The following is a 72,089-nucleotide window of genomic DNA, read 5'->3' on the forward strand; positions in this document are numbered from 1 at the left end:
CTTAATGACTGATGAAGTAGGCAGAAAACATACAGAATCAGCTAGCTAGGCAGATCTTATTAATGATAACTGCTGTTTCTCTGCTTAAGTTCCATCCAGATGCCTGGCATGGAATGTGCGTAACATGGTCTTTCAGCCTCTCATCGGTTGGGAACGTGGAGAAACGAGAGCATGAAATCTGCATAACCAGCAATGCAGGGTACGGAGAACACGTTAAATGATCGGTCGCTTTCACTCTGACTTGTCCCAAGAACTGACCTGATTGAAGATCGTTTCAAGCAACCCCCATCATCACTGTAAACGTGAGTCATTACCATCATCATCATCATCATCATCATCATCATCACCATGAAGGGTGGGCCAACCTGAACTACTGTGTTTACAAGGACCTTCAAGGACCTCTTAAAGAATTAGAGTTGCTCCCTCCTTCATTGTCCTAGAAATCACCCACCAAGTTCTCCAGAACCCCATCAGGAAATGAAAGGCTTTGACTTTAACCTTGCAAGAATTTGCACAGTAGCGACAATGCCCGGAACCAGACTGGAAGTGTGTGCCCAAATGGACGATCTAACTCTGTGATAATCAGCAAGTCCCAAAGCTCTCCTCTAAGTCACTCTGGTTCAAGTTCGTACATCTCAGAGCTATTCCAATGATTCAGGAAGTATAGCAAACTCATATTTTATCTTCTCTTGTTCTCACTGAATAGCAAAGGTCAAGTACCAAGCCTAGAAGAAATACCATGGGAGTGTGTATGCTAGCGAATGGGTCGTCTGGGAAAGGATGCCTGACTCATGGTTATGATTTAACAATGGGGCGTAGAGACACGTCCCAGCCACAGGTTCCCAACAGAATTGTTTACAAAGGCTGAGCATTTACCTGAGGCCATGAGATAATCAACATTCAAGGCATGGCAATTCATATTTTGGAGGGTTTTGAGGAAAATAGACTACATAGGTCTGGTTGTATGTACCTTGGAGGACCGGTCCAGAACAGAAAGGATTTTGAAGATAGAGAAATCTGTGAATATTGGCACTGAGCAAAAGTTTCTTTACCAAGATTCCTTAGAGAAGAGTCTATTTTACCAGTTTCTAGTATGTGGCTTATATTCTAAAAACTAATTGTAGACCATCTTTGTAACTTCTCTACATGAGTTTTCAAGTTTTGTATGGGATAACTTTTTAAATGCCTTTGGAAATAGAAATTAGGAGGCTGACACATGTTCTTCAAGAGAATAAGCAATTGACCTTTATCCCATTTAACCAAATAACATATAAGGTAAATCTAAAAACATAAAACCGAGGCATGTGTAAGGAGGCAACACTGAGGCTGGTGCAAGTCATCAGCTGCTCAGACTTCTAAGCTGTTGGGCTCCTTTGGTTTCCTTCTTTAAATCTGTCTTTTCTAGAAAACAGTGAGACCCACGCCGACTATCACATAGCAGAGACCTTTAGGTAGACCTAGGAGGTTTAATTTTTCTGTTAAACTTAGATAAATATAAGGAGATTAAAGGCCTCTTCAAATGTTAGGCAGAGCCATTGTCCAGAATGGAACGTACTTGCCATGATAGGCTGCCTTTTTCCTTTGGAGCTGTCCCAATCATAGTATATGAAAAGCAATAAGAAAGACTCTGACACCTGCACTCAAGGAGGCTGGGAATACAGAGGAACCAAGAGCTTTTCATAGTTATTGAAACTAAACAACTAAGAGTGTCAGACGAAGTCCTAATACATGCTGCCTCCCTCCCCACCATAAAATCCGTTTTTCTGGTTTTCGATTCAAGTGCACACAAGTCTGCAGAGTAAGAAAAAAGGAGAAAGTGAAGAAGGAAGCTCGTACGGCAATTTTGCCCAAAATTGCTCTGTTTATATTCCGTGCTTACTAGGTTTGGCGCTAAGAAAGAGTTTTCCAACAGTCAGTCTGTGTCCTAAACTAGGCCGGAGCACTTCATTTTGGCCCTTGGGAGATTAACCGGCCACTTGAATGCTGATTTAGTGCTTAAAGAACTAAAGACTTTAAAAGTCATGGGGCTGTAGCTTGCAGAGTTTTGAAAATAAATCTTTCAGGCTGCAACGCCGGGCAATGCAGCTGCATATATTTTTAAAGGGCCAAGGTTTGTATTCATCTCAAACAGTTTCTGTGAATTCCCAAGTAAGAGAATGTCGTCAAATTATAGTATACGTTCCTCCTGCAAACTTTCACCCCCAAAGAAACTAATCCGAGGACATTTTTAAGCCTATTAGTTAATGTGAATGCGTATGCTTTGTGTCCCATTGACGCAGTGGACACAAGTAACATAGTTTGTTATGGGGCAAAAAATATGATTGACGAATGACATTAAAGGAAATGTCTGTTCATGAGGATGAAGTTGAAGATCACTCTCCTTTCACCTCAGAAAAATTTCTGTTCTAGTCTTTGCTGGCAGTAAGGGGAAACCCAGTTAAAATCTCATTAAAGAACCATCCCAACATCACAAGGGCTTAAAAGAAAGACTTAACATATTAATTTGCAGAACAAAGCCCGCCCAAGCCTACAAACAATCTATTAGCACATTTGGCAGCGTGGGGCTTTAACACCCAGTTATTACTACAACCTCGGGAAGCCGGGGGCCTTCTCCCATCCTCACCCCGCCCCCAACCCCTTTGCACCTGGACCCTGGTTTTTGTGTGTGTGTTATGAAGAGGGTTATTTTGCCATGGAGAGAGGAGGACTTTCATGACTTCAAACATGGACATTAGATCAAGTTTTTATCTTCTCCCATAATCCTGTCTTTGATGTCACCAGACTGAAACCTCTCAGAATAGAAAGGGGGCGATGTGAAAAGAGGCCTAGTTAATTTATATGTTTAAGTGCTGCTGCCCTAATTCGCAGGGTAGCGTTTTCATTGTCTTCTGCTTTGCATCCTAAAGGCAGGCTTACACCAGGCAATTATGAATGGCCCTTCTGAACAAATAATTGAAATTCACAAGTTGTGGGGTAGGGTGAAACAATGTCTGGGTTGGAGGTGTGAGGTCATACATGTTCCCTTGGGCGTTATTCAAGTTACAGACATTCTCCTCACAGGATGAGTATTTGTCTTACATTAGCTGTATTGGTGACTAATCAGGTAAACTATGTGTACTAAGGATTAAATAATCGTGGGGAGTCACTCCTTACAAGGCAATCAGGGACCTGGGGCTTCGCCCTGTGGAAACAGCAGATTCTCCAGGAAACGTGGGGTTCCAACATGGCTGTCCAGTTTCAAGAATGGAACTAAATATAAAATGGATTCGAGTTCTGGGAAACAAAGTCTGGGGGTTAAGAAAAATGGTGACCTGTGGGAATTCTGAGTTCTACCATCCAAACACTGTATCTTTTCTACACAGCCAGGCTAGTGTCTACAAAGGAAGCTTGGTGTGAATGTTCAAAGACGAGCGTATTTGCACATGCGCAATATATACTCACCCTCAGATCATTAATTAGAAATTAATTACTCCACGCCAAATTCTGCCCTCATGTGTATGTCCAAATTGCCTAATATACTGGCATGTTCTCCAAGGGAAAGAGTGTTGCTGGCTTGTAAAACAGAATAGGATTTTGCATTATCATGAGTATTTGTTCTGCAGTTTAATTCAGTATAAGGCAGCACAAATAAAATGGGTCCTGTTCACTGAACTTTTAAAAGAGTCTCTTAATAAAGTAAAGGGACTCTCATTTCTGAGTCTGTCTTACTACTCAGGGCTCCGAATTAATGGCCCCTATCACATCCTAGTGAAAAAGCCACTCAATCTCAACAGGACTGTTGTAACAAAAACAAACAAACAAAAAACGCTAATGAGGAATCTTGCCTTTCTTCCTTGTTTCTTAGTACCTATGGGCTACTGTGTGGAGTGCAAATAAAAAATATGCAAATTGGAGAGTGTGTAATGGCAGTATTTACTGATGAAAATGGTAAATCATTTGGTGAATGAATGGTGACTTTTCTGGAAGATTCTAAACTCCACCAACTACACCTGTATGAAAGACTCTCTAACCTTTTCTACCACATACAAGGAAATTTGTTGTGTTCTCCCAACAAAATTTCCTGAAGTTAAAATTTCGAGCAACGAAAGGGACTGTCTCCTCTACCTAAAACCTGAATTAATACTGTGATCTTCTTGTATGAAATTCTGTTTTCTCTTCTTTGTTCCAGAAAGCGTTTGAATTGCCAAGGAACTCTCAGAATAAAATGAAAGGGTTGGACTTGTAGAAATTTATAGGCATCTATATCGATGTATGCAATACAGGTAAGCAAAACTAAACAAATGCAGATCTAGAAATTCATGCGATGTCGTTTGTAATCATAAATTGTAAATTTGTCCATGCCTCTTAATAGGGACTTAAATAAATATGGTACTTCTGTGAAATGGATGGGACCATTAAAAAGAATGAGTTTAGGGGTTCCTGGGTGGCTCGGTTAAGCATCCGACTTTGGCTCAGGTCATGATCTCATGGTCTGTGAGTCTGAGCCCCGTGACGGGCGCTGTGCTGACAGCTCAGAGCCTGGAGCCTACTTCAGATTCTGTCTCTCTCTCTCTGCCCCTCCCCTGCTTGCTTGTTCTCTCTCTCTCTCCTCAAAAATAAATAAACATTAAAAAATTTTTTTTTAAATAATGAGTTTAGCTTCAGAGATGGTTTATGGAATTTAAACCCCTGAACATTGAAAATGTTATGGTGTTCCCATAATGCATAATTCCAATGTAAAATAAATTTAAACCATGAAACTCAAAACTCCTTTCATGCTAAATCAAAATAGCTTCTTTCTAGATTTTTTTAGATTGTGAGAGTATCTTGCAACACATTTTGTATAAATTTATCAAAGTTAGTTCTTTCCTTACTTCTTCCCTCCCTCCTCCTTTCCTTTTTCCTTTTTCCTTTCCTTCCTTTTTTTCCCCTTTCCTTCCTTTCTTTTATCTGCCTCTGCTTTGCCAGTGTCCCACACAAGTGTCTATGAAGATAGATCTATATACATTCGATAGATCTATATACATTTGTAGAAATTATGTGGGAGATGTGTTGTTGAGCTAAAAAAAACAGAGATAGGGTATCATATATAGTGTGGTAATATTTATCAAAAAATGTCAGTTGTGAATGCCTAGAAACATTTATGGACGTACCTGTAAGGGACTGGTAATGGTAACACTAAGAAATGGGATAGGATTGTGGGGAACATGGGAGAGACGGATATTCTTATTTTTCACTTAATACCCTTTCATACTATTTTAAGATGTATTTTATCATTAGGAGTTTTTTTAATATTTTGAAGAAAACTTAAAAGGTGAGGAAACTGGGAGTATAAAATTTTAAAAATCCCGTTGGTGTGGATATAGCCGCCTAGACGAAGCCCCTAGACTTGAGGCTTTCTAGCAGCCGACGCTCAAACACCTGAACGTGAACGAAAATCGCAAAGTGAATTCTTCCAATTCCAGCAAGTGGAATGGATCTACTCTGAAACAACAGAGTTTCCATTTTCCCTACCATTTGGGTTTGGTTCCTTGAGACAAAGACTTTAATGATCCTCAGTTTTTCTGATTCAATAGAGAAAACAAGTATTGGAGAACCAAAAAGCAGAGCAGGATGGAACAGTGGTCAAGAGCAAGGCTGCATCAGAGAGCCTGCGTTTGAATCTTGCCCTCAATGCTTACTAACTTTGTGACCTTGGGCAAGTTACTTAATCTCTCTGTTCCTCAGGGCCCTCCTCTGCATAATGGAAATAACAGTTCTCATTTCAAAGCATTACTGGGAACATTAAATAAGACTATGTACTATGATCGGCACCATTGCTGTGCACATAATAAGCACTTAATAATTACTGGCTACGATTACAGATTTTTTTAATCTTATTATGTATTTATTTATTCATTTATTGAGAGACTGCAAGTGCATGCCTCGTGTGCATCTAAGTGGGGGAGAGGCAAAGGGAGAGGGAGAGAGAGAGTCTTAAGCACCTCCATGCCCAACACGGAGCCCAAGGCAGGGCTCATCTCATGGCCACGAGATCATGACCTGAGCCGAAATCAAGAGTCAGAGGTTTAACTGATTGAGCCACCCAGGTGCCCCAAGATTTTTTTATCTGAATCTGTTCTAGGGGTGACATCCTCACATAGAGAATCTGATTGAATCCACAGAGCAAGAGACAAGAGGTTCCGAAACCTGAGTGACAGTCCATGGGACTGGCCATGGATCATTGTAGCACATATTTTATTCTTTGGTTGTCCACAGATCTGAATGTATTTATTAAACAAGTTGACTTAGTACCCAGTACCTTCCATGACTGAGACCCCATCCGCTTGTAGAAATTTCAGATGGATGGGCTCAGCACAGGGGACCACCTCAGGGGAGGATGGGTCGGCCATATAGCATGAGACCTTACAGCTAGCGTCATCCATAAGTGAATTTACAAGACTCAGACTCCGAAACTTGATCAGTGTTTTATGGGGGGAGTTCACTTTATTTGCACTCCAAGGCCTGATGTATAAAACCAAACCATGGGAAATATACCTGTGATATAGATGAGGTAACTCATGCTGCATGACTAGAGTGGGCTCCATGTGAGTGATCTACATGGGAAACCAAATTAGATGGTGGGTTGATGGTTGTGGACTCAGACCTGGGGGAGCTGTGCGTACAAATGTGGTGCATTTTTACAGATCTCTTCCAAAGATCCATTCTTGCCCAAATGGCTGAGGAAAAGCCAGGGGCTGAGATTCCCTCTAGGACTGAAGTTAGATAGATGGGCTCCTTTTCTTTAGCTGATATAACTGTCAGCCCTTCCCAGACTGATATTTCTTTCCTTCAATATATTAATACGGTGCCTTCTGTAAGGTCCGGGCAAGCACGATCTCTTTCGGGGAAACTCCTAAAGGAGGAGTACTCTGAGTACTCATCATATAAACCATTTTATAGCTTAGTTCTCAGATGATAGATTTTTTTTTCTTTTTTGGGGATTAAAGCCTACAGAGCTGTGCTTCTCAAACTATCTATAGTGAAAACCCAGGGTCCCCACCCCCACCCCAGTGCACTGTGGACTGATATTTTTGTTCAATACAATAAAAGTGTCACAATTACGTCACTCTGCTATAAACATTTCTAGACCGTCTCTGTCACTTTTTGTGCTTCCCTTTTGGGACTGGTAACAGTTCAAGGACCACTGCCAGTCCACAAACCAGGCTTTGAGGAACACCACACCCAAATTACATATTTGGTTGAATTTTAAAGTATTTTTTTAAATAAACACTGATTTCCTAAGCATATGTTTCTCCTTATTCCCTGAGCGTACAGTAGGCTGTTCCCCCTTCTCCTTTAATTAAGAGTCTCTTTCTTCTTTTTTTTTTATCTTCACTTCTAGAAGTCCTGGTAGGTTTCTGAGGGTCTACTCAAGTGATAACTCAGCTGGACAGTCTTTTCTCCTCCTCAGACCAAAGTAGCCCTTTGTGTCTCCCAGATTACATGACAGGATCTTAGCTGACACACCCCAGAAACAGACTCCGAGTCAAGGATTCATGTACAAAAAAAGATGATTTCAGGAAACAACGGTAGAGGGGAACACAGCCAATGACGTGTTTATTATTTAGAATGACTATAAATTCAAGCAGGGTTCACATATGTGATTTTATTACCAGATGTCAAGTGAGTAGGGTATCAGCCTTCATACTTCAGAAGGAGTCAGTAAATAGATTAATTCTTAATATTTTCTTTAATTGAGAGACTTTGGCTTTCTTGCGGTTGAACCCAAGCACACCATTAACCTGACTGCATATCCCTGGATGGATAAGCTCTCGGTGAGCGTGGTGTCCTCTCAGGTGCAGGTAGTAAGTCACTGTTCTAGGCGGAACAGTGCTTCTCAAACTTTAGTGTGTGCACATATCACCCTAGCAACTTGTAAAAATGCAGATTCTGATTCAGTATATCACAGGTAGGGTCCTCGATTCTGCTTTCCTGTCCAACACCCTAGTGATGCTGAAGCTGCTGGTCCTGAGACCACATTTTGAGTAGCAAAGGCACCGGTATTAGAATGAACTGTGTGATCTGTTAGGTTGCTGGTCCATTGAAACCCTTGTTGTAAAACATCTGAAAAGGCTTCAACTTCACGTCCACTGCTATGTTGGAGCCAGTTCATACCAGCTCCCAAGAGCCAGTTAAATTTTCAGGGATTTCACAAGCCAGTTGTTAACACAACTGGTAGCTACAAATCAGTCATGGAGGAAATATTTACACCATAGAAATGGGCAAATGCTACAGAACAGGGTTCGTATTTTTTAGAGAGCCAGTACGTCAACATTTGCTTGCTTCCAACCCTCAATAATACCCTGCCCTGTCAGGCACATACCTAGACTGCTGTGAAGATCCTTTGGTCCTAAGTGGGGTGTGGGTTAGGGAGGACTACAGAACATAAGAACACAAAAATCTCTAACCAGAAATCACCATGGAAATACAGGGCTAGGTGGTGGCTTTTGTTGTTGTCGTTATGACTATTAGTTTGTTGTTCAGAATTTTTACTATGAAAACATTTCAACAAAGCAAAACTGTCTATTATACTATTATCCATAAAAGTGGAAAGCCTGAAATATTATGTAGCCATTAAAAAAGTATTACTAAGCCAATAGAAATATAAAATATATATAGATTATGGCAAGCGGAAAAAAAAGCAGGATACAAACAGGGAATTTGTTTTTTGACAATGGGTTAATTTCACCTACGTAGAAGAATGCATGCATATGACAAAAGGAAGGAAATGTATACAAACAAAAAAGTTATGTTATAGTGCTAGCATTAGGAATTTTGAAAATTTTTCTGAATATTGTTGTCTTTGCAAATAAAACATAACAAAGGATCACAGTTAAGTCTCGCTATGTGTTTTTCCATCTTAAAAAAAAAAAAAAGTACAACTAAGACTAAGAGCAACCAAACAAGTCAGGAGAAATAGTAATAATAGTTAACATTTATTAAGTGTTATATGTGAAGGGCACTATTGTATGTTCTTTATAAGACTTAGCTCATTCTGGGGCACCTGGGTGGCTCAGTCGGTGAAGCTCCCGACTTTGGCTCGGGTCATGATCTTATGGTCTGTGAGTTCAAGCCCCGCATCGGGCTCTGTGCTGACAGCTCAGAGCCTGGAGCCTGCTTCAGATCCTGTGTCTCCCTCTCTCTCTGCCTCTCTCTCTGGGCTTGTGCTCTGTCTCTCTCTGTCTCTGAAAAATAAATGAGCGTTAAAAAAATTTAAAAGAACAAAGAATTAGCTCATTTAATCCTCACAACTACCCTATGGTGTAGGAACTCTTCTTACTGACATTTTTCTGATGAGGAAACTGAGGCATGTGGAGGTTTTGTAATTTTCCCAAAGATAGGCAGCCGATAAACCACACAGTTGGGTTTCACATCGAACTCTTCTTTATACTGATACATTCTTGACCTTTGTAAAATGGGTTTTATAAAATTCTTTAAGGACCAATAATCCTGTCTGGGGCAAGAAAGATTTGGCTATAATGGTTCATTTGTTTTTTTTAAAGACAGCCACTCTGACCTATAAATGAAAAATATAATTTTTTTTAGAAGTGAATTTTTGGGGGGTGCCTGGGTGGCTCAGTTGGTTAAACGGCCGACTTCGGCTCAGGTCATGATCTCGCGGTCCGTGAGTTCAAGCCCCGCATCGGGCTCTGTGCTGACAGCTCAGAGCCTGGAGCCTGTTTCAGATTCTGTGTCTCCCTCTCTCTGCCCCTCCCCTGTTCATGCTCTGTCTCTCTCTGTCTCAAAAATAAATAAACGTTAAAAAAAAATTTAAAAAAAAAAGAAGTGAATTTTTTGTAAGTTTATTTATTTTTGAGAGAGAGAGTGAGGGAGAGAGACAGGCAGGTAGAGAATCCCAAGCAGGCTCCGGGCCCACAGTGCAGAGCCTGACATGGGGCTCGAACTCACGAACCATGAGATCACGACCTGGGCTGAAACCAAGAGTTGGATGCTCAACCAACTGAGTGACCCAGGCGTCCCGAAAAATACATATCTAAAGGCAATTTGTAGGAGATGTGACGGCAACTGTCCCGAAGTAATCAGATCTGTGCTGACTGAGGTGAGAAGAGGCTTCTTGTTCCTCTAGGCAGAGGTGAGCTGCAACCCGGCTCTAGCTTGTCCCCTAGATCTCTCCACTTCATGTTCCTCTAATAGCAAAAAGATATTGCGTGGTTTAAATTTAGGATGTTGCAAAACATCTGATCTCTTTTTCCTCCCATTCGTCATCAACCAGTGTGGATAAATAGTATGCAGTTCATCCTGTTGTGTTCATTTGTCTGGGAGAGGAATGTATGATGGTTAGTCATTCAACAGACATTTGTTAAGATCCCAAAGTGTCGAGATTCTTAGAAAATGCATAATGTAAATATAATATATACAAATATAAAATATAATCCTTCTCATCTACAGCCATACAAGGAATTGTATTCAGTGAAATGCCATTAATTTTACCAGCACAGAGTATCAACTGTCCTATTAAATATAACAGATAAAATTCCTACCCTTGTTTCTTTAAAAAATGTAGTGTAGTGAAAAGTAATGCCAGATGGATAAATAAGTGACTTTGTGCTAACATATTATGAAATGAATTAGAAAATATGGTGGTTGCATTATTTTCATTTTAAGGTCGAGGCACATTTTCCCTTAGAAAGAGTCAATATGTGATTTTATAAATAACACAGAATTGGGGACTAGATACAATCGGAACCATCAACCCCTTATTGAAATAATATTATTTCAATAAGATTGCACTCAAGCATCACAGAATAGATTTTGCAATTATCTGGTTGCCTTTCACTGCCAGTTGAACAAGAAATTCAGACTGAATGTCTTCCATTTCAAAACAAAGTTTAACTGAATTCAAGTTGGTTTTTGCAAACAAGCATTTTTCATTTTAAAAATTGTTAAACAGAATTGACCGTCTTGGTAACTTTCCAGCTCCAAAACGCAAATAAATTGTCCTCTAGGTGCTCCTTGTGTATTGTTACAAAACCTACATCCTTTTCACCTCTTTTATAGTCCCTTTTATGGCTATTAATTTTTAATTCTGGAGACATAGTCACTGTGTTTCTGGTTCTCTGGTGGGAGATAAATGTGATTTAGATCCTGTTTTATGTATACTTGGGGTTGATGGTTCTGATTGTATCTAGTCCCCAAGAGAAAAATTGCTGGTTTCCACAACCCCTTCCTGGCTGGTCATAAAACAAATATTAAGTAATGGCAATAAGCTACGAACCTCCTATAGTGCTCCAATTTTCAATTAAATGATTGCCGATGAAGTATGGCTGATGGAAAAACAGATCATGTAGAGAATTCACTTGATGTACCCAATGTGTAGACGATACATATTGCTTGGACCCTTGAGACATACTAGTGCAGGTACAGAATGTCAACTGTTATTTCTTGAGCCCTGCTTTTGTAACTTACAGCCGTCTGGCATGTTGGGAGCACAGACACTACCCAAGTCGTGTTTTCTCCAAACCGGATTGCAGATTCCCAAACACAACCGGTTTAGGCACCTAAACAAACACTATAAATCTGTTACATTTAATATTTTGTGTACCTGCTGCCCCCCCCCCCAACAGCCGTTTAATGAGAGGTTTGTGGAAGACTAAATGATTTTAAACCGTTCAGCTCTTCAATTATTTTTAGCAAAGAATCTGCTAGAAGAATTTAAAAGCACAAGTATTCATGATATTCTGGAGCTCATCTAAGTATACTCTAATTTAATAACTGATTCTGTGTACGGAAAACTATCTGTTTATAATCAGATTATAAACAAACTGTTTATAATAACAATGCTGTTATTGTCAGTCTTCCACAGATTCTGCCACGACATCGGCTAAAATGTATAGGGTAGGTCCCAAAGTATTGCAAAGAAAGATATTTAAGTGGGTATTAGGATCAAATTGTGTGCGTACATATGCATGACCTTCTGTAGCTCCCCCCCCCCCAGTCCCCCCCCACCCCCAACCCTACCCCCACCACAAACACACATTAAGTCAAATAGGGATACTTTCTTTCCCATATATCTTTGAAAGACCTTTTTAGGAAACTACTGGGTATGGCCCTCTTCTCAAATTCTTACAATGTATTCCTCCTCCCAAAATTATGTTAAATTTTTTTCTTTACAGCAGTAAAAATATTCATGAGCCTAATTTAAAGCTAAATGGTACCACTTAACTAGGGATCTCTTTACAGATGGCTGCAATGCTGAACACTCCTTTAGCTGATCCCAAAGACACACTTAGTCTTTATCTTTACAACATTAACCAAACAATGAACATTCACAAGAGGGAGGGGCCTTTCAGATAGATGCAAATAAGTGATTTGCAAAGAATCATCAAAAATAGATTGCTTCAGAGCCGTGCGGCATTAAATGCATGTGGGATTCGGTTATGGGAAACGGGGGGGGGGGGGGGGGGGGACGTGCTTTGAGTGCTTATATATCATCTTTTACCAAGGAAGGAAGGAAGGAAAGAAGGGAGACAATTTTATGATGAGAGAAAAGAGAACTGGACTGGAGTTTGGGGGGCGGTGTCTAAGAATTGGTCCTGGCAATTTTTATACCATTTACTAGCTGAGTCACCTGAGGAAAGTCAGTCCAGTTTCCTGAATACGAATATGCTTTACTGAAAACAGTAATGATAACACGCACCTTCCAGCAAATGAAATGAGAGTTGCATATAAGAGCTTTAGAAACTGCATACCCACATAGGTCAATTCAGTGTGTTAATTCAACTTCTGTTTCTCTTACATCCCCTGGGTGAGAAGTGAAAAGCCTCGTTTTCTCACGTTAGTTGAATTGTATTTGTGATATGAGGGTTTTAAAACATGTCCTAAAGAGTCGCTGGCTTTAGACATTAGTCAGAACTTATAGACCAATGTTCTTCCAATTTCAGTATTTATACAAATTGCCGGAGATCGTGTTAAAATGCGGGTCTGGGTGAGGCCTGGGCTTCTGCTTGTCTAACCAGCTCACAGGGAGGACCGGAGCTTGCCGACCAGGTTTGGTTCTTGATAAACATTAGGGGCTGCTTCAACACTCCCGTGCACTGAGCACACATTACTTATTGGATCAGAGCACAGAGTTGTAAGTGCTGCTGCTGATGTCACTTGGGTTTTTTCCATGGTGATAAATACATCCTCTGGGAATGATTGCCGCCAACAAAGAGGACTGTAAACGGAATGATGGGGTGAGGCAAGCAAGCGGGAGAGTATCTGTGGAAGAATCTGCTGCTTCTCCTCCTTCTCCTGGCTGTCACTCATGATGAATGGCTCTGTGCAGAAAGGTTGGACTCAAGTGCAGTGGTGATTTCCAATTAAACTCTGCGTGCGTCCTTTGCCATGCCCTTCATTAGCATACTGTCCATAAGATGTACCGTAATTATGGTCCATGATACATACCGTATCAAGGTGGAGACAAACCTTTATTCTGGTGGCTTGTTCCAAACCTGAGAGTCGGCTTTTCTTATTCGGGGACTTCGTTTGCTGTGTTAAAGCATAAGCTTTGGCTTTGCAATATCAAGATGAAGCAATATTAAGCAATATGGATGCCAAATGAGGATGAAAAGCACAAAGACAAGCCAGTCTTCACTGAAGTCACTAACACACCACTGTCTCTATCATTTTATCGATTCACTCATCCAACAAATATTTATTGAGTCCCGACAACATGCTAGATGTTGTCCTGGGACCTAGACTAGAGCAGTGAACAAAATGAACTCCCTGTCCTGATAGAGCTTACAGTTTGGATACACAACTAAATACAGAACATGTCGGGTAGGGATAACTGAAAAGATACAGTAAGGAAGAAAGGGAAAGATGTGGGAGTTCTATTTTATATGGGGGGCTGGGAACAGGGGTGGTAGGGGGCAGAGAGGGCCTAAAGGAAGGGAAAACAAGATACGTGAATATAAAGCTAAAGAGATAATTAGGCAGAGAGAAAGGAAGGATCAAGAACTCTAAGATTTCTGCCTTGAGCAACTGAAAGAATCAGGTTGCCAGTTTAACGAGGACCTTATGTAAGCAAAAATAAACCAAGTATTAAAATATTCTGAACACCATTCTTGTAAATTCAATTTTAAATTGAGTTTTAAACGGATAGGGAAAAGAGGAGAAGAAGAAAATGGGCATTGTTGTCTCTGAAAATCTGATAATAAGCAATCCTCTTTAAGATATATGTCAATGATGTTTCTAAGAACTAAAAAATAATGTTTCATTTAAACCATTTTTTACATACATGGTAATTATTATTTTCAATACACAGTCTTCTTTTTTAAAAGTGTATCTAATTTGCATGCACATATTCCTATAATACCTACATTTATTTTTTTTTATTTTTTTAATATGAAATTTATTGTCAAATTGGTTTCCATACAACACCCAGTGCTCATCCCAACAGGTGCCCTCCTCAATACCCATCACCCACACTCCCCGCCCTCCCACCCCCCATCAACCCTCAGTTTGTTCTCAGTTTTTAAGAGTCTCTTATGGTTTGTCTCTCTCCCTCTCTAACCTTTTTTTTCCTTCCCCACCCCCATGGTCTTCTGTTAAGTTTCTCAGGATCCACATAAGAGTGAAAACATATGGTATCTGTCTTTCTCTGTGTGACTTATTTCACTTAGCATAACACTCTCCAGTTCCATCCACGTTGCTACAAAAGGCCATATTTCATTCTTTCTCACTGCCAAGTAGTATTCCATTGTATATATAAACCACAATTTCTTTATCCATTCATCAGTTGATGGACATTTAGGATCTTTCCATAATTTGGCTATTGTTGAAAGTGCTGCTATAAACATTGGGGTACATGTGCCCCTGTGCATCAGCACTCCTGTATCCCTTGGGTAAATTCCTAGCAGTGCTATTGCTGGGTCATAGGGTAACTCTATTTATAATAAAAAACTGACAGTATGTATTTATTTTAGAAGATCTGTTAATATATCATTAGGTCAAATCAATACATCAAAAAGTCAAAAAGAAACCTCTTATCTGTAGATGTAGAAAAAGCTTCTGATAAAATTCAACACTAGGGAGCTTCTGTTTCCAGGAATACAGAGCAAACTATACTTTTCCCCATTCCTCTCACTAAATACAACTAAAAACCCTGGATGTTATGTATTAAACAAATATACAAAAACTCTGAAAGGTAAAGAGAAGAAGGCAGAATGGCTAGGGAGCTTGGGACCCAAAGGATGGCACAGTGGTGAACCCCCCAGGTGTTCTTTTTACCTAATACATCCCAGACTTAGAGCGGAAGAAATGAGAAACACCAGTGAGCACAGATGAAAAAAAGTACCGTGAAGCCTGCTCTCTCTCATCAAAGGACCATGAAAGGGGTTGTCTTGAAAGATGCAAACTCTTGGCCAATAACCACCTACCTCAACCAAGCACCACAGAGAAGACTCACCCGTCCCTACGCCCACCAGCAAAGACTGAGTGGGAGGCTTGGACTTCCACCTTTGTGGAAGTCTACAACAGGCATCTCACGAACTCGCCACGATGGAATCAGAAAAGGCCAAATAGGGAGCTGAGGCTTTCATCCCCACTGCTGGGAACTAGCCTTCCCCACACCTCCACTGTGTCACTGGAGACCAAGTGGGCAACATGGACTTCCACCCCAATGTGGCAGTAGTGTAGAGCTTCTTCTCTCCCAGATGGCGTAACGTCAGAGGATGCTAGTGAAGGGTCAAGACTTTTCCCACCGCCCAGTGGTGGCAGTGAGGACCACAGAAGGGCCAGAACTCCCATCTCCTGCGGACAGTAATGAGGAATCCTTCCAACTCAGGTATCAACTGAGGCTGAGTGGAACTGGACTTCTACTTGGCAATAATGAGGCAGCTCACTCTTTCACTGTGATGGAGTAGTGTCAGAGAAAGCCAGCTGGAACAGAAGGTGTAAATAAGATCCCAAGTCTTATAACATAAGATGAAAATGCCTAGGTTTTGCATAAAAATCACTCATCATACCAAGAGCCAGGAAAATCCCAAACTGTATGCAAAGATAATCAATAGAGGCCAATAGAGACAGAATTATCTGGCAAATCTTTTAAAGCAGCCATGATGAAAATGCTTCAACAAGCAACTATAAACCTATCGAAACAAATGAAAGATAGAAAGCTTTTGCAAAGAACTAGAAAATATGAAGAACCGAATGCGTACTTTAGAAATGAAAATACACTAACTGGAATAAAAAGCTCAGTGGATCGGGGGCAGAAGAAAAACAAATCCGTGGACAGAAAGATAGAACAATAGGAACTGCTCTGAAAAACAGAAAGAGACAAACTAGAAAAAAAAAGAAGAAGAAGAAGAACAAAGCCTCAAAGACCTGTAGTACTAAAACAAAAGATCTAGCATCATGTCATCAGATTCTGGAAGAAGAGGGGAAAGAGGGAAGGGCTGCAAAAGTACTTCCAGGAATAACAGCTGAAAACTTGGCAAATTTTGCAAGAGGCATAAACCTACAGATTCAAGAATTTGCGTGACTGTCAAAGAGATGAACCCAAAGAAGTCTATACAAGACATATCATAATTAAATTCCTGATAACTAAAGACCAAAAAAGAACCACTTTTTAAAGCAGCCAGAGAAAAATGACATCATACCTACAAGGGAAAAACAATTAGGATTATAGCATATTTCTCATCAGAAAGCAAGGAGGCCAGAAGAAAGCGATAGAGTATTTTTCAGGTGAAATGAGCCAGAGAAAAACAAATAATGCATGGTATCACTTAATTGTGGAACCTATAACCTAGTACTAATGAAAGTAAAACTTATAGAAACAAAGAGTAGAAAAGTGAGGGGCGCCTGGGTGGCTCAGTCGGTTGGGCGTCCGACTTCGGCTCAGGTCACGATCTCGCGGTCCGCGAGTTCGAGCCCTGCGTCGGGCTCTGGGCTGATGGCTCGGAGCCTGGAGCCTGCTTCCGATTCTGTGTTTCCCTCTCTCTCTGCCCCTCCCCCGTTCATGCTGTGTCTCTCTCTGTCTCAAAAATAAATAAACGTTAAAAAAAAAATAAAAAAAAAAAGAAAAGTGATTACCATGGGCTAGGGGATGGGAAAATAGGGACAGTTTGGTAAAAGGGTACAAACATTCAGCTATAAGATTAATAAATTTTGAGGATCTGATGTATAACATGGTGGCTATAGTGGATGCCACTATACAAGTGGATGCACTTGTATAATTGAAACCTGCTAAGAGAGGATTTAAATCTTCTGGCTTAAAAGAAAAAGGTAAGTATGTGAGGTGATGATTAATGTTAATTAACTTAATAGAGGAGGGTCTTGGGCACCTGGGTGGCTCTATCAGTTAAGCATCTGATTTCAGCTCAGGTCTTAATCTCATGGTTTGTGAGTTCACGCCCTACATCAGGCTCTGCACCAACAGTGTGGAGCCTGCCTGGGATTCTCTCTTGCCCTTTCTCTCTGCCCCTCCCCCCACTTTCTCATATGCTCGCTCTCTCTCTCTCTCTCTCTCTCTCAAAATCAATAAATAAACTTTAAAAAAACAGGGGAGGGTCTTTTCACAATGTATACCTGTTTCAAATCATCAATCATACACTTTAAATATCTTACAATTTTGGGGCGCCTGGGTGGCTCAGTCGGTTAAGCGGCCGACTTCGGCTCAGGTCATGATCTCGCGGTCCGTGAGTTCAAGCCCCAAGTCGGGCTCTGTGCCGACAGCTCAGAGCCTGGAGCCTGTTTCAGATTCTGTGTCTCCCTCTCTCTGACCCTCCCCCGTTCATGCTCTGTCTCTCTCTGTCTCAAAAATAAATAAACGTTAAAAAAAAAAAATTTAAATATCTTACAATTTTGTCCATTATATCTCAATAAAGCAAAAAGAAAAGAAGGATCTTTGAGTCTACTGTGATAAACAAAAAGGAGATGTAGGAGCTAAAAACATCTTTAGAGAAGAATGACATCTAGCAAATGGAGAAGGAAATACAGAAGTAGCAAACCACCATTATGCAACCACCGACATAATAATTGAGTCGAGGATTGTGAATGAATGTTAAAAACAATGTGATGAAAGGTCAGGGAATAGGATGTTCACATAGTCTCAAAGCATGATCCTACAGAATCTCTATTAATTATAAACGGAAATATATATATATTTACAATGGAGAAATCTTGTGCACATCGCCTGAATCAAATAATCAAATTTGGCGTTATCAGTGATGGGACAAGTTGTCACAGTGTGTCTCCTCATACGATATCACGGAAAGTGCATATCACCCTATAGGGTAGTCTTATGAAAAACGTTTAGCCCTAAGATACATGAAAAAATAATTTTACAAACCCAGATTGTGGAATGTTCTACAACGTGACTGCTCTGGTCTCCTCAGAAGTATCAGTAACATGAAAGACAAAAAAGGCAGGAGCTGATTGTACTAGATCAAAACGAGACTAAAGGAACAGGACAACTAAATGCTATGTGTAATCCTAAACGAAATCTAGATTTTTTTTGGAAATATTTTTATTTATATTTATTTTTTAAAGTTCATTCATTTATTTTGAGAGAGAGAGAGCGAGAGAGCGTGTGTGTGAGTGGGGGAATGGCAGAGAAAGAGGGGAGAAAGAGAGAATCCCAAGCAGGCTCCACACCATCAGTGCAGAGCCCTACATGGGGCTCAAACTGACAAACCGTGAGATCATGATCTGAGCCAAAAACAAGCATCAGACACTTAACCCACTGAGCCACCCAGGCACCCTGGATTCTAGATTTTTTAAAAAGCTGTACAAAGACAGTATTGGAGTAATTGATGAAATCTGGTTGTGAGCTATATATTAGATAATATTGTATTTATCCTAAATATCCTGAGAATGATAATGGTATTGTGATTATGAAGGAAAATTCACGCTGAAGTATTTCGAAGTGAAGTGTCTTGACATTTGCAAGTTACTTTCAAATGAATCAGGAAAAAAGAGAGAAAGAGAGACAGTACGTGTGTGAGAGAGAGATACAGAGAGAGAGAGAGAGAGAGAGAGAAAGCGCACGAATGTGGCAAAATATTGACAGTTGATGAAGACAGCTGAAGGGTATAGAGCTGTCGTAATTATTTATTGCTGCATACCACATAAATCCAAACCTTACTGGCTAAAATAAAATAGCCATTCTATTTTACAATTTGGAAAGGGCTTGGATAGATTATCATTCTACTCTATGTGGCATTACCTGGAGTCCCTCTGTGGCTTTCAAATGATGGGTGGACTGTTCCAGAGACTCCAAACCATGCCTGGTACCTTGATGGGATGGATGAATGGCTGGATTTGGCTGGAACCTTCTACCTCTCCATGTAGTCCCAAGGTGTCTCTGCATTGTATTTCCATCATGGTAGTTGAACTTATGTGATGGCTCAGGGCCTCAAGAAACTACCAGAAATAACCAGTCCCTCTTAAAAGCTAGGCCCGGTACTGCTACAGGGTAACGTCTGCCATTTTATTTTATTTAAAGAAGTCAGAATAGCCCAGATTCTAAGGAAGGGGAAAGAAACCTTTGGTCTCAATGAAAAGAGCGTCAAGTGATTTGTGTCCATGTCTAGTCTTCTACAATAGTTTCTGTAGTTTTGAATATTTCCAAACTCAAAACTCAGGGTAGGGTAGGGAAATCCAAAATGAGTATATATAGCAGTTTTTGCAAGTACATTCATACCCTAAGCTCCTAGAAATAGAATTACTTTTCATGTTGATGGATATTTCCAGGTTGCTCTCCAAAGAGAGTATGTCACTCATTTGCCTACCAAACGTGTGTGAATGACTGAATTCTCCATATTTGGTGGTCGATTTATTTATTTATTTATGTATTTATTTATGTATTTGTGTATTTATTTATTTAAAGTTTATTTATTTATTTTGAGAGAGAGAGAGAGCAATCAGGGGAGGCCCAGAGAGGGGGAGAGAGAGAATCCCAAGCGGGCTCTGTGATGTCAGCACAGAGCCCGACACAGGGCTCAAACTCACAAACCATGAGATCATGACCTGAGCTGAAACCAAGATCGGACACTTACCCAGCGGAGCCATCCAGGAGCCCCTGGTGGTAGTTTTAAAACATATTTCCAATTTGACACTCCTCTTGTTATAAAATAGTCTAATTATTCCAGATGTAGTGACTTGCTTCTAAGGAACAGATGACAGAAGTGACAATATGTGATGTCCAAGATCAGGTCCTAAAAGGGAAAGCTGCTTTCACCTCTATCTCTGTCTTGGGACATGCTCTCTGGGAGACCTGAACTGACATGTAAGAATTCTGGCCAGGAGGGCAAGCAGGCTTTTAGAGAGCTAACCCAGGGCACAGATGCACAGATTAAAAAAAAAATCTTTACATAATAGCATAATATATAATAAATAAGTATACTCAAATTCCCTAGGTTGTACTTTTCATCCCCATTGACTTACTACTTCAACATAAGAATATGAAAAAATAGGTATGCATTTGAAATTATATGTTCAGTACTATTTACTTTTATGCTAAGTAGACGCTGTTATTTAAAAACAAAACAGCCATAAGCCTGATTAGCGAAATTAGAAGTTATTAATAGTAGGACTAACTAAATAAGTACTATGTGTGAGAGAATATAACACTGTGTTATGACGTTTCTATCTTTTGATGCAGCAATGTATTTGAATTCTTTTTTCAAAGTCTTGGGCTTAAAATATTTTTTTAAATAAAACGGATTTAAAAATTTTCAAGTCATATTATTGTACATGCTTCAGATATGCAAATGCAAGACTTTTTTTAAGTTTATTATTTTATTTTGAGAAAGAGAGAGACAGAGACAGAGAACACGAGCAGGGGAGGGGCAAAGAGAGAGGGAGAGAGAGAATCCCAAGCCCACTCCACACTGTCAGGGCCGAGTCCAAGAGAAGACTTGACTCACAAACCATGAGATCATGACCTGAGCTGAAATCAAGAGTTGGATACTTAACCGAACGAGCCACCCAGAGGCCCTAAATGCAAGACTGTTTAAAAGGAGAACTCAAATACAGTAGAAATAAGTACATAGATAAAATTCATTAAAAAACGAAATGCATCTTTCTGTCCCATGATAGAGTAGATATTTTTTTTTTTACTGTTTTCTTTTTCCAGTAACACTTCTGGAACTGCCTGAAGTCTGCAGGGCATCCTTAGTTTCTTTTATACAGTGGTGAACCTGAATGCAGTCAAAAATAAGATATATCTTAAATAAGTTGTGGCGACGAAAAGTACAGAGAATATGACGTTAGAGAATATTGTCGGTAATATTGTAATACGCTTACCACAGTAAGCATTTCATAGTATACAGGATTGTTGAATTACTATGTTGTACACCTGAAGCTAACATTATGTGTCAACTCTGCTTCAATAAAAGTTTAAAAAGATTTTAATGGGCAATGAAGAATTTATGGATAAAAATACCAATTCTTATGGGAGAAAGGTTTGCAATAAAAACAAAACTGAAGAGATTGCAGTTATCCTAGTTCACCTTTTGAATGGAGATCTACAAAATTAAACTAAATTTGCATTTTAATAAGGGAAAATTTATTTTCAATGTTCTCATTTACCAAAAGGAGCCATTGTCTCGGCTCTTTAATTAAAAAGAAGAAAACAAAAGGTAAGATATACTTCGACTTACAGTTCTGTTCTTACCAAGAGCCCACATTGCACTAACGCCTGGTGTCAGTCCAGAGGGATATTAGTCAAGCTCCCATCCTCCCAGCAAAGGCATGTAAGCACAGAATACTTAGCAACAGTAGGATTTAGACACTGGTGACCCAATGACGCCCATCTCCTCCACAAGTACAGGCTTGTTGTGTGGACCACCTTGCTTTCAGTCAGGTGCTTTGCACTTCATCATCATAAGCCAACTCTATCTAAATCGTCTGTGGTTTTTAAACACTCTGAAGCACATTAAATGTCATCACTAATTAAGCCCCTCTCTCTCAAGGCAAACGGTTTGAAAGCACAGAGCTAATTTGAACTTGGAAAGTCAAGGGTAAATCGCAAACAAGTCACAGTTTTAGCAAAGAAATTTGAAAAGGTCCTGTTTAACGTGGCTGCCATTTGTCTGGTGGCACTTTGTAATTAATTAATTTTTTTTAAATTTTTAATTAATTTATTTTTTTTAGTTCTGAGGCAGTCTGATTTCAAAACAAGAATTGTTTGGGTTTTTTTTTTTCAGTATAATCGTTTTTGTTGCCACCTATAAATAATATCAAACAATCAGGAGATCAGTCAGGTCATCCTTTATGAAGTGCCTTATGACTTCTTCAGGGATCATTAAATAGTTTTGGGGAGGGCTTGGCTGGATCTGTTTTACTATAATCCTTTACCAAACGTTCATTCTCAATGTGTTTCCAGACTCCAGCGGACATTCTGTTGGTCTCACACTTTGAGAATCTGATTTTACAGCAGGCCAACATTTTAACATCTTTCTGTGGCCAGCATCAATGACAGCCATCTTGTAGGCATGTGACTCAGGAGGCTGGCTCCTTCTGTTTAGTTTGTTACACAAGATATAAGCAATCTTTTACTTAACGTTTTCTACAGTTTTATTAAAATCTTCATAGAAATTTTTTAAAACCCCTTGATTTGAAACCCCATTTTTTAGGGGCGCCTGGGTGGCTTAGTCAGTTAAGCGTCCGACTTCAGCTCAGGTCACGATCTCACGGTCCGTGAGTTCGAGCCCCGCGTCGGGCTCTGGGCTGATGGCTCGGAGCCTGGAGCCTGCTTCCGATTCTGTGTCTCCCTCGCTCTCTGCCCTTCCCCCGTTCATGCTCTGTCTCTCTCTGTCTCAAAAATAAATAAATGTTAAAAAAAAAATTAGAAACCCCATTTTTTAAATCAAAGTAGCAAGGAGGAACAACTTTTGTTTTTGTGATTCAACATGTCCATCTAGAATGTATAATAATATTAGAAATCAAATGAGGATTTTGAGTTTCTAAATTTACATTTGCCTGGCCAGGTGTCTCAACATCATTCATTGACTAGTTCCTCGACAAAAGAGTTAGCTTTTGGTATCTTTCAGGTATTAAACACTCAAAAATCTGGACTACGCACCATTAAATCAGATTTTTATAATATTTACCGGAAGATCACGAAGCACGTAGGACCTTGCCGTGTTTCCTTGCCTTTGGTACGTTAGCCTCTTCAGGACTTATCAGCTCTTACTACGATGGATTTATGGACGAAATAAAAGGATTTGAAAAAAGCAAATCAATTGTAGCACAGTCTGCCATGTAATAGAGGCTCCATATTTACTAGTTCTGCTCACTTATTTGAATTTAGAAGAAAGATTTGATGTTTAGAGAAATTGAAAATGATGGTGAATAAGAAATGTTAGTTTATCTCTGGCTTTCGATTTTGTTTCCTCTTTGCTTTTCATGATTATGAGCATACATACCTAGGTTAGATCTGGCCTGTTCACAAACGACAACCAAAAGCCAGAGATTAAAACATTACATTAAAAAAAGACCATGAAATTTATTTCCAAAGCAACTGGTTTATCGTCAGCAAGAAGAGATAGCTAGCAATGTGTTGGTTCAAGTGATGTAATTGTCACTCTCCACAAAGGAATCACCTCTCATTAGACTTAGCCTCATTTCTCGAATAAGACATCATCATAAATATGATATAGGATTCATTTCAAAAGATCAGACCTATTAAATCAGAACTGGAGACGGCTAGAAGATATAATTTTTAAGTACATTAAACACTCTAAAACACATGACCCTCCTTCCCCCAGATACCTCTGAGGAAATGTAATTAAAATGTAGTCTGTTTCGTGGCATTTTTTTCAAGGGAAAACTCATCAGATCTTTACAGCATTAGAATATTGCATACCACGAGTGTTTGACTTTATTCCACTGGATTCCATAATAAGTGCAGAGTACTTATCTCTGCTTATAATGGAGAACATGAAATGTGTGAAGGCATGCTTCAAATGATGAAGAAAATGTAAATGCATCGAGTTTAAGGGGAAATAGACTATCTGCTAATTGCTTCAAGAATTGAGTGATTTCGAAGACCTCAGGAGAGGGTTCATTTCTCTGATTTGCATACACTTCGCTCATGCTACCTGGCTTACTACAAATGCCTCGATGATGTGTGTGTGCAGTGTTCCTCATCAACACCAGAGATTGAGAAGGATCCGGTGGCTCTGGGGACCAGAGAGCTTCTTCCTGCTAAAGAAAACTGCCCCTCAGTGATAGCCCACCCTTAGGAGAGCAGACTTCATGTTTGATAAATGATCTGGTTGTCTTATAGGCCCTTGTTCCTATTATCCTTATTTTTTTTTTATTCGCCGAAAACTAATTGGTTTAATTTTCATGGTGATTCCAGAGAACTTATTGGTTAATGTAACACTTTTAAACACTTGTAGAGACTCTCTCTTTGTCTAATCAAAGGGTAGGAAAAGAACCGATGTTATTGTTTTTATTTCCTTCCAGAGCTTTTAAAACCTGGTAGTGTAAAACGTGGAGGACCCTTAAAACCACAACAATCAAATGCAAAGATGGCTTGTAGCCTGCCTTTTAGGCAGGTGGAGCGCAAGAACTCCCTAGAGGGAGGTGAACGGGGCTAGAAAGCAAAGGGTGGGAAGAAACGTACAAAGAGGAGGAGGGAAATGGTGAGCGCGCGTCTGTAGAGCATGGGGACAGAGGAGAGCTGCTGAGAAGGGAATATAATGAAGATGGAGAAGAAATTAAAAGACAGGGAAGAAATGGGGACAGAAACGGTATAAAACAGAAGAATGGCAAGTTAATGGAAGAGGGGAGTGAATTAAATGAAGAAAAGAAAGAACTAAAAAGGAAGAGATACGTAATTGATAATATGATATGGGTTGTGCATTATAGTAAACCACTAAAACAAAAAACCCAACACAACCCTCCATGATGTGCCCCATTTGAAGTATAGAGACTACAATAAAAATCAGACCATCAGAGCATGCATTCTGACGCATGATTTTCTGAACTTCGTCAACCTGTGCTTCCATACTGAGAAGATTAGCAATGCTTAAGATTAAAGTACTCTTTCCGCTCTTCCCATAGCGGACAGAAAATATTTTGAAACAATGCCTCAAAGTAGCAGCTTCTAGATATACATGAGGGTAATCAAAATGTTAGGATTTTTCATTTGTCTTGAGTACACAACCATGATTTGAACCAGGGTAAAGCGTTGAAAAGCATGCCAAGGATAAAATGCACTTTAAAAATTTTTTAAATTCATAAGGTTAACTTTCAGAGGAATCTGTTCCATATGAATGTAAAAATGAATAAAATATAAGGTCATAGGCAAATCACCCTGTTTTCCTGAACCTTGATCATATAATAGAAGTTACATTTGTTACTGAAATGTGAATGAAGATGGAATTCAAGATAAGATATTAATCATAATTAGAATAACTATGACAGGTCGGTGGTGACAAATACTTAACAAGTGGTGAGAATGCTTATTCATAACAAACCTCTTAATTCATTAAATTCTTCATTAAAAGGGCAACCTCTTAATACGTTCAACATAAAGTTGGTATAACGTGCTATTTGCATTTTCTCTCTTTTTATTTCCATTTTCGGGGTGTATTGTTAACAAATTGAGATAAATCATTTAAAACATATAATGACTTGGAGATAGTCGCATGATAATTCCCCAAGCAATTGCGCGGTTATAAGTTGTCAGTGTGCATATTAATTTATCATGCCCACCAGCCTCATCTTCATTGATTTGCTACTAGCTGTTAGAAAAACAGATTAAGAAGCACATGCTGTCCTTCTCTGAAAGTTTCATTGAGGCACAAGGAGGGCAAACACTGCTTTCCAATTAGAATCCTGCTGTTTGCAGGGACTTGACAATGACTAATTACAGACCTAAATGACTTAATATGTTTGAATGCATGATTATTTATAAATACATCTTAGGATCTGCATAAAATAATCATGCCTGTTTTAAACATAAAAGGCTACTTTTTTTTGTGCAATGGGCCAAGACCTGTTGAACACCTGAGGTCAAAGGAAAAAAGATGTTTTAAAGTTAACGATAGAACTTGCCTACGCATCCACCACCTTGTAAAAGGAAAGACAAAAAAAAAAAGTGAGTTGTTAACGCGAAGGAAGTTGTAAGAGGATAAACGTTAGGCTTAAATCTCAGCTCTACTGACAATAAAACTTACCACCATAGGATGTTTGGAGGAACTCATGGTTCTTAAAACATGTAATTACCTTCTTAGCATTGGCGTGAGAATGAACAGATTAAAAACATGTACAGCATAGCACGTTGACCAGTGCGTGGGACAGAGTAAGCCCTCAATAAGTTTTCATTTTTATTGTTATTCTGTACCAGAATGACAGTAGCAATCGTTAGGATATGGCAAGTCTGGCTGGAGAAGAATTTGTGGATATATAAGTGATTTGGGGAGTTTTGAAACATTTTAGGGAATTCATTTGGTCATGGGTCATTCACTGCTAAGCTTCTATGCGTCAGGCACCATGCTGGGAATGCAAAATAAGATGGGCCCCATGCACAACCATTGAACTGTGTTCCGTTGCACTTGTACATCACGTAGACGATGAAACAGAGTAAAGTGAACTTCTGAGTTGTTTGTCAATAAACTACCTTGGACTTTAAAATATTTGAAATAGGAGCACCTGGGTGGCTCAGTCAGTTAAGCATCTGACTCTTGATTTCGGCTCAGGTTATGATCTCATGGTTTCATGTCGGGCTCTGTGCGCTGGCCATGCGGAGCCTGCTTAGGATTCTCCCTCTCTCTCTCTCTCTCTCTCTCTGCCCCTCCCCCACTCAAGCTCTTTCTGTCTAAAATTAATAAATAAACTTTAAAAATAAAATCAATAATTGAAATATATGTGAATGGAGAAACTATTATGTTAAACATCATGTTTGCACACCAAGGTTTAGCAAATGTTAACTTTTCCTCTATTTTTCATATATCTCTCTGGAAGACACCCCTACAGGAGTCCCCACTGATTTCCCACCTGCTGGCATCCAGGCCTTCATGTAATCCCCTCCCCTTGAGTGCACATAGGACTTGTGACCTGCTTCCAACAAACAGAGTATGGCAATGGTGATGGGGTAAACCTCCAATGGTTATGTTAACAGCAGACTCCGTTCTAGCAGACTCAAGTGAGTGATTCTCCTTGCCACATGGCAAGGAGCCTGAGTCAGCTTCTAGGATCTGAAAGTGGCCCCCAGCCAACAGCTAGCAAAATGAGGGGACCCTCAGTCATGGATCCATATGGAAACAAATTCTGGTGACACCAGAATGAGGTTGGAAGCAGAATCTTCCTCAGTTGAGTCTCCAAATGAGAATACGGCCCATCTGACACCTTGAACGCCATCTTGTGAAACCCTGAATGGACTACCAGATAAACCGTGCCCAAACTCCTAAACTGTGGAAACTGTGACTTGTTGAATATGTGTTGTCTTAAGCCGCTAAGTCTGTGGTAATTTGTTACATAGCAATAGGAAACTAATAGAACTAGTGATGTTACAAATGCCTTTAAAAAACAATATGATTCTCAACTTGGCTACATATTGAAAACAATTTGGAACTGCAAGAGTTATTTGGTACATCCCTCTTGCCTTTAAAAGGGAAAAAGATTTAAATAATTCTTGGAGAAATTTATCAGTATCGTGACAAAGAGCCTAACACCTTTCCAAGGAATGTTTCAACTATTTAATAAGTCATGCTGATAAAGATTTTCATGATATCTCATCTACAGAGTTAGAACCCATTTCATTATATTCTCAGTCTTTCTTTAACCATACAAAATAGCTGTTTTCTAGTCTAGAAACTATATTCTGGAGTTATTATCAATCATTTTGTCCTCTAGAATGAAGAATTCTGATTATTTTAGTATTTCCTTTTCCTTTTCGTTATGATTTATTTATTTTTTATCATCTTTCCCATTTTTCTCTGGAACTTTCTATACTGGATATATTCTCTTGCTCTTACAGATTCAGTCATCCTTCTCCATTATACTAGTCTGGGCCCCAGGATTTGACTTGTATGGACCACAGTAATGGGCGGCCTTTTCCATTAATAACCATTTCAATTCCTTTAACTCTTTGTTCTAATATTTGTCTTTCGGTACATCTATTGACAGCCTATAAATTTTGATTCATTTACACACCCTGTCCCCATATACATATACTTCTATTCCTCTATCTAAACAAATTATATGTAACCCTGTTTTATTAAATAAATATTCTGTTTACATGATCATAGCTACATGAAAATTGTTCACAGTGGAGTACATCAAATACTGTTAATTCCTTTCCTATCTTGCACACTTTTCCCCCTAGACTTAATGATTGCACCATTTTCTGTCCATATTTTGTTCATTCCTATGAATCAATTATCAGTTCATCTCCAAACTTTCTTTTTTTGAATGTTTATTTATTTTTGAGAGACAATGCACAAGTTGGGGAGGGGCAAGAGGGGGGCAGACAGAAGCAGGCTCTGCACTGACAGCAGAGATCTCAACGCAGGGCTCGAACTCACAAACCATGAGAACGTGACCTGAGCCGAAGTCAGATGCTAACTGACTGAGCCACCCAGGCTCCCCCCTCCACAAACTTCTAAAGGAAGAAAAAAATCTCTTGATATGCCCAAATATATCAATATATATAGTTATCTTTTTTTCCCCCCTGAAATATATCCCTTCTGGAGCTTACTTTCTTTCTGCTCCACTCAGAACTGCTGCGCAGTTGTAATCCTGAGAATCTTCTTCCACCATCATTCTGAAGATCCCTTTTACCTTTCTATGTCTTATATCCTCCTTTTTTTTTTGAACCTATACTCATTGTTTGTTGGTTTGCTTTCTTCTTTTAGTGGCAAAAATTCTCTAAGAGCTTTCTGAGAAAGGATGCGTGAGAATAAATTTGGGGAACACTTAGTATCAGTAACCCTCTCACCTGATGGATAGTTTCTCTGGGTATTGAAATCTAAACTGGAGGCCATTTTTCCTCAGGATTTTCAAGGTATTCCTCCATTGTCTTCTAGTTTCCAATGTTGCAGTGTAAAATTCAATGACATTCTAATAATTTATCCTTTGTGAGGTGTTTTTGTTTGGTTACATTCAACAGCTTTCAGAATTTCCTTTTTCCAGTGTACTGAAATTTCACAATTATGTGTTTGAGGTGGAATAGGTGGCTCTTTTTTCATTTGCTGTGCTAAACCTTTAATAGACTTTTCATTCTGGACATATGTTCTTCAGTTCTAGGAATTTAAAAAATGTATTTCTTTGATGATTTTATCCCATGTTTTTTCTCTGTTCTTTCAAGAAGCTCCTAAAAATTACGTAGGGGCACCTGGGTGACTCAGTCAGTTAAACATCTGACTTAAGCTCAGATCATGATGTTGTGGTTTGTGAGTTTGAGCCCCACATCGGGCTCTCTGCTGTCAGTGCAGAGCCGGCTTCAGATCCTCTGTCTCCCTGTCTCTGCCCCTTCCCTGCTCTCTGTCTCTCAAAAATAAACATAAAAAATAAAAATTAAAAAAATTATGTAAATATTGGACCACATAGACTGGTGCTTTTTTTCTTTACTCTCTTTGTTTTACCATCTAGAATATTTCCTTCGATTTACCTTCAAACTCTTTGAGTTTTTAATCTCTCCCAGGCTCTTAATTTTAATATTCTTACTGACAGAATGCTTTGCTTTGTTCTTGTTTCATAAAAGGAGTATCTTTTATTTCTCTGAGGAAAATAATTGTGGAGTTCTTCTAATACTCTTGCCAGAGGATTTTTTTAATGCCCTCTGATTTCTTTTTATCTATTTCCTTTTATTTTAGTATCTGCCTTCAACTTGGAGGCTCTCCTCAACTATCTGATGATCTCTCACTGTCCAGACTAAGGCTCTAAAATGGTAATTATAGGGGCACCTGGATAGCTCAGTTGGCTAAGCATCTGACTCTTGGTTTCAGCCCAGGTCATGATCTCACCTTTTGTGAGTTCAAGCCCCACATCAGGCTCTGTGCTTTCAGCGCAGAGCCCACTTTGGATCCTCTGTCCACCTCTGCCCCTCCCCTACTCACCCGTGTTCTCTTCTGTTTTCTCTCTCAAAAATAATAAACATTTTTTAAAAGAAAATATAAAATGATAATTGTAATTTCTCTGTGGATGTGTGGGGCCTGGGGTTTCTCTGACCAGTGATCAGGATTTGGCCACATTTGACTCCCAAGTATCAGTAGATGTTAAGTTTTTTCCCTTGGTCTGGTCTGTTTCCTCAGACAAAAACTCGCCAGCATTCTGTATTGGGGAAGATATCTGTATGCCAGCATTCACAAATCTAGCATGAGAAAGGGATTAAGGAGTTTTATTCTCTATGTCAAGTTTCTCTTGATCCCTCTGTTTTCTTTTTTTAAATTGTTTTAAGTTTATTTATTTATTTTGAGAGAGACAGAGACAGCGCCAGTGGGGGAGAGGCAGAGAGAGAGGATCCCAAGCAGGCTCCATGCTGCCAGTGCAGAGCCCTATGTGGGGCCTGAACTTACAAAGCCATGAGATCATGACATGAGCCAAAACCAAGAGTCAAATGCTTAACTGAGCCACTCAGGCACCCCTAAATTTTTTTTTAATGTTTCTTTATTTTTGAAGGAGCGAGAGAGACAGAGCATGAATGGGGGAGGGGCAGCGAGAGAGGGAGACACAGAATCTGAAACAGGCTCCAGTCCCTGAGCTGTCAGCACAGAGCCCCACGCGGGGCTCGAACTCACAGACCGTGAGATCATGACCTGAACCGAAGTCGAGCGCTCAACCGACTGAGTCCCCCAGGGGCCCCTTGATCCCTGTTATTCCTGCTCACAGTTGGCCTTGATATTCCTAGTCCAGAGCTTTTCTGATTCAAGCTCCTTGCTGTAAAACATGCTGCCTTCAGCCAGGATGGCAGAGGAATAGCTGTCTGGCTACCGGGCCAGAGTAAACAAGGTGATAAGTGAAAGGAAGGGTGTCTAAATCAGCCCCGCCCAACAGAAAATAATTTGTACCACAAATGTGAGCCTCATAAGTAATTTTAAGTGTCCTGTCCACATTTTTAAAAAGTTTTAAAATAAAGTGGATTGATTTTATCAACATTATACATTTGACCCGGTGTATAAAAAAATATTGTCCTCTCAATATGGAATCAGTATAAAAATATCAATGAGATATTCAGTCTTCTCTTTGTCATGTCGTTCACATTTTCAAGATTTACATCTCAGTTTGGACGATTTTAAGTGAGGCTAGTGGCGACGGTAACAAGCAGTCCGGTTTTAAGGGATATGAAGTAAAACTATAAAACATGCAGGAGAAAACAGGATAAAATGTGCAACATCGAGATTCATAAAGCTTTCTTAGGTAGGCGACACGAAGCAAAGAACAAAAGAGAAAAAGAATTATGGAAATAGAACTCATCAAAATGAGAAACCTCTGCTCCCCAAAAGACACAGTTAAAGGAAATGAAACTCCTTGACCAAGGGCTTGTTTCCAGAATATACAAAGAACTCTCACAACTCAATAAGAAGACACACAATCCAATTAGATGTTCCTATCGCCTGATCTTTCCAGAGTTCCATGCTGGGCTTTGCCTGCTCTGGGGAGGTTCCATTCCTATGAGTTTAGATTTCAGTCCTTCTCTGGTATCTATCCTCTTTTTAGCACCAGTGTCTGTCCTGTCTTCAATTTCAAACAACTTCTCTCTTCTATCTTTTCCCTCTTGTTCTCTTTGCTCTTGTGAGTTTGTGCATTCTTTACTCTTTTACTATCGTTTTCTAGAGATACCAAGAAGTGGTAAGATAAATACACATGTTCACTTTATCATATGTAACTGGAAGTCTTATCTTAGATGCAGCTTTAACAACATATTGTAAATGTATTTATTTATTTTTGTCTCACTGCCTGTTTCCCAAACAGATTATGAACTTCTCAAAAGCAGTGATGTTATTTTATTTTTTCTTTCTATCGTCAATACTCAGCACTGAGGGGCCATGTGACAAATGTTTGTTGATTGAATGAATGAATGAATGTCCATTTTATATGCACATATTTATCATCCCTTCTCCCTCTAAAATATAGGTTCCATGAGAGCAGGGATCGTGTTCACCATAGAATCCCTGTGGTCTAAAACAGTGCCTGTTCACGGTCGGTGCTAAAATGTTGCTGAAGGATGAACAAATGAATGAGTGAGTTTATACAACTTTATGAGCTTGAGCACATATTTAATTTTTTCTATTTTACCATTTTATTTAATTAGCAGGAATATACACACCGTAAATAATGTACTTTAGAGGCTTAATTATATCTATTCATGTAATTTGCTGCTCAATGTCTATGGTTGGATTTATGTGCCTTGTTAGCTTGACTATTCAGAAATTATTGTGGTACCCTCAGTGACATTCGCAAGTAGTCAATCCAATCAGTTCATTAACGTGATTCAAATGATTAGACATCAACTGGTCAAGGAGTCATAATTCAGTCATTAGGAAAATCAAAAGAAGAAAGAAAAAGAAAGGACGAAAGGATTCATATAGACATGGCCTTAGTTAGTTTGTGGTATTCGTTAGGCATTGAAAGCCATATACTTACTTAAGCCACTTAGGTGCTATTTTAGTACTTACCACAGTATAATGGAACACATCTTATCTCTGCTCTACTAAGTTTATTCATCTAATTGTTATAAATAATTTTCCCCCAGAATGCAAACTGGTGCAGCCATTCTGGATAACAGTATAGAGGTTCCTCAAGAAGTTAAAAAAGAACTACCTGGGGTGCCTGGGTGGCTCAATCAGTTAAGCCTCCGCTTCAGCTCAGGTCATGACCTCAACAGGTCGGGAGTTCAAGCCCCGCATCAGGTTCTGTGCTGACAGCTCAGAACCTGGAGGCCTGCTTCACATTCTGTGTCTCTCTCTCTGCCCCTTCCCTACTTGTGCTCTCTCTCTCAAAAATAAATAAATAAACATAAAAAATATTTAAAAGAATAGAACTACCCTACAACTCAGTAATCACACTGCTAAGTATTTATACAAAGAGTACAAACATATTAATTCAAAGGGATACATGCACGCCGATATTTATAGCAGCATTATTTACAATAGCCCAACTGCCCATCAACTGATGAATGGATAAAGAAGATGTATATATATACTGGAAAACAATGACATCTGGCCATTCGAAATGATGTGGATGGAGCTAGAGAGTATTATGCTAAGTGAAATAACTCAGATCAAAAGACAAGTACCATACTTTACCTATATGTGGAATTTAAGAAACCAAACAAATGAACTTAGGGGGGAAAAAAGAGAGGGAAGCCAAGAAACAGACTCTTAACCACAGAGAACAAACTGATAGCTGCCAGAGGGGAGGTGGGTGGGAGGGATAGCTGAAATAGGTGATGGGGATTAAGATGAGCACTTGCCGTGATGAACGCCGCCCAGTGTTGTATGTAAGTGTCGAATCGCTAAATTCTACACCCAAAACTAACACATACACTGTATGTTAACTCACTGGAATTTAAATAAAAATCCCACCTCCTCCAACAGCTTTCTGCAAGATCCCACCATGATTTTCTTCTCGGGCGGATGGGAAAAATACTCAACTGCTGTAAGTTTACATTTCATCTCATTCAGTTCAATCTCTTTTGCAAACCAAAACCTTTCCATTTCATTTATTTGCATATACAAATGCCCTTCCACCAGAAAAGATTTTTTTTTAATGCTTATTTATTTTGAGAGAGAGACAGAGCACATGTGAGTGGGGGAGGGGCAGAGAGAGGGGGACAGAGGATCTGAAGCAGGCTCTGTGCTGACAGCAGAGAGCCCGATGTAGGGCTCGAACTCACAAACTATGAGATCATGACCCGAGCCAAAGTCAGATGCTTAACAAACTGAGCCACCCAGGTGCCCCAGATTTTTGATGATTTAAATATTGCCATTTCACACTCACTTAAAAATTCCCACTTTTTTCTTAATGTGACTGGAATCATGGATACAAATATAAATAAAACACTTAGAGTAATACCTTTCAGACAACAAAGATCTTCAGAATTTTGCAATCTTAAATTAATGTACACCTGATTAGTACATAACCTCAGTAAGGTGAACTGGCCTGGGAGGTCATGATAACTAAGTTTAAAGTTATAGAGTTGTGTTGGTTTGTTTTTCCTAAGAAGCAGTTGAGAAACCAGTAACGTAGAATTAAAAAAAAAAAAAAAAAAAAAAAAAAAAGGATCAGTTATCTTAAGAACTCATTAGGATGTTTCACAGGTTCCCAAAACTATGCTTCTCATAGCTTTGGAAACTGTTCTTCTTCTTTATGGAATGATTCCTTCAATCTCAAACTAAAGTTCTTGCTGAATTTGACTGTAAGATTGTATAAAATAAAATTTGATGAATTACATTCAAAGAATAAGTTACGCATTAAGAACTGTCTTTAAGAATGCTCATTTTTTTTTTAATTTTTTTTTTTTAACATTTATTTATTTTTGAGACAGGGAGAGAGCATGAACGGGGGAGGGTCAGAGAGAGAGGGAGACACAGAATCTGAAACAGGCTCCAGGCTCTGAGCTGTCAGCACAGACCCAACGCGGGGCTCGAACTCATGGACCGCGAGATCATGACCTGAGCTGAAGTCGGCCGCTTAACCGACTGAGCCACCCAGGCGCCCCAAGAATGCTCATTCTTTAAAAATGTTTATCTATTTTGGGGTGCCTGGGTGGCTCAGTCAGCTGAGCGTCCGACTTCGGCTTGGTCATGATCTCACAGTTCCTGAGTTCAAGCCCCGTATCGGGCTCTGTGCGGACAGCTCAGAGCCTGGAGCCTGCTTCGGATTCTGTATCTCCCTCTCTCTCTGCCCCTCCCCTGCTCACGGTCTGTCTCTCCCTCTCTCTCAAAAATAAATAAACATAAAAAAATTTAAAAATGTTTATCTCTTTTGAGAGAGAGAGGGAGTGGGGGAGAAGCAGAGAGAGAGAGGGAGAGAGAAAATCCCAAGCAGACTCCACACAGCTAGTGTAGAGCCCATCTCAGGGCTCGATCCTATGAATCCTGAGATCACGACCTGAGCCAAAACTGAGAGTCGGGCGCTTAAGGCCAGGTGCCCCAAGAATGCTTATTTTAAAACAAAGGTGATTTATAATCTCACAATAGCATATATCCCACAATTTTGTCTTTGTTAGAAAATGGCTCAAATTTGGCTGGGCACAGATTGTATCTCTCAAGTGCTGCATTATCAAATCTAGGTACTTAAAGTGTAAACTTTACTGGTAATTTCTAGTAAATAAGAAAGCCTTCCGTCTGGAATGCTTTCCTTTAGTCTAGGGAGCCATGCTGCATTTCTGGTTCTTTTCTCTTTCCACGATTAGTTAAATCTCAGTTTCTTCTTTCAAAGGGGAAGTTTTGGGTTTTTAAAACTTCACTATGTGACTTCAAGAAGCTGAAGTAGAAATGTGGGTCTTCCTCTGGTTGAAGGGGGAGAACCTAGAGCTTATAAATGTCACAGGTATTTCCAATAAATTGGAGGTCACCAGGAAAGATGTTAGGATAATAAATCTAGCCTCTAAGTATACACTCCCTTTACCCAGCGGGGAGCCTCCTGGGATCATTTGTCTGCTGTTCATTATCTTGTCTGCATTATTCAACAGCTCTGTTCTTGCTCAATGGGCTTCAGAGAGCTTTTAACAGCTGCAGGAACCTCCAATTTTTACTTAAGTTCTCTTTCTCTTTGTAATAGAAAAACAAAACAAAGCACCTCGAAGAATAGGAAAAGAAAGAAAACCTGTCTTTGATGCCCAGGATTTACCTACATAATTGAACCCAGGTCACAACTGAGATTGCTTATTTATTTCACATTTAACTGTATCAATGTTGCAGTGTAATATTTGGATGCTAAAAGAGAAGGCTTACATTTAAATACTAACAATAGGAGGGTTTAAAAAAAATCCCAAGCCATCTAAATTGTATGACGAAATGACAAAAAAACCATTTAATTTCTCAGAGATGCTAAGGTTAGCTCTATTTTAAGAAAAACGCTCTTTTGTATTTGACACACCAAAAAAGTTGTGGTTTTTTTTTTTTTTTAATTACCAAAAAATCTACTACAGGATCAAAAGAGAGAATAAGCTTTGGGGGAAGGGAGGAGCCAGTTTATTAACTAGCCCAGATAAGAACCTCTGCATTTGAGTTGTTTCAATCAGGACATACTTAGCTACTCTTGGGTAAGCTGGTTCTCAGGAAGATTGACATTATTTATGATGATGATCTGATTTAACAGGACTTTCTTGAATCTAACCAACCTACAGCTGTTGTGCTAACATAAAGTATGATATTGTATTTATCAACTGGGTGATGGATAAAGTGAACCAGTTTTTTGCCATGACCAGAAGCAGGACACCGACTTGAAAATAAAAATTCCTGATGACAAGAACTGCTAAAAATGCTTAGAAGGAATGGGCAGAGCAAGGATTACACCTCCAAAGAAGTTAATGGGCCAGCTTCAGGGACTTCGCAAATGCTGACTATTTAACCGAAGTTTTGTGATTCAGAGGACTCATGAGTATTTTCTTTAAAAAAAAATTTTTTTTAATGTTTTATTTTATTTTTGAGAGAGAGTTGGAGGGGGGGTGGAGAGAGCAGGGAGACACAGATCTTAAAGCAGGGTCCAAGCTCCGCGCTGTCAGCACAGAGCCTGACTTGGGGCTCAAACCCACTAACTGTGAGATTGTGACCTGAGCTGAAGTCGGACGCTTAACCGAATGAGCCACCCAGGCACCCCCTCGTGAGTATTTTCTGATCAAGACTATGAAGACCCACTATGATCAATGTGTACTGGTCCCAGTATCTAAAGTAAAGAATATAAAAGGGCTAAGGTGAATGGAAAGATTTAAACAAAACAGCACTTAAAAATAAATCTAGTTCATGTCATTCATAAGGAATTATTTAGTTATCCAATAATAATGTGATTTCCAATCAAAACTACATGATCTGTCTTTTTTCGAGAAAGGCTGTGCTTTGGACTAAAATGTGTTCAGGGTGGCAGTGGAAGGAAGGGATACTTGCAGACGAAATAAAGACATTTAAACTTGCTCCTGTAGCCCCGAGATTCTCTGATCTGCAGCAAGAGAATAAGGTCTGCAGAGGTGACAGTCCATGCCCAGAATGGAATGTCTTGATCTATATATAATAACAAGGGACTGCAATTTCCTAGCATTAGATCACCATATTAAAAGCCAAGGGAGCTTTTCAGCACCACCATTTGATCAGATTAAGATCCTTAGTGTTGTACAAAACACAGCTCGTTAGCCACCCAAAGTCTGAAAGCATCTCTAAAGTGGCATAGAAATGCTAAGTAGTCTCAGACACCTGGACAATGCCCGACATCCCAGTAGAAACCAAGGACCTCCTCAATTATCAAGATATTTGTTACCGGGGAAAACCTAGATAATAAGCTGACTCTGTGATTGGGAAATATGTAAATAAATGCCTGAAACTTTTATGCAAACCCTTGGTGCGCTTTTAGCTGGGCCTCCCAAAGCACATTAATTACTATGAAAGCAAATATGACTTTTGTCATTTGCTCGATAAGCTGTAAGAATAGCAGCGAAACAAAACTGTAGCAGCTATCCACTGCCACTCAAAATTATTTTCTGAATTATTCAACGCCCCAAATCTGAAGCTGCTTTCTTAAACTATCAGAATTCAGGAGGTAAAAGTAACATTTGCTCCAGAATATCAGGTCCAATTTTGCATTTGCTGTATGTATGAATTCCTTTTCGTAGTCAACCTCGCGATTCAGGGAATGCTTCTCATCATTACCATCCTATGGTATGCAGTCAGTGCATAATGGAAGTTTTTTGGTTTTTTTTTTTTTTTTTTTTTTTTTTTAACGGGGCACCATTAAAGCTTCTCCAGCTTTACCAAGCGGGCACCCAGATTGACTTTGTGAAAATAACTCTAATGTTTTGTTTTTGGTTTGAATTTCGCCACCGCTAGAGTGAAGTCTCAGGTTTCAACCGTCAGGAAAAAGATAAGTCATTCACCAGTCAGTGTTCCTGGCTGATTTCCATATTATTTGCCGACCACGACAATTTCTGTAACAATAAGGAAAAAACGGACTCTCCCCAATGTGGTGTTTATACCCTGAATCTCACTTTTAAAAACCTTCCAACATAAGTAAAGCTCGGATATAATTTGAGAGACAAGAAGGCAGTCGACTCACATAAAGTGATAGAAAATTCTAATCACTCGTTATCACAGTGTCCATGGCTGTTTTCGGAGTCAACGCCAGGATAGTGTAGTTGCTACAGACACCATCTGGCCTGCGAAGCCTAAAATATGAAATGACTTCAGTTCAGGTCATGATCTCGTAGTTCATGAGTTCAAGCCCCACATCAGGCTCGCTGCTGTCAGTATGTCAGCGTGGAGCCCACTTCTGATCCTCTGTCCCCCTCTCTCAGCCCCTCCCCCGCTTGTGCTCTCCCCCAAAATAAGTATTTTTTTTAAATACTTCAAAAAATAAAATATTTACTCTCTAGCTCTTTACAGAAAGAGGGGCTAGGCTCTATACTAAAGGTAATACGTATTTTATTCTATTGAAACAGCTATGGTTCCAAAACATTCTAGAAATTGAATTCGTTCCTCACCATTTTAATCATTTGTGTATTCATTTCACTGAAAGAAGTTTCTTCCTCTCAAAGAAATAAATTGCCACCCTCAAAAGTTTCCGAAATTTGCGACTGCTAGAATAGTAGCACAAAGATTAGCACTTTTCTTTTCCTTATTTCTTGTCTTTGAAAAAAATCCTCTCTTTCCATCTCTCTAAATGTTATACACGCGACCTCTATAATAGTCGGGAAATTCCACAGCCCTTAGAAATGAATAAAAAACACTAGCTTTTTCTCAGCCAGTGCCAAGAGTCCTACAATATATATACTTTCCCACACAGGGTTGACAAACTTGGCCGCTGAAGCAGCTGTAAAAATGGAAATGCAATCACAGAAGGAGTTATCAGCCTTATGAATTGAGGCGCCTTGACTCTACTTGACATTCATTCTCAATTACCAAGTTCAGGCTTCTTGCCTTCATTGAGCAGCACTACAGAGCACCTCACATAAATGAGTGGATTCTGGGCAGCCATGATGCTGTCAGTCGCATGCTTCACTTCTTCAGAGGACTCAGGTCAGCCAACAAAGCTCTGAGCATTAAATTATTTCTGACAGCAGCCACGGGCTATTAGAATGTAACCCGCCTCTCTGTTTCAGATGTTTATCTTTGAAGAAACCACTCACATCTTTATTGCAATCGTAAAGTCTGTTGCAATGATAAAAAAAAAAAAAAAGACATTTAACCTGTTCCTACACTCTGGAGTAGAGCCCTGGATGTATTAATTGCCTTCTTTCACACTTTATCCACATCTAAGTTACAAGGTAAGAGTTGTAGAGAGTTCAAAAGGGAGGAGAGTTTTATGGAATCAACAGGACAGGAGGCTAGATGTGTCAGATAACTTGTCTCCCCAAGAAGATGGATGGAGATGAGTAGGGAAAGTCATACTTTATCCAGACATGCGTGTTTTTGCTGCAAAGTATTTACAGTAACCTCATGAATTAGAAGATAAAGAAATATCTATGGCTTCCCTAGAATTTGGCATTTCATAAAACTGTCAAGTGTTAGAACCCAAAGGAATTTGTATTTTAGATATTTAACTTTTTCTTGAGTATCTAATATACACCAGACAATGCACTAAACAAATACATAGATAACTTCCTGTTGGGTTCAGTGCTATTAAGGAAGGAATATAGTAATTTGAGGTCTAGTGGAAATGGTCTGCATCAGGTTAGGGGATCAGTAAGTGTCAAGCAAGCGTTCTCTAAGGAAAGGGATTTTAAACTCAGATGTGAAAGAAAAGAGGATGTCAGGAAGGAAAAATGTTCCATGGCCAAATGGCCAATTCCCTTCGGGAAGGAATATAGTCCTTTCAGGTGAGGGAACAGGTCAATAAGGTTTAGAGATATAATCCGGAAATTTTGATTCCATCAACATGAATAATATTCCACTTCCCAGGAAGGCATACTGATTAAAATTGAGATTTTAATTTTTAAGAAGGAAGTGTGTTATGAGCTAAATTATTTAATTTGTAATTGTGCACTAGGTTCGCTAAATCATGTGGTTAGTAGAAAAAAATTAAAGTTCTGGAAAGTACACGACATGAAATCAACAAAATGTGTTCGTTATCTGAATTTTCTCAGCTTTTTGGTATTATCCTAGTCATAGCAGGAGATTATAAGGTATGGGGATAGAAATTCCTATCTGTGCCCACATCACCATGACTAAGATCCTTTCATTCTAGAAACCGTTTGCCTAGGAAAGTGCCCAAGAAGACCCACCAGTTCTAGGGCCATGTTGCAACCTCGTTTCCTATAAAACCATAAATGACAAAACCTATTTCTTTCATTTATGTAGAGCTCTGATAAATAAATCACTAAGGAAAGGGCCAGAAACCCAACGAGAAAAAGGGAATAAAAGATTTAAACAGGCAGTTTACAAGAAATGCAAGTAGCCTTGAACATGAAAAGATGTTCCACCCCTGCTTTCAGTGAAAGAAAGTCAAATTAAATCATATGAAGATACCATTGTCAATGGCTCAATTAGCAAAGGTGAACACACTTGATAATGTTTCATTATGGCAACATTAAAAGGCTTTGGGGGACTTTCACATTTACTGTTGATGAGAGTACAAACTGCTACTCTCTATGTGTGGGGAAATTTACAACATGGATCCAAATGAAAATTCGCATCTCTTGACTGAGCGGTCTCCACTCTCAAAGTTTATCTTACAGCTATTGCTCCACTTATAAAAGAAAGAGTAATTTTGAAGATACGATGGTAGCATTGTTTGTTAAAGAAATAAGAAGTGGAAGCAGCCAAATTGCTCAACAATTGGGTTCTGAATAAATAAAATACACCATCTGGGCGATGAAATACTATGCAGCCATTAAAAGAATAAGGTAGATGTAGCCCTATTTGTTGATATGAAAAGACAATTAACATATGGTAAATGCAAAAGGCAAAGGACAATATGAATAGTAAAACTCATTTTCCTAAAGGTAACCAAATACGTGTGTGTGTGTGTGTGTGTGTGTGTGTGTGTGTGTGTTATAGCCTGAATTTTGTTCCCCCAAACTCATATATTGAAACCTTAACCTCTAATACCTCAGAATATGACTATATTTGGAGATAGGACCTTTAAAAGGGTAATTAAGTTAAAATGAGGCCGTTAGGGTGGGCCCTAATCCAACCCTTCTGATGTCTTTATAAGAAGAGGAGATTAGGACACACAGAGAAACACGAGAGATGCACAGGCACAAAGGAAACAGTGTGAGGACCCAGCGAGAGGTCATCTGTGAGCCAAGGAGAGAGGCCACAGGAGAAACCAAACCTGCTGATACCTTAATCTTGGACTTTTAGCCGTCAGAACTTTAACAAAAGAACTTCCTGTTGTTTCAGCCCCCCAGTCTGTGGTTCTTTGTTATGGCAGCCCTAGCAAACTAATACAACAGGTACATGCATATATGCAAATGGCACGTTTCTGGATGTATGTCCGAGAAATATTGGTAATCTTTACCTTTGGAGAGAGTGACTAGAGATCTGAGATGGAAAAGAGACTAACTTTTGTACTGCTTTAACTTTTACCATGTATACTGACTTGGTGGGTTTGAGAATTTCAGGGCTGATCAAGGAAAAGCCAGGACCACGAGACGGTATTACTACACATCATGCTTTATCGGGCAGCACTAAATGGGCTTGCATGAGAGAGGAAGTCTCTCGCAGAAGAGACCTTCCAGAAATGTAGGTCTACTAACCAAAAGGGAAAGAGGGTCGGAGAATTCTCAGGGGACCAGGGAATTAGAGAGGGGACTCACATGTCCAGGCAATGTTACCCATCAGCAAGGTAGGGAGCCTCTGGGTCAGAGAGCTCTGAAGGGCGGCAGCAGTCTGTGGTCTTTTATGGTTGAAGGGTTTGTCTTACGCTATTGCTAGCAGATTCTGGATGTCGTCTTGTGGGGCATGCAAAGCAACTGGCTCTAAATGGCTAAAAATTGGTTTATTTGGATTATACTTAAAGCAATTAGATGTGTAAAAAACTGATCTTGACATCAGCAGGCTTTGAGCTCACAGTCCAAGACTATTGCAAAGAAGTAAACTTCGTAGGGGCTAATATACAGGAGCCATCTTTAACCCATTTATACATCGTCACCGCCATCATCATCATCATCATCATCATCATCATCAAATATTTAGTAGGAAAAACAAGATCTGTCCAGGTAGATGTTTCACCCTCTGAAGAATAAGATATCAGGCATTTTTCTCTCTACTGTCCTCCACTAGGAGACCTCACCCCAAAGATTTCCATGATCCATTCATTAAACAGTTACCTCCTCCCTTATTCTGATTCCTTCTATGCCATGTTTTGTTTTGTTTTGTTTTGTTTTGTTTTTACCTAAAGCTGACAAGCTGGTATGTTCTGAATAGCAGGATTTTACCTCTCCTGGGAATTCTTTCACATTTTCTTAAAGTGAATTGATACACAGTCATTGGTAATATTTCAGAGCCAATATGTCTAGAGAAGAAAATGCTATCTGAGATATTTAGGTTATTCCTACAAATAGAATGGCTGCCTTCCCAAGCAGCAGAATTACCCCCAACTAAGGCTTGGTGAGGAATATAGGACAGTGAAATCTTGCATGGTATGATTTGACTAAACATCCTCTAAGGTTAATTAAAAAAAAAATCATTCTATGATCTAATGCAAGTGGGTATTGGAAAAGTCCAAAATGAGAAAGATCAATGAGAGCTGATACAGTAAAGAGAGGGAATTTTCATAGAACTGTCAGGACTTGAGCTAAGTCTTCAATGATGGACAGCCTTTGTATAAAAAAGCAGACAAGTTTGTAGGCAAGAGAAATATAGGATCATAATGCCAAGTTCCTACTCCCAGCAGGGTGAACCTGGCAAGGGCATCCACCCCAAGAGTTTCTACCAAAGAGCAAGGTCCAAGACCAGCTAAGACGTCAAGACAGAGTTCTTACTCATAGATAGGGGCCATGGCAAAAGAAGGGGGGGAGGGGGTGTGAGTGATCGCTTGGAGGGAAATCAGAGTTAGACCTAGAGAAGCAGATAAACTTTTCTGGTCTTCAGCAACGTTTATTAAAGTGCAAACAATCTTTGTGAAGACTTTGCCTGAGCTGCTGACCATTTATTTAAATAGCATAAATTCCTGGTGGTTTTCAAGCCTATGCAAAGCTTAAAAGTAATATAAAACTTCTTTATCTGTATTCAAAACCCTAGAGAACCTATAGCTGACACGCCAACAAAATATCATAGGTGAGGCCAAATGGCCTAGGAGACTAATTGAAACTCCATTGTGACACAGTGGAGCAGAGAGCATTGCAGAAAGAAAAGTGAAATAGAAATGGGGGCAAAACACCAAAACTCAATAGGATTAATAAAACATCACCACTATTTGTAAATGTTCAGTCAATTATAATCAGCCCTGGAAATGTTTAACATAGGAAATGTATGCCTTTGCTCTGAGCCTTGTGATGATATATATGGCTCATACTTCTCACTTCACTGAACACAAATATGATTATTACAATGAAAAGAAGAGAATTTACTATACATTTGGCAGTTTCAAACATCATTTATAACTCACAGGGACAGATTATTAAGTCGTTGTATATCATCTGAAATCTCCATCACTTAGTCAGAGTTCAGTTACTGGACTTGTTAAGTGATATTAAATTAAGAAAAACAAAATTTCCAGTTGTGTCTATAACAAAGAAATAAAATACATTAAGATGTCATTAATGACTATTAAGATATCAAGGGTTCTCTTGTGCTATAAAATTTACTGTGTGTTTCCCAAATTATTATTTCATTGTTTGAATATTTTTATAGATATAGAAAATAAGACTCAGAGGGATTATTTGGCAAAGTTGGAACTGTAACCTATGCCTTCTTTTCTAAACCACATGTGTTGTCCATCAAATTATGCTGATGTCCAAAAAAGCAGAGTTCCCTCCAGCGTGTTTCTAAAAGCATACTTTCACTTATATCCAGCATGGGTGTTCAAGCCCTGGTACTCAAGTGTGACAGGGTCTGTTCTGCTTTTTGATGATTTTTAAAATATTTTAAATATTACCCTTCTTCTATCCAAACCTATTCAGGACCAAGTTTCCAAGATTATCAAGAATACAGAGAATAAATACATTCTGAAGATTAATTGCATAATATAAACATTAGTCAAGTGACTGTTACTGATTTTTTGTTTAATGAATGTTAGATATAACTGCTGAATTACTGAATAAGCATTGGACTTTAGCCACTGTTTAGCTTTATTACACAAGAATTTTTCATTGAGAAGGCAATAAAATAGCAGGATGAACAAAATATAATCCCCAAAATAAAGAGTAGCTATTTTCATTGGATTCTATATGTAAGCCTGCAACCATATTTTAAGATTGTGCTTTATTCACTTTACATGGTTATGAATATATCCTTGTCTCTACATAGTTTTTCTAGTCATATTTCAATGGCTGTATACTATGTTCATGGATATAGTTTTGACTTTAACTATGGCATTATCACTTTAAGGTTAAATGTAATGGGGGCGTTTGGGTAGCACACTTGGTTAAGCGTCCAATCTTGATCTCAGCTCAAGTCATGACCTCACAGTTCATCAGTTTGAGCCCCTCATCAGGCTCTGCACTGATGGTGTGGAGTCTACTTGGGATTCTGTCTCTCCTCTCTGCCCCTCCCCAACTTGTGTGTGAGCCCTCTCTCTCTCTCTCTCTCTCTCTCTCTCTCTCTCAAAATAAATAAATAAACTTAAAAAAAATTTTTTTTTTAAAGTTAAATGTAATGGTAATAATTTCTTTGGTAAGCTTTAGGTATTTGAACTTAAATGATACAAGCCACTAATTTTTTTTTTTCAGTCAATTATTATTGTAACGATTTAGGCTCTTGAAGCCATTGTAATCCTAAGATATGAACTAACTTAATTCAACTTGGAAAATGTGAAAATGTACCTTAAAGGTACAAATTAATTTCAGAATAAATACCAGATGATTTTGATTTGTTTCACATAAAATCTATATCAATATGTTTTGTGCTTCTTTGGGGATATTTCCTCCACATTATTTTTGTGAGAAATAAAGGGGAAAAAAACAACTTTGGTAAATTACAATGTAGCGAGTTTGGAATAAAAAGAATGGAATCCTGTTTATGATCATTATGTTGTTAGGATGTACGATAATTGTAACATATCTGAAAACACCATTTGGATATTTATGCTATCCTGGTTGTTGTGTTTTGTTTTTTTTTTTGAAAAAATTTTTAAATTTTTTTCTTTAATCTTTGTTTATTTTTGAGAGAGAGAGAGAGCTGGGGAGGGCAGAGAGAGAGAGAAACACAGAATCCAAAGAAGGCTTCAGGCTCTGGGCTGTCAGCGCAGAGCCCGACGCGGGGCTCGAACTCACGAACCACGAGATCATGACCTGAGCTGAAGTCAGACACTTAACTGACTGAACCACTCAGGTGCCCCTATCCTGGTGGTTTAATACTTGATTGCCACCCCTGCTTCAGACCATACAACAGCGTGATTTCATTTGAGGTCAAATCCCATGTGAGCACAGTTGGCTGAAGCAAATTTTTCATCTCACCAAAACATAACACATTTGCCAGCCTGTGCACGCCAACACAGATGATTTAGGGTATAACTGACTGCGACTGGCACTTACTCAAGCTGTGACATTTTCTGTCAGCAATTGGGTAGTATATGGAAAGCCAATGGAACAATTACATGTTACGGAAGACAACTGGATTTTGGAAAAGAAGGAAATAGAAAACAAGCCAGGTCTTCCACTTCAAACAGGTAGTGAGGAAGCTACAACACTGGCCATCTTCCCCTCTTCCAACAGTGTGACTGTCAGGGAAAGAGAGAACACTGACTTGACTAATATAGGATGAAAGCGTTTGGAGTCTTCTGTTTAGAGAATGCAAATGAAACAAAAAGAATGTTAATTAAAAGGACCTAGAAACCACCAAAAATTAAAGGAAGATGGAAAATGATATTGACAAAATATCGTTCCATTGGCAAATCGAGGAGAGAGAGAAAAATCAGAAGGTGAGTGGAAGAAAAAGGAATGAAAGGAATAAGGTAGGAGAGGGGAAACAATTCTTAAAAAATTGACCAGGGGCATGTGGGAAAATACTAAGCAAAATAAAAAACCTGCAGCATGAATACATTATTTTATGTGCTTCCTGTCTCTAATAATTAAATAAATGCAAAATAATGTAACAATGATGTATCATTTTGCCTGGCCCATTAGCAAAAATTTAAAAGAATATTATTATCTAGTTTGGGCAAGGAGATGGGAAAACATTCTCCTACACTAGTGATTTATTGTTTTATTTATTTATAAATAAATAAACTGTATGAAGCTACTGGAGAAAACCTTATTAACATATTCATACTCACTGAGTCAACAATTCCCTTTACTGGGGAGACACTTATACAAGTGTGAAAAGATATATGCATACCGATATCCCCTGCAGAATTGTTTATGAATATGAAAAGTTGGGTGGGAAAATCTGTGTATGAGTAGGGCATTAGTTAAATAAATTATTGTATATCCCATAGTGAAATGCTATATATGAATCTCAAAGCATTAAGAAAACCTTATAAGGGTGCCTGGATGGCTCAATCAGTTGAGGTTCAGACTCTGATTTTGGCTCAAGTCATGATCCCAGGGACGTGGAATCGAGCCCGGCATCAGGCTCTGTGCTGTCCCTCTCTCTCTGCCCCTCCCCCCTCTCAAAATAAATACATGAACTTAAAAAAAGAGAAAATCTTATATTAATGTATTAGATTAATGTATTAGATGAAGATGTCTGTAGTATTAGCAACTTTAGGGTAGCAGTTATTGTATTACTCATAACAACCATAATAAGAAGTTAATATTTACTATTTTGCATGTTGTACTAAGCCTTTTTATAAGCATTATCCAATAATTTTCACAAGAACTTTATGATGTGAGGTAGTATTTTTACCTGCATTTGACAGGCAAGAAGACTTGAGACTCAGAGAAATTAAATAATTGGCCCAAGGGGGCTAGAAAGGGCCAATTCTAGGTCCTGAACCCAGATAAACGTGGCTCCCAAGAATGGACTCTTACTCTAGATTCCCAAAGCATAGTTTGATAGTCATTTTGTAAAGAAAAAAGTAATCTAGTAAATACAGACAGAAAAAAAAATCAGAGTATTCACTAGACTGTTGGTATTCTTTATTTGCTGTGGAGGAAATTATGGAATTAGGTTACATTCCTTTTTATTTCTGCAATGTTAATACCTTTATAATGACATATATTGTTTTGTACCAAGAAGAAAATCAGTAAGATTAATAAATTGCTCGCTTTCTGAAAGTTAATTGCAAAGCAGTACTTTAAAATTATTGAAGATGTCTTTCATCAATGTTCTCAGAACTTCCTAATCAAGGATTCCCGAATCCCAGTCCATGAACTGAACACATCACAATCACCTTAGGAGTATTTTATTGCATATACCAATTTCTTGGCCCCAAATGCCTCATCCTATCCAGTTCAGTACATCTGGGATGGGACTCTGGAATTTACGTTTTTTAAAAGCTCCCCAGGTGATTCTGATACCCAGCCAGGTATGGGAATCACTGTCTAAGAGAATGTGATTTATGTAGATCAAAAGAGAAAAGAGAGAAAGTGCACCATATGGTATGTTAACTCTTTCTTTAATTTCATTTTAGAGGTGACTTCACAGAGAAAGGATTTCTAAATCATTGGTACACATAATTCAGAAGATACCTATTCCCAAAAATGTGGCAACAGCTTTGGCCATCTGAAATATGACAATAATTCACATTTACCATGGAATAGAGGAAGGGAAGATGTTTGGAATGTTCTGTAACTGAGTAATTAATCAGTGTGGCATTAGAGCACAGATAGACATCTAGACCCACAGAGCATAGCATAGAGCACAGAAACACATCCAAGTGTATAGGATGCATGGGCAGCGAGCTATTTCTATGGGGGAAAATTAGTATTAACAATAAACAGAATGCTTGAGGCTTGTTGGGTATGCAGATTTCTTTTTAAAGAGGGAAAGTTTTTTTACGACACCCCCCCCCCACCGCCCAAATTCTTCTACTTCTCCAACTGCTTACAGTCAATTGACTTCAGCTTCTCTCAAAGTTTTTGCATTTAGGTTTGAGAGACATAGAGATTGTGAAAGCAGGGGAGGGGCAGAGAGAGAGGAGGACAGAGGATCTATAGAGGGCTCTGTGCTAGCAGCAGACTGCCCGATAGAAGGCTCCATCTCAGGAACCGTGAGACCACGACCTGAGCTGAAGTCCGACAATTAACCAACAAGCCACCCAAATGTACCACCCCCCCATCAGCTCCCTTTAAACACTAGTGTTTCCTGGAGTTCTTTCCTTGGTTGCCTGCCATTTTCTTCACTCCGTGTGCCCTCGTGGGCCAGCTGCTCATCCATTCTCATGACTTTGACTACCAAGGACAAAAGGATATTCCAAATCTATTCTATTCTTTCCAGTGGAAGCTTCCGTTTTAAATGCCAGAGCCATATTTCTAATATTTAACGGATCTGCAAGGCACCTTCCACTTAACACACCCACTCATTATCATCTGTCACTGTGTCTTCTACTGTAATCAGAATCTCGGTTAATAAAATTACCACCCAACCAGTCTTCCAAGGTAGAAATTTGTGAGTCTTACTTAACTCTGCCTTCTTCCTATCAAGTGACCACAAAGTCCTGTAATTTATCCCTCAAAATTATCTTTTGACATCTCTCCATCCTATGACCCCCGCCTTAGTCCCAGTCCGCAGCATGCTTGCCTCTAGACTGCAAGTCTCCTGTCTAGTGTCCCTTCCTTCCCTCTCTCCAGTGTTTTCACCATATTCCCATGGAGAGTAGTTTGCCTTAAAATAAAAGTGGGGGGAAAAACCCATGCCTGCTACTCCCCTTCTAAAAGGACTGGTAGTTGCAGAAGTCTACATAATGAAGTTCAGATTCCTTGCTTGGCAAATGACAATAATAAGGGCGATATGGTATATTGAGTCCCTATTTTACATATGAACCAAATGAGGCCCCAAGAGGTTAAGTATCTTCCCCAAGGTGACAGAACTCCTTACGTGGCAGAGCTGGGATTTCCTTCTAGGCTGGCTCCAACTCTGCAGCCCATGCTTGATTCCAGTCTCTTTCTTGACCTAATCCCTCTGTGTGCACATCTGTCCCCTCAAATAAGCTGTGAAATCCCCAGGACAGGAAAGATGTCTTCTTCATTTCTGATCCCCAGTGTCTAACACTGTGGCACAGGATAGGTGCTTAACTTAACATATGCTTGTTAAAAAAAAAAAAAATGGATCAAGGGACAGAGAAAGAAAGGAAGGAACTGAAGGAACTAGTGAAGATGTTTTAAGAAGAACATGATGCCGGGGCACCTGGGTGGCTCATTCAGTTAAGCGTCTGACTTCAGTTCAGGTCATGACCTCGTGGTTTGTGAGTTTGAGCCCTGCCTTGGGCTGTGTGCTGACAGCTCAGAGCCTAGAACCTGCTTTGGATTCTGTGTCTCCCCCTTCTCTCTTTGTCCCTTGCCCACTCACACACTCTCTCTCTCTCTCAAAAAGAAATAAACATTGGGGCGCCTGGGTGGCTCAGTCAGTTAAGTGTCTGCCTCTAGCTCAGGTCATGGTCTCATGGTTCGTGGGTTTGAGCCCCACATCGGGCTCTGTGCTGACAGCTCAGAGCCTGGAGCCTGCTTGGGATTCTGTGTCTCCCTCTGTCTCTGCCCGGTCCCCACTCATGCTGTCTCTCTCTCTCTCTCTCTCTCTCTCTCTCTCTCTCTCTCTCTCAAAAATGAATAAACATTAAAAAAAGAAAATGATGCTGTTTTATTTTTTTACTTTAGTTTTATTATTTTTTAATATGAACTTTATTGTCAAATTGGTTTGCATACAACGCCCAGTGCTCATCCCAACAGGTGCCCTCCTCAATACCCATCACCCACCCTCCCCTCCCTCCCACCCCCCATCAACCCTCAGTTTATTCTCAGTTGTTGAGTCTCTTATGGTTTGGCTCCCTCCCTCTCTAACTTTTTTTTACCCCCTTCGCCTCCTCATGGTCTTCTGTTAAGTTTCTCAGGATCCACCTAAGAGTGAAAACTGAGGGTATCTGTCTGTCTCTGTATGACTTATTTCACTTAGCATAACACTCTCCAGTCCCGTCCACTTTGCTACAAAAGGCCAGATTTCCTTCTTTCTCATTGCCACGTAGTACTCCATTGTGTATATAAACCACAATTTCTTTATCCATTCATCCATTGATGGACATTTAGGCTCTTTCCATAGTTTGGCTATTGTTGAAAGTGCTGCTATCAACATTGGGGTCCAAGTGCCCCTATGCGTCAGCACTCCTGCATCCCCTGGGTAAATTCCTAGCGGTGCTATCGCTGGGTCAGAGGGTGGATCTATTTTCAATTTTCTGAGGCACCTCCACACTGTTTTCCAGAGCGGCTGCACCAGTTTGCATCCCCAGCAGCAATGCAAGAGGGTTCCCGTTTCTCCACATCCTCGCCAGCACATGATGCTGCTTTAAATATCTGAAGAAGTGACGTGTAGAAATGGCTTTATCCTTCCTGTAGAATAATGGATGCTCTAACCTGAACTCCATGAATGAGTTCAGGGAAGCATGTTTCTATGATAACAGTCCATACCGTTAATAAATCTCACAAAGCCTTCGGTGACCCCAAATAAAAATGTTTAGAACTATTTCTCCAGAGGAGAACCAGTGAGCAGATGTTACTGGGAAGCCAGTTTCAGATCTCCGCAAAAAAGGAAATTTACAACAAGGAGAGCTGTTTGAAAATAAAATCTTTACAGCAAAATGTCAAAAGCTCTGGATCAATGGAAACCATCAGGCAAAGGCCAGATAAACATGTCCAAAGATACAGAGAAAGGAATCCATAGAATTCTGGGAGGGCTGAAAGGTACTCTAGGAAAATTTCCACACTCGACCTCTGCGATTCTGTAATTCTAAGGTGCAACCCATAACACATTTATCAGTTCTTGTTTAACTTTGCAAAGATTTTGATTATTATTAGAGGCATCACAGCATCTCTCTCAGTCTTTTACCTTCCCAGGTACTCCCCTTTAAGGATTCTCTTCAGGTTTCTTTGCATTTCTTAATAAACGTAAAAAGTCACGTGTAAGTCCTGTTGACATCTGCAGGCACTGGTAATTCCTATTTTTCAAGTCAGATAGCCTCCTTAGTCCATTATGAAGCCGGATTGCTCATTTGCCATGTAGGTCCATAGGTTATTGAGATGTTAGTTTACATTATATCAAACTTCGAAGCATTAACTGCAAAAATAATTGTTCCGCCGGCCAAATCCCCTTGAATGCCTGAATTACTTTATCGAGTGTGGTTTTCCTTTCTCCTCAAAGACATTCTTCATTCCATCCTCACTGTTGACATAACAAAAATGGAAAAATATTTACCTTGCTCCTCTTCAACAGATGACATCACAAAAAAGTCAATTTAATGACACGTAGGAGATTTTCTCAGTAACTTTTCCTACGTTTATCTCATTACTGGCAAGTCCAGGTGATTGAAAGGATGCAGTGAATTTAAAAGAAGATAGATTTGGCCAAAGGTGGGAGTTATTCATAAAATAATAACAGTAAATATTTACCATTTTGTTTATGCCCTGAAGTCATTGTATTCTACTTAGCAACATTAATATATATTCTTTTATGAAAAGTATCCCTCAGAGTCAAGATTGAATAAGTAATCCTTTTCAGTGGTATGTATTAAAGTTTATATCCCTGTGTTATCAAGGAATAAATTAAGACCTTTGCTCCACTATTTCAAACAGTTGAACTTTTGTGATGACCCTTTCAAAAGGATAAATGAGGTATGAAATGGACTGCCTTCTTGCTTTTCAGTGGGAGAAGTCACAGTTGAGGCAAATGTAAATGACTTTCATTGTTTTCGACGACACAAGTCAAAGAAAATGCATGGAAAAAAACCCATTTATTCTGAAGGTTAACTAGTGCCCAAATCTGGTCAATATTTGCTGCCATCTGCTGGTCAAAAGAGAAAGTTGCAAGGAAAGGAGAAAAGCGTAGAGGGAATTTGATCTGTTATTGAGATGCATTTCTATAGGGTAGGAAGGGATTAATTATCCAGAATTATGCTCGTAAAAATATACTGTGCACCCCAGCTTCAGAGCCAGTCCCTTCTCAGTGGCAGAGGGGAGATAACGGCCAGGTGGCTCATGGGCTGCCTGCCCACAGGGTATAAGCATTTGCTCTGGTCCACGAATCTGGTCACCGGCACCGTCCTTTCAAGCTCCTCCTGCCTCACCTTCAGGCAAAGCAATAAAGCCCGTTTCCCACTGCGCGGCACGACATTTCCTAAAACGTTGCCGCAAGGAAAACTGGCTTTTCTTGATCAGAGATGGCAAACGAGGTTAGATACATATTTATGTGGGTGTTGATTTTAAAATAAGGAAAATTCACATAAAAGTCTGGATTGCCAGCTCCTTCTGGAAAATTCTACTCTGTTCCCCTATGGCTGGGGCATACTAGATGAGGGGCCTGCTCATCACAGGGACACTACTTCCTGTTATCTCCTCGCGCAGGAGCCTGAAGGTCAGAGGTCACTTATTATTCTCGCTATATACATCCTCTCTCTCTCTCTCTCTCTCTCTCCACACACACACACACACACACACACACACGATCACATATGTGGTTAAAAGTGGATACTTTTAACCTATAGGATATTTTAACCTACTGGTTGCCCTCTCTTGCATCAGTTAGTAACGGATACCTATATTATCAGGGATGTCATGGACTTGACTCAAACTTATGCTTCCCCTTTCCTCTTACAGATAGTTATCACCGTTGAGATGTGTATCAAAGCTTATGGGCCAGTCTTCCGGGAACTTTTTTTCAAGATGGCCGACGGCACTACAAGGAGATCACTTTTTTTGCCTTTCCACCTTCCTTTTTTTTCTACAGCAGACAAGTTGGCCGGAGCTTCAGCAGCTAGCTTGGATCCTGAGTAAACACGAGGCTGGAGGTCAGGGGCTCCACATAATGAAGAAAAAAGATGGCACAAACTTAAATCTCTGATAACCACAGAGCTACCTACCATCCCAGCTCTGGACTGTCCCCAGTAGGCTTCTTTTACTGGAGAGAAAAATCAAACTTGATCTTGTTTAAGCCACTTATTTGAGTTTTCGGTCAAAAGCAGCTAAACCTGATATGTCGTATCTTTAACAAAACTGGGCCAATGAGAGAGAGACTGAGAAGGCTGTGTGTTTCAAGCAATATAGGAGATTCTAATACTTGGTATCTGAGTGTTCTAATCAGCTGGGTTCACTGGGTAAAAGGAACAGAAGGGGTATGGATATCAGCTCAATAAAGTCCTCCTGGGTGAATGCCATTGGCTTCCTTGGGGCAGGTGCTCTCTTAGGTCCGTTTGCTGGAAAACAGTTTGAGGTGGAGATTTGCGGGCAGGAGGGAAGGAAAGAGGATTAGGCAGAGGAGCTGAGCTGCAGAGCAGTCCCAACAGAGTGCTCAGGATCTGTTGAAAAGTTCTGGAGCTGAGGCAGCCTTGCATGTGTTATGCTGTGTCATGACAAGGGAGCTGAGTCTTTTTATCCCCGCATTAGCCAGTCACTGGATGTGAGCTGCCCCTGGAGGGGAGGCCTGAACTTGCAGGCGGAAACACCGTCCTGCCCAGGGCAGTGCTCAGAGTGGGGCTCGGTTGTGAACCATCGGCAACTATCAGAAGTTGAGGGAACGAATGAATCTTGGTCCTGAGAGGAAGCAGATAGGTACCTTACAGCATCCTTCTGGCTATTTACATATTAGAGTGTAATTTATGTATTCTAAGTTTTGCGTAGTATTCTTACCATTATTTAATTTCTTAATAAGTTGGGACTAACAACACTTCTGACCCTTCACTGTGTGCTCTTGGATCAAAGGTAGGGCAGGTTTCCACCATGACTAGGATTAGTGGCTGTGAACAGCCAGGCTGAGTAATAATTCGTTGTATTCACCCTGTTAGGGGAAGAGAGTATTGCCTATAAGAGTGGATAAACAAAACTTATTGTAAGTACTGTGTTTGGAGGGGCAGGTGTTCAGGCAGATAGATACCAGTAACGTAAAGCAACCAGGGACAACGGAGCAGATCTTTTCTCATGGCAGGCGCCTCCCTGTTGCCTCCTTGAAGTTTCCGTAAGACCTTCCTAATCCTTGACAGGTCCCTTACCTCCCATCAGTGGTGGCTGGCATGGCACCCCTCTGGCTGTCTTCGCAAAGCTCTCAGCTGCTCTGCCGACCTGCTGCCCTAATGATTCTGGTATCAAGATAAAAATCACTATTGACTTTCATTAGTTTTGAGATCAGAGCGAACAGAAGTAGCTTGTTTTTAAAGCCAGGTGAGCTTGCCCACCATATGGGTGTTAATTACAGATCCATGTGAGTGCCATTGACTTAACAGGGGGGCAACTGAACATATCCGTGGTTTCCACTGATCCCACAGCAACGCTCTTTAATTGCTTGCATAGACTGATGGCTTCTGTAATGCTGAAAATAAACCTTTAAAGTAGGTCATTGGGGAAAATAGAAATTTCAAGATTGAAGAGGAAATTATGATCGAATTCACCGTGATTAAGTACCCAGTTTCTTACACAGTATTGAAAAGGGAAATTTCAAAATGATTCATTTATTAAAATATGTAAATACACACAGTATACATATAATTCAATCCTTTACAATGATTGGGTTCTAGTAAGACTGAAAAATCAACGCAGTTAAATAGAGTTCCTTTTTACAAACTGGGTGCAAACACCTTCTCAAATTTACATGATTTTGAATGAAATTCTTGAGAAAGGAATATCCAGATTGGTTAAGATATACGTAAATCATCATAACTCTGACAGCATGTTTTATCTTTATTGGTTCTTTTTAGTAAACATATAGCAATGTATAAAAGTTAAATGTGTGGGGCGCCTGGGTGGCTCAGTCAGTTACGTGTCCAACTCTTGATTTTGGCTCAGGTCAGGATCTCACAGTTCATGGGATTGAGCCCCAAATGGGCTCTGTGCTCACAGCGCAAAGCCTGCTTGAGATTCTCTCTCTCCCTCTCTCTCTGCCCCTGCCCTGGTCATGCTCTCTCTCTCTCTCTCTCTCTCAAAATAAACTTAAAAAAAAAAAGTTAAATGTGTAAGGATTCCTAATTTTATAATACATCAATTGCATATCTCTTCTGCCTAAGTGTAGTCAAGATAATATACTTCATACTGGAAAACAGTATGGAGGTTCCTCAAAAAATTAAAAATAGAACTACCCTGGGGGCGCCTGGGTGGCTCAGTCGGTTGAGCGTCGGACTTCAGCTCAGGTCACGATCTCGTGGTCCGTGAGTTTGAGCCCCGCGTCGGGCTCTGGGCTGACGGCTCAGAGCCTGGAGCCTGCTTCCGATTCTGTGTCTCCCTCTCTCTCTGCCCCTCCCCCGTTCATGCTCTGTCTCTCTCTGTCTCAAAAATAAATAAAAAACCTTTAAAAAAAATTAAAAAAAAAATAGAACTACCCTGACCCAGCAATTGCACTACTAGGTATTTATCCAAAGGATACAAAAATGCTTATTCAAAGGGGCACATACACTCCAGTGTTTATAGCAGCACTGTTGACAATAGCCAAAGTATAAAAGAGCCCAAATATCCATCAACTGATGAATGGATAAAGATGTGGTATATATATTTAACGGAATATTACTTGGCGATGAAAAAGAATGAAATCTTGCCATGTGCAACGACATAGATGGAACCAGAGTGTATTATGCTAAGCGAAATAAGTCATAAAAAAGACAAATATCATATGTTCTCACTCATATGTGGAATTTAAGATACAAAACAGACGAACCTAAGGGAAGGGAACCAAAAACAATATAAAAACAGAGAGGGAGACAAACCGTAAGAGACTCTTAAATTCAGAGAACAAACTGAAGGTTGCTGGTGGGGTGTTGGGGGGGGGGGGAAGCGCTAAAGGATGAGGGGCATTAAGGAGGACACTGGCTGGGATGAGCACCGGGTGTTATATGTAAGGGGTGAATCACTAAATTCTAGTCCTAAGAATAAATAAATAAATATATTTTGATTAAAAAAAAAGATAATATACTTCATAGAATTGAGTGAAGGGGTGCCTGGGTGGCTCAGTTGGTTCAGTGTCTGACTCTTGATTTCAGCTCAGGTCTGACTGTGTAGAGTCTGCTTGGGATTCTCTCTCCTTCTGTCTCTGTCCCTACCCCACTGCGTGCTCTCTCTCTCTCTCTCTCTCTCTCTCAAAATAAATAATTTTTTTTTAAAGAATTGAGTGAAAATGCCCCCTGAGACTGTGAGTTGAACACTGAACACCCAGACGTTTCTCCTACATAGCTGTGGTGGCAATATGTATTTGTGGAATGAATAATGGATGGGTGGTGAAATCAGCAACATGGGGACCAATACACTTTGAGACATCTCATAGGGCTCAGATCATAGGAGTGGCCGTGCAAGCATGAAGCCCGGATGGCTAACGAGACAGCCGAATAAAAGGCAGAGTACAAGGGACTGAAATGAGTACCAGGAAAGCTCAAGGCATCGGGAAGATTTTCTTTTTTCAGGGATAAAAAAACTTTAGCCCCAAAGGATAGTCCCTTGAATACTTCTCAGAGATATATTCACCAAGCCAGACTTAAAAAAATCATTTAATCTAGAGGTGCCTGAGTGGGCTCAATTAAGCTCTGAACCTCAAGACAGAGCTTGTTTTCATTTTTCCCCAGGTCCCTGACTTTTACATCCAAAATGATTTAACTTTTTTTTTTAACATTTATTTATTTGTGTGTGTGTGTGTGTGTGAGAGAGAGAGAGAGAGAGAGCGCACCAGGGAGGGGCAGAGAGAGAGACACACAGAATCTGAAACAGGCTCCAGGCTCTGAGCTGTCAGCACAGAGCCTGATGCAGGGCTCAAACTCACCATGAGATCATGACCTGGGCCAAAGTCAGAGGCTTAACTGACTGAGCCACCCAGGCGCCCCAGTGATTTCTTAACTTTGAAGGCAGGTTTTCCCCCCTGTCTGGGCAGGATCTTTCACTGATGGAATTCCAGTATATCCTTTTGTGTTTCCTTTGGTGGGGATCAATCCCTTCCTGCCCTTCTACCCATTCATAATACAACTTCTATCCACATTAGCTGTTTTTGTTGTCTGTAATGTTGAAGAATGCCCCAATCTGGCCGACCATCTTGTGTGAAAATGGTATGGCAGAGATCCTTATTTATTTCTGTTTCGCACAAACCAAGTCAACCCATATCCCCTTCTGTGGAGCCTTCCTGATTACCCCAAAAGTCATAGGTGCTCCTTCTCCTAGGCTTCTGGTTCACAATTTGCATGCATCCATCATGGCCATGCACATGTTGTGACGTAATTGCTTGTGTGCCTACCTCCACATAGACTCAGTGCTTCTTGAAGGGAAAGTGTGTCTGTATTATTGATGTATAACTTAACACAATTGGTTCTTGGTAAATATTCATTAAAAGTAGAGATTAGTCTAGTTTACTAGCTCTCTGAGGATCTGGGGACCTCAATATACCTGGCAGTAATAGAAGGAAGATTAGATATGTGCAACCTATCCTCAGGAGAATATATGTTAACTAACATTTATAGAAGTCAATAAGTTTTTTTTTTTTCCCACTGAAACACTTCTGTATTCTTTTCAAGATCATCTTTCCTCACTCTGCCATACAACTCACATTTCCTTACTTTAGAACAAACTATATGAGATCACTAATAATCAACTATTTCTTACCTAGGAAACCCAACACTATCATATGGCTCAACCTAATAGCATCAGGGAAGATAGAAGGCATAAACCCATCAATGCGTCTAACAGCTCCAGAGGTATCATTAAATCTTTTCATGAGCTTTGGTATCTTCTGACATTTAGAACCTTCCCCTTAGAACTGAAAAGTTTCCAGGGCGCTCAGGGTTCATGGGTTCAAGCCCCACGTTGGGTCTGTGCTGACAGCTCAGAGCCTGGAGCCTGCTTCAGATTCTGTGTCTCCTTCTCTGCCCTCCCCCACTCACACTCTGTTTCTCTTTCTCTCCCTCTCTCTCTCTCTCTCAAAAATAAATAAACATTAAAAAGTAAAAAAAAAAAAAAAAAAAAAGAACGGAAAAGTTTCCATATGACTCCGGTTTCCTCGTCATCTTTACATCAAAAATATCACTTGGGTTTCCTCCTTTATGTAAAATATCAGTAGATTAGCAAGATTACAAAGCAGAAAGAAGAATGGTAAAATATTCTAAAACAAAGAAAAATGAAGATGAACATTTGGTGGATTTAACAGATAGGAAACTGGGTGATGTCAGAAGACTGTTACAGTTCTAATCTGGTAAACACAGGTGGGAGGAACACTAATATTGTGACATAGTAAAATAAAACTTTGTAAAAAACAAAAGAATGAAAAGCATATGCGTATGCATGAATGTGTATATATTTCAATTTTATATTTTATAACTTTTGACAAGTATAATTTATTTTACAATGAACTTTACTGTCAAAAAAGGGCAGGAAAGAAGGAAAAAGGAAGAAGAAGAAAGGATCTGTTTGTCTAAAAGAAATTAACCGTTCATTCATTTGTGTGTAATGGAACAGAGCAGCTGCTAGGACGCACCGAGAGAAAACTGTCAGCAATTCCACTGCCCTCCCTGAAGTGAGCAGGTTGATAGTGGCGAAGTCAAGAATGGTAATATCAAGTTCCTGGCTCACTCATGTACCTCAAAGACACATTCCTGTCACCAGAAACTACATCCCGCAGACAACAGCAGGCAAAGCAAGGGGTAGGAGACAAGGGTTCAACGTGAGGGACTGTGGCAAACAAATTACTTCAGAGAGAACTGGAGCCACCCAGGATCCTGCCATGGGTAGGGGGGCAATGATGTGCTGGGATATAGTGATTCAGCAGGAGAGGGCTCGGTTGCCATTACAACCTACATCCTACAACATGGCTGTGTCCGTGCTCTGGGAAGGAGGAAAATGAAGACGCCTGAGTTACATGTGCAAATCTATTAGAGAAATCAGAAACCTCCTGCTTTTATTTCATTTGGTGGTCTTCTGAAATATTGCAAACACTTTGAAAACTAAATCATGACTACAAAGGCTTCATTAAGGAATCTACAAAGATATGATGATCATTTTTGAAATTGTAGCACTCTATTTATAAAGATAGAAGATTTAGAAGGATGGAAGTATAGCACACTCTCCTGGCTCATGTGTGTATCAGAACAATGTGAATAAACCCCACTTGTTTCTTAATTTACAAGATTTTTTTTCTCTCTTTCTCTTTTCTTTCTCATTTTCAAGTATTTTTTCCCCTGATCACAAAATATATACATGCCAATTGATATAAATTTAATTATTAAAAAAAAAAACTAAACAAGGATTCAAAAATTATCCCTAATTCTACCACCTGGAGTCAACCATCGTGCAAATCCTTCCAGAATATTTTGTATGCAAATACTTAGAGAGTTGAATAAACATGTGTGATGCACCCAGTATGTAGCAAGTGTCTAAAAAAAAAAGCTATTATTATGACACTGTTTTTCTACCAATCATTTTAACTTAACAAGGTATTTTAAATACATTTCCTTTCAAAATTTATATGATTACTTGAATGGATGTAATTTACATAATATTCCATATTAATGAATAATGAACACTATTTTCTACTTTTCTCTATTTTATTTTTTTTTTAATTTTTTTTAACGTTTATTTATTTTTGAGACAGAGAGAGACAGAGCATGAACAGGGGAGGGGCAGAGAGAGAGGGAGACACAGAATCTGAAACAGGCTCCAGGCTCTGAGCTGTCAGCACAGAGCCCGATGCGGGGCTCGAACTCACGGACGTGAGATCATGACCTGAGCCGAAGTCAGACGCTTAACCGACCAAGCCACCCAGGCGCCCCAACTTTTCTCTATTTTAAACTTTACAGTCAACATCTTTATTCTTATAGACGTGCATTTTTCTAAAAATCTGATGGACTTATATATAAACTCCTATTTCAACTGTTTGATCTCTGGCTTGCTGCTAAAATTTTCTGTGCATTAGTTTCCTCACCTGTAAAATTTGATAGTTAACATCTGCATACAAAATTGTTGTAAGGATTAAATCTTATATTTGTAAAATGTCTGCTACAGTGCCTGGCTCAGAGGTAGAATTCAATAAATAATATATTTATTTTAGAATAATTTACTAAGAATGGAGTGTTTTGGCCCAGTGTTAAGCCCAATTTATAGAGTTTTTTCCTTCTTAAATGAGTATTCATTTTTGAGCCCATGGGTGGTTTAGTCGTTAAGCATCTGACTTTGGCTCAGATCATGATCTCACAGTCTGTGAGTTTGAGCCCCACTTTGGGTGAGCAAGAGCACTGCTTCGGGTAAGACGCGAGCCTCGAGTGAGCCCCACTTCTCTCTTTCTGCCTCGTGGGATTCTCTGTCTCTCTCTCCACCCCTCACCACTTGTACCCTCTTTCTCCCAAAATAAAATAAAATAAAAATGCTTATCCATTTTTGAGAGAGAGCATGACCAGGGAAGGGACAGAGAGGGGGGCACAGAGGATCCTAAACGGACTCTGCACTGACAGCAGCGAGCCCAATGTGGGGCTGGAACTCATGAACCATGAGATCATGACCTGAGTAGAAGTCAGATGCTCAACTAACTGAGCCACCCAAGTGGCCTATATTAAGCACAATCTAAAGACTTTTGATGTATATTGTCAAATGGCTGTACAATAAGATTATAACAATTTCTATTACTATCACTGATGTTGAGGTTGTTCATTCACCATTTCCTTCAAAATGCCGGCTACTATTTAATATTATTTAAGTGTTTGTCAATTTCTATAGGTGAGAAGTGTTTTCTTTTTTTTTATTTATATTTATTTTGTTACCTGAAAATTGAACATTTTCTCATATATTTATTAAGCATTTATATCTCTTCTTTCATGGATTGTCTATCTCAATCACTTGCATACTTTTCTATTCAAGAGTTCTTTTAAATTTATAAGAGTAGGGGTGCCTGGCTGAGTCGGTAAAGCATCCAACTTTGACTTAGGTCATGATCTCATGGCTCATAAGTTCAAGTCCCCAGTTAGGCTCTGTGCTGACGGATCAGAGCCTGGAGCCGGCTTGGGTTTGTGTGTCTCCCTCTCTCTCTGCCTCTCCCCCTGCTCGCACTCCTTCTATCCTTCAAAAATAAATAAACATTAAAAAAATAAATAAAAATAAATTTATAAGAGTACCTTAAATTTTAACATCATGACTTTGAAAATTCTTTCCTCACTTTATCACTTGTCTTTAAATTTCCTTGGAATATTGGCTTCAGTATCATGCTTGGAGAATCTTCCAACATACCAAGATTATATTATTCACCTACATATATGTCTGTATACAGACATACATATATAATCAATTTTCTCAGTTTTGATATAAATCTCCTGAATCTTTATTCCTGAGAGAAGTGTGTTAAAAATTCCCACTCTGGGGGTGCCTGGGTGGCTCAGTCGGTTAAGCCTCCCCTCCAACTTCCACTCAGGTCATGATCTCGCAGTTTGTGGGTTTGAGCCCCACGTCAGGCTCTGGGCTGATGGCTCAGAGCCTGGAGCCTGCTTTGGATTCTGTATCTCCCTCTCTCTCTGCCCCTCCCAGGCTCATGCTCTGTCTCTCTCTCTCAATAATAAATAAATGTTAAAATTTCTTTAAAAATTCCCACTCTATTTATGGAAATGTCAAGTTCTTCTATATCTCAAATAGTTTACGTATTATGATTCTATGTGGTTTGATACATAAAATGATATAATTGTTATATCTTCTTTGTATATTGTAGTTTTTAATCAGTGTAAACATTTCTCTTTCTCCTATCCTTTTTGACCTGAGCCCTAATTTATTTTCCATTGATATTAACATCTTGAATTTATCTTGCTGAATTTTCTTATTTTAAATATACTTATTTTTAATAGCAATCTTTCTGTGTTTTTCTTTTGGAGGCATATCTTACAATACTATGTATATATATGTACATATATATACATACATATGTATATGTACATATATATATACATATGTGTGTGTGTGTATATATATATGTATATATGTATATATATACATATATACATATATATATATATGTAGTTCTTTGACCCAGTCTGAGTCTAACAAGAGAGGAATTAACCCACTCACATTTAGTATAATGACTGATATTTTATTTTTAGTTTTCCTATCCTACTTTATATTTTGGCTTAGTATGCTTTACAGTTTTATTCTCTAAAAAGGACTAATTTTCTTTGGGGCACCTGGGTAGCTCAGTTGGTTAGGTTTCTGACTTTTGATTTGGGCTCAGTTCATATCTCTTGAGCTCAAGCCCTGCATCAGGCTCCCCACTGGCAGTGAAGAACCTGCTTGAGATTCTCTGTCTCTGCTCCTCCCCACCAAAATAAATAAATAAATAAACTTTAAAAAAGTAATAATTTTCTTTGATATATTGATCACTTGACTTTTCCCCTTGTATTTTCCTATGGTGTAATTGACAGATATAACTTTTACTACTTCTACTCATTCTATTAATGGATTCTTTAAGCTTTTTTTGAAATGTTTTTGGCCCTGTATTCCTTCACAACCCACAGCTATTGCCCCTATAGAAATTTAAAAATATCTTTGGGGTGTCTGGGTGGCTGAGTCAGTTAAGCAGCTGACTTCAGCTAAGGCCATGAGCTCATGGTTCATGAGTTCAAGCCCCACAACGGGCTCTCTGCTGTCAGCACAGAGGCTGCTTTGGATCCTCTGTCCCCCTCTGTCTCTGCCCCTCCCCTGTTCACATGCACTCTTTCTCAGAAATAAATAAACATTTAAAAAAATTTAAATATCTTTTATATTCATTGTAGTGTTTCTGGCATCAGAGCAATAAAACAGAATTTATTTTTTTCTCAGAAGCGATAGTTTATTGTAATCATAAAATAGTTTATTGTAATGATAACAATAAAAACAACTGTTTTCATAAAGCTTCCTAGGTGTTAAGCACTCTGCCAAGTGCTTTATATAGTAAGTCAGTTAGTCCTCAATACAACTCTATGAAATAGGTACTGTTATTATCCCCATTTTACAGTTACATTTCATAGACAGAGGCATAAAGAGTTGTAATTCAAATCACATATGCTCAGGTACATTATGAGACTAACTGGTGTATCTGGCTACTCTAGGTAATTTCTTTTTTTGACACTGACATTTTTCCGGTATTTTTGCATGCTTGGTAATTTTTTATTGGATGCTGGGCATTTATCATATTGGTGCAATTTTGATTTTGATGTATTCTTTTAAAATGTATTGAACAGAAAACCCAGAAACAGACCCACACAAATATGTGCAAATGCTGTTTGCAGAAGTGCAAAAGCAATTCAGTGGAGGAAAGATAGGCTTTTTAACAAAGGGGTTGAAGCAACTGGACAGCCGCTGTGGAAAACAGTTCAACAGTTTCTCATGAAACTGAACACGAGACTACCACACAACCCAGTGATTGCATTTCTGTGCATTTGTCCCAGAGAAATGAAAAATTTATGTTCACACAAAAACCTGTACATGAACGTTTATAGCAACTTTATTCATAATAGCAAAAAAAGTGGGAAACAACCTAGATATCCTTAAATGTAGGAGTGGTTAACAAACTGTGGTGCATCCATACCATGGAATACTACTTAATAATAAAGAAGAACAAAGTATTGGTACATGCAGCAACATGGATGAATTTCTAGAGAATTATGCTGAGTGAGAAGAGCCAACCACAAAAGATTATATACTGTATTACCCCATTTATATAACGTTCCTAAAATGACAAGATTATAAAAATGGAAGACAAACCAGTGGTTCAAGATGTGTAGGAAGATGTAGTGTCCCAGACACTACATTGAGGGGAATTCTTTGAATTATTTCAGGATTCTGTGTATTCTTCCTTATAACTGCACGTGAACTACAACTTTCTCAAGATAAAAAGGTTTTAAAAATCACTTAAAAACAGGGGCACCTGGGGGCCCAGTCGGTTAAGCATCTGACTCTTGATCTCGGCCCAGGTCATGATCTCATGGTTCGTGAGATGGAGCCCTACGTTGGGTTCTGCCCCTCCTCCACTTATGTGCTCTCTCTCTCTCTCAAAATAAATACACTTTAAAAAATCATTTAAAAACAAAACATAATTTATATTAGTTATTGCACCAACAATTATTAACTTAGAGAAGTGGTTTTCAAATGGGGTTGATTTTGCTCTTAATGGGACATATGGCAATGTGTTAAGACATTGGGTAGAGGCCAGGCATGCTGCTAAATACCTTACAATGCCCAGGAAATCCCCTACAATATCCAGCCCAAATGTTAACATTAATGTTAGATTTAGGTTGATAAAACCCTGGCTCGGAGCTAATAATTTTATAACATAAGGCAATACATTTTCTTTAACTTACATTAGGGAGTAAAAATTCTTAAAATTAGACATTCAATGAGTATTTTATGACATTGTTAAAGAAAAGCTTGAGTGAAGTTTGGTAATACTTTAAAGAAATTTTTTTTTCAGGCTAAAATTATTGTAGCCATACCACAGAACTTTGGTAACTTGCTTACCCATTCATTTTCATTTTAAATCTAGTTCAAGATGATCCTTTGATCAGAAGGTATACCCTGTGCCCATTTCTATGTGGGGGTGAAATGGATTTTTTACATTTCTTTGTTAGGGTACTCAATGATCATAAAAGGAAGTCATTCACAACACCATTTCATTAGAGTTCATTATTATGGCATTATACTGTGCGCTTAAAATAGTTACACTTAAAATACTTGGTAAGAGGGATGCCTGGTTAGCTCAGTCAGTAGAGTAGAGATCAAGTGACTCTTAATCTCGAGGTTGTAAGTTTGAGCCCCACATTGTGAGTAGAAGTTACTTAAAAAAAGAAAACACTTGGTAAGATACATAACCTTGAAGTCACTACTCCTTATTATTATCAAAAGTTTAACCAAGAAAAAAAATTTTTTTGAGAATTGCTTGTTGGATAAGTAGTCTACCTCATTTCTCTCTAGGTTATTGAATCTATCCCTATATAAAGATAGACCATCATAAAAGCTATTACTTAAGCTGTAATATACGGTCCAACTACCCTCCCCCGGTTCATTTATGCAACTTGCCAGGCACAGTGCTGGGTGGTAGGGATGTAGCAATAAAGAAAACATAGAAGTTCCCTGCACCCAGGGACTTTCTAGGGAGGGTGTATGAATTAGTTATTGCTATATAACAAACCATCCCCGAATGCAGTGACTTAAAAAACAATCACTATTGTTAGCGTTTCCAAAACACAAGGCCGAGAGGCAGCTTAACTAGGCCAGTTGGGGCAACTCGGTCAAGCCTGGTGACACGGCACTGCCCTAGGTATTGTTCATCCTCTACTAGCTCAGTCCAGATGTGTTCTCGTTGCCACGAGGGAGACAGGTAGCCCAACTGAGCAGGTGTTTGTCTAGCTCTGCTCACTTCACATCTGCTAATATCTCACTGGCTTAAGCAAGTCACACAACCAAATGTGAAGTCAAATGGCAGAGTCCTACAGAGTTAAATAACAAGCTACAGAGATGGGTAAAATAATGGAGCCGATGTTGAAACTATTAGAGAGAGACAGAAAATAAACAAATATTTATTATGAAAGGTAAGGTTAGTACTGTAAGAAAGCAGGTCATAGAAATAACATCGCAGAATGGAGGTAGGGGCAGAGGGATGGTGCTATTTTTTTTCTTTTATTTAATTTTGATAGAGAGAGAGAGAGCGTGCGCACTCATGTGGGAGGGGCAGAGAGAGAGAAGGAGAGAGAGAATCTCAAGCAGGCTCCGCACTGTCAGCACTGAGCCTGATGTGGGGCTCGAACTCATAAGCCATGAGATCATGACCTGAGTCAAAATCAAGAGTCAGTCGCTTAACTGAGCCACCCAGGTGCCCCAATGTTGCTATTTCTGGTAGGGTTGTCAAGGAAAGCCTCTTTGATGAGGTGGTATTTGAAGAGAGACCTTAATGTGAAGAGCAATTATTTAGGAGATTTGATAAACAGAGACTTAAAGGAACAAAACAGAAAAATAATGGAATAAGGAAATAAGTGTGAAAAGAGAACTCAACTGGACACCATGAACTTGTATCCCCATCAGCCCGTATGGTTGCATGACCACTTTTACGCATTTGTTTTATGTGTTTCCAGGATTGAAAAGACACACAAACTTCATTTGCTACCCACATTGTTCACAGGACCTCTGGTCTGGTGATGAAATCAGTATCCCAAGCTAAAGCCGTCACCATGTTTATCTTTTTAGATCAAATGTATTGATGAATTTTATGCAAGTAGGAAAAAGTCAAATAGTTTGTATTGGGCATAGCCAGTAACAGATAAGTTGGAATTCTATATCTAAATCTTTATTTAAAAATTTTTAACGTTTATTTATTTATGAGAGAGAGAGAGGGAGACACAGAATCTTTAGCAGGCTCCAGGCTGCCCGTGAATTGCCAGTGAATAGAATGACATTATCTTTGTTTAGGAATTGATCCACTAACAAGTAGTAAAAAAACAAAGCCAAATTTGTATTCAGTAACATAAAATTGCAGTCAATTATGTCTTCTCTAAAAAGATATAAAGCTGCATGAAAAATAAGAAACTGATAAAATTAATTAAAAATAAAAAGCAAATAAAATCTGCATAAAAAGAAAGGTAAGTATGCAGTAATACTTAAATGAGAGAAAAACTGATTCAGTAGTTAAAATATGTGGTTAGAATGTCATAAATGAATTATTGATTTTGATTTTTAATCTTAAGGTTAGTTGAAAATGTGTTTAGGATTTATTTTAGAAAATATATGAGTTGATTTATAATTATTATTATTTAAAAGAAAATTTGTATTTAAAAATTGACTGAATTTGAGACAATTTGGAAGGATCTTACGTCAAAAATTCCACTAGATGGTGCTCTTTTAACTTCCTTTAAGGGAAAACTAAAGTTTGAATGGGTAGCTGACTCGACTCAGCTAATTCAACACTAGTGAAACCAAGTTAGTGCATCTGACTCAATTTCCTTGGATATAATGAGCACAGTGTATAATCTAAGAACAGTAGGGGCGCCTGGGTGGCTTGGTCGGTTAAGCGTCCGACATCGGCTCAGGTCATGATCTCACGGCCTGTGAGTTCGAGCCCCGTGTCGGGCTCTGTGCTGACCGCTCAGAGCCTGCAGCCTGTTTCAGATTCTGTGTCTCCCTCTCTCTCTGCCCCTCCCCTGTTCATAATCTGTCTCTCTCTGTCTCAAAAATAAATAAACGTTGAAAAAAAAATTTTTTTTTTTTAAGAAGAACAGTATAAATGTGATAACTAATTGATGGAGACTACTTTTATTAGTAGTAGAAAGATACCATGATTACTTTCAAGGAAGAGATTCTGGAAATATTACGTAGCGCTCTTTGGAAATTAAGGTGTTGTAAAATGTGAACATTGGAAAACTTCTGACATTATCAGGTTTTACTTAATAAGCAATTGTTGAATTAAACAAAATATTTTAAATAAAAACACTTCTGGTATACATGAGGCTCAAAAGTGCCAACAGTTTTTTTTTTTGTAGCTGTTATTAAAAATCTAATGCTCCATTTGTGATAAGACATGTGATATATATATATATATATGTAATTATACATACATAATGTGAATTATACATATATACTGTGGATTATATGTATGCATATATATGAAGCACATAAGCTCCATCTGTGACACTACATATGAAATATATATATAGAATTACACATATATAATGTGAATTATACATATATACTGTGAATTATGTATATATAATGTGAATTATATGTATGCATATATATAAAAAGTACATAAGCTATCATTACATGACATGGACAATATTATTATTAAATTTCTGGAGCATACTATAACTGCTACATCACATGTCTGTATGTGAATATGCATGCAGACTAAGGAGCAAGAAATTTGTTTTCTCAGAACCCCACATACATGTCTATGGTGTTGGTAATAGAACATCTTGCCAAGACTTATGGAAGTACATAAACTTAGAAAATATTTTTGTAAACAGTTGTTAAATATGTACTTAGAGGTTAGCATACTTCCAGGCAAGTAGTTGTTAAAAAAAAAAATTGCAGAGACAAACTCTGATTAAAGCAGCCAGAAAATAGGATATGTGGAGGGGACTGTTTGGTTTATTTATAGATCAGTTTAGATTCTTATCAGGACTGATGTTATATTATGATGATAAAAGCATATACATGAACACGAAGGGCTTAAATATTGCAAATACAAAGAATAATGTGGACATGTATTGCTTTGACTAATGAACCCTCATTGAAAATAAATCACTATTTTAATATTGAAGGAGCTATGTGCATTTGAGCACTTGATAGGTGTTGACTGAACTTAATTTTCTAAATTAAGCATTCAGTTGGTAAACATAAGGTTCAAATTTGCTAGTGAATAACCCTTTTGTTATTAAAATTTACTTTTCTAATGACTTTGGTTAGACATCTCTTGGTAGGTAAATCAAAAAACCTTGTGAGTACTAGTTAATAGCTCAATTTGGTTGCGTTTTCTCAGTATTTATCTTTCTTGACATGTATACAATTTTGATATTGTAGACATATCCTTCTTGGATGTATATCCTATACATCCTTCTTGGATTTCTGTGTCTTCTTACTCGAGGTACACCGGCTTCTTTCCTAGGCTTCCTGTCTCATATCCGTTTAGCTTTTCCCTAAATGCGAATGTTCCTTCACTCTTCAATCCTTGGTCTGCTTTTCTGTGTCTACATTCCTTTCCTTCTAAGTGGCATCCACACACGGAAGATAATTGTTTCTGTGTAGGGAGGTCCATATCTTGTCCTGGACTTTCACTGGGACCTCATTTCTTCATTTCTAACTATCACTAGACAAACAACGCTGTATCCTGGATATTTTACCCTGGACTTTAGCTCTCACAGAACCAACCAAAAACTGAACTCCTCATCATCTTCTATAAAACCAACACCTTGCTTTCACATCCCAGTTACTACGAATGGCATGATCTTAGAATTATTTTATATACCTCATCCACCATAGTTAATCAGTTTCCAGGGCTCATGAATTCTACCTTTATGACCTCCATTTCATTTATGCCTTTCCATTCATTTAAATTGCTGTGACCATAATTGCCTTATGCCTGCATCTCAACAATGGCCTTCTGGCTTCTCTCTAACTCTGGACTTGCCCACTCCATCCTGGTCAGTGGCTCCTATCTGCATGTTTCAGATCACTTGCGTTAACACATAGGTTGGGTAGGGTAGGCAAGGCAGAGTGACAGGGTCTGGCCTTAGGACCATACACTGAAGTGGCCCAGGCTCTGGGGAAGGGTTCACAGAAGCAACAAAACAGAGACAGTCAACATTCAGAAGTCTAGATGGGCAGAGAGTTCATATCTGGGAGGTCTTTCAAATACTGTCTGAATTAAGTTTGGCTCAGGAGTGGGGAGGCTGGACTTACTAAATACGGGGGCGGGGGGGGGGGTGGTATCAGTGGATTCAGCTTGTCGTGAGCCACCTTACCCCACTGCCCCTGTGCCATACATAATACTATTAAGGACAGACCCCAGCACTTCACATGGGTAGCCTACCTTCTACCCCCCTTTTCTTGACCCACCTCACACTGGGGTGTGCTGACCTGTTCTAAATTATCCGAGCCCTTGATCCTTGAATTCATTACTATTTACGGTCTGGCAGTTGTTGCCAACCCAGACACTTAATACTCTCTCTGGCTTCCCTGCTCACCCACAATTTGCCTGTACTCCCTTTAATGATACTGCCTCCCTCTCTCAGCCAAACATCTCCGCCAGCAGGGACTCAGCTGCAGGTCCTGACTCTGTTCCCCACAGAAAAAGAACATACACAGCGCTATGAACAAGGTACAAAATCGGTTACTGTAAAAAAAAAAAAAAAAAAAAATGAAAAAGGAGCTTTAACACATCCCCGCCGTAGTTACTGGAGGAAGCGGACATAACCCCAAGCGGGCTGAGTGAGCAAAGGCACACACAAGGAAACATAGAACCGGAGGCTCTAAGGCGGGATCCGCCGGGCTGCGCGGCTCCCAGACAGGAGGAGCAGGCACCGGAGGGGGAACCGCGAGGTCGGTTCCGGTGTGTCTGAGATGCTGAGATGGTGCTGATTGTGCAAGAGAGAGAAAATGCAAGTCAGATTCAGAGGCTGTAAGGAAGAGCTGCCGTCCGCGCGAAGGAGGGTCGCGGGGGCGAGGATCCGAAGGAAAGGAAGCAGAGCGGCAACTCTATAGGTAACAAACAAGAGGGAGCGGGTCGGTCCTTCCTCCTCTAGCCCCTCCAGCGCCCCCTCTTGGCAGAGCCCCGCCAGGAGCCAGCTGCCGAAGCCGAGCGCGGCTCGCAGAGTCCGCCCATCGCCAGAGCCCAAAATAGAAGGGTGGGTTTGGAGCCGACGGGCAATAATTCAATACTTGGCAGGTATGTCTTGCTTGCCTTCCACGAATATGTGAGCGCCTGCCTTGTTCTAGGCACAGAGGAGAGAACAATGAGCAAAACGCTAATAATAATTTCTCCTCGAGTAGCTTACGTTGTATTATATGCATTATAGTGGGGAGAGATAGACAAAAAATAAATAAGTGAAAAACGCATAGCGTGTCAGGTGGTAAGTGCTCGGAGGAAAGATAAAGCAAGGAAGGTAACAGAAGAGTGCTGAGGGGTGGGGGGTAGGTATCAATGTTAACTAGGCTGTTCAGGGAAGGGCTGAGAAAATGGCTGGAGAGCAAAGACAAGAGTGAGCTGTGCAAATACAAGAGGAAGGTGCATTCCAGATAAGGGTAGGGTGGAGTGTAAGGCCAATTGTGTAGGGCCTTATCTGGCGTTGTGAGGGCTGTGGTCATTCCCACGATGATGTGAGCAGTACTTTAGCAGCTTTGGAGCACGAAATGACACAGGCTTTTGTTTTGTTTTGTTTTGTTGAAAGTTTATTTATGTTGAGAGACAGAGAGAGAGAGAGCGAGAGCACAAGTGTGCTCACATGAGCAGGCAAGGGGCAGAGAGAAAGAGGAAGAGAAGAGAATCCCAAGCAGGCTCCACGCTGTCACTACAGAGCCTGATGCAGGGCTCGAACTCAGAAACCGTGAGATCATGGCTTGAGCCGAAATCAAGAGTCCTATGCTTAACTGACTGAGCCACCCAGGTGCCCCAGAAGTGACACAGTTTTTAAAGGATTCTTCTGGATACTCTTTTGAGATTAGGTTGTCCTCCCTGGATTCACCTCAGCCCTGCCAATGGGAACTTAATCCTGGGTCTTGAGTCTTGCCTTCCACATGCCTCATCTTTCTCTCTCTGTATCTACCTGTCAAAGCACAGCAGTGCGGGGGTCAGGGGGGCAAGCCTAGGTTCCTGTGCCTCTTCTCCTGGGGCTGCATCTTCATTCACAGTCACAGCCTCTGGTTTTTGTTTGTTTGGTTTTTTGTTTTGTTTTGTTTGTTTGTTTTTAACCCTCTGAATAGTCTCTCCTTGAGACGCTTTTGGGGGTATTAATCTACTTCTCTGGTGGTATGTTCAATGTTGTGAGAGTTGGGCGTGACTTCATATCCAATATTTGTTCATTCTTTCAACAAACATGTATTAAAAACCTATATGGGGGTGCCTGGGTGACTCAGTTGGTTGAGCATCCACTCTCGATTTCAACTCAGATGATGACCCCAGGGTCGTGGGATTGAGCTCTATATCAGGATCCATGCTGAGTGTGGAGCTTGCTTAAGATTCTCTCTCTCCCTCTGCCCCTCTTGCGTATGCTTTCTCTCTCTCTCTAAAGAGCAAAAAGAGAAACAAAATAAAAAACGTATGTGTACC

At 39.5% G+C, this 72,089-nt stretch overlaps 1 long non-coding RNA gene across 1 annotated transcript; it reads left to right on the forward strand.

Annotated features, from left to right (window-relative positions):
* Positions 1-871: 871 nt before the first annotated feature.
* On the forward strand, positions 872-53,342 carry LOC109275565 (uncharacterized). Its single transcript, XR_002084246.2, has 3 exons — positions 872-1,275; positions 4,169-4,262; positions 52,979-53,342. It is a non-coding gene; the product is annotated as an uncharacterized LOC109275565 (long non-coding RNA).
* Positions 53,343-72,089: the final 18,747 nt, after the last annotated feature.

Source organism: Panthera pardus, unplaced genomic scaffold (assembly GCF_024362965.1).
Source record: "Panthera pardus isolate Hobbes unplaced genomic scaffold, ASM2436296v1 HiC_scaffold_20, whole genome shotgun sequence".
NCBI lineage: Eukaryota > Metazoa > Chordata > Mammalia > Carnivora > Felidae > Panthera > Panthera pardus.